Genomic DNA, 72089 nt, shown 5'->3' with positions numbered 1-72089 from the left:
CTATTTTATGGTCGGTTCTGCATGTTAATTGTTAACTGCTCTCTGGGATGTCATCATCTACTTATTTTATTATTCCCCTCGAATGTTAATTGTTAACGTCTCTCAATGATGTCATCACCTGCTTATTTTACTGCCGTAACATATTAATTGTTATCCAGTCTCTGGGATATGATCATTTGCTTACTTTATTATTGCCATAGCAATAACTACTCTCTGGGATTTCATCACCTACTTATTTTATTATTGCTACTGCATGTTAATTGTTAACTACCCTCTTTGCTGTCATTTACCTTGCTGACCACACCATGAACTATCAAATCCTCAGGTCCCAACTGCCCTTCCCATTCCTCACCTTCCCCTGCCCCTCTCCCACCCAGCTGTTTCCCTTCCTTTCCCCCACCCCCACCCTTTTCCCGCACCCCCTTCCCAGAATCCCTCTGCAAAAGCACCACCCATCAACTCCTCCCTTCGAAACCCCTCCCTCCCCTCCTCCCCGCCCCCACCCCATCCCAGTTCTCCTTTCTCATCACCACCCCTCTTCCCCCTCTCCCCACCCAGGTTCCCCTCAACTCATCCCAATCCAAACCCTCCCCACCCCTCGCACCCTTCCCCCTCCCTCCCCTCAATCCACAGCTGCTGCCAAGTGTGGCCTTTGGAACCCACGCCCCATTATAGGTAGTTTCATCCTGGACCTATTTCTTTCCAGCTCTCTACTCCTCGCCCTAACCGAAATATGGCTCACTCCGGAAGACAGGGTCTCTTCTGGTGCTCTCTCCAGTGGATGACTCTTCTTCTTACACTCCCGCAGACTCACCGGAAAAGGAGGAGGTGTCGGTTTCTTTCTTGCTCTCCAAGGTCGCTTTCACACTATCCCTCCTCCCCCTTCTCTTTCCTTCCCCTCCTTTGAAGCCCACATTATTCGCCTCTACCACGCCCTCCACACTCTTGTAGCCCTCATCTACCGCCCCCCCCGGCCCCACCTCCAACTTCTTTAACTATTTTGACCCCTTTCTCACTTTACTTCTTTCCTTTTCCATGCCCACTCTGATCCTTGGAGACTTTAACATCCACATGGATGTCCCTGGTAACACTTCTGCCGCCCGCCTTCTATCTCTCTTTAACGTTGCCAACCTCATGCTCCACCGCACCTCGCCCACTCACCAAATTGGTCACACCCTCGACCTCATCATCTCCTACCGCTGACTATCTCCATCCTCACCAACTCTGAAATCCCTCTCTCTGATCATAACCTACTCACCTGCCGCTTCACTCAAACTCCTCTCTCCTGAAAATCTATATTACTACCTCACAGAGACCTCCACTCTCTCGACCCCATCTATCTTTGTCAGCGCATCACACCTCACCTCGCCTCCCTATCCTCTCTTCCCAAACTTGATGACCAGGTTACTGCTCTCTACTACCCTTGCTACTCAACTCAACTCGATCGCTCCCCTTTGCCTTCGCCGCTGTCGTACCACTAAGTTAGCCTTGGATCACTGCCACTGCCTTCCTCCTTCGCTCTCATGCTCGAACTGCTGAACGCTGCTGGTGAAAGTCTAAACACGAAGCCAAATTTGTTCACTTCCATTATATCATTTCCTGCCTTAACTCTGCCCTCTCCTCTGCCAGGCAAAACTATTTCTCCTCCCTAATTGACACCCATGCCCATCTTCCCTGTCAGCTGTTCCGTACATTTAATTCCCTTCTCAGGCCCCCTGCTAGGCCCCCTCCTCCATCCCTCACCCCTAACCATCTGGCCTCCTACTTCATTAATGAAATTAACTCCATCAGGTCTGAGCTCTCCAAAGTCACTCTTCCCCCTTCTCCAACCCCTCAGCTCTCAGCCCTCTCTTCTGCTCTCCCATCCTTCCCAGCAGTATCTTCAAATGAGATCTCCTCCCTCTTAAGTGCTACTCCATCCACCTGGGTTTCAGATTCCAATTCCTCTCATTTTATGTAATCTCTCGCCGCTTCCCTCCTCCCCTCCTTAACTTCCCTCTTCAACAGCTCCCTCTCCACTGTTTCCTTCCCCTCTGCCTTCAAACACGCCCAGGTCTCCCCATCCTAAGAAAAAACCCTTCTTGACTCCACCTCCCCTTCTAGTTATCGCCCTATTTCCCTCCCTACATTCCTTTCCAAACTCCTAGAATGAGCCGTCTACACCCGCTGCCTCGAATTCCTCAACACCAACTCTCTCCTTGACCCCTTCCAATCTGGCTTCAGTCCCCTACATTCCACCGAAACTGTCGTCTCAAAGGTCACCAACGACCTCCTTCTTGCCAAATCCAACGGCTCCTACTCCATCCTAATCCTCCTCGAACTCTCAGCTGCCTTCGACACTGTGGACCCCCCCCCCCCTTCTCCTCCACACGCTATCCAACCTTGGCTTCACTAACTCCGTCATGTCCTGATTCTCCTCTTATCTCTCCAGCCGTTCATTCTCAGTCTCCTTTGCGGGCTCCTCTTCCCCCTCCTATCCCCTTACTGTAGGGGTTCCTCAAAGGTCAGGTCTTGGTCCTATCTACACTCACTCCCTTGGTGAGCTCATTCGCTCCCACTGCTTCAACTATCATCTCTACGCTGATGACACATAAATTTATATATCTGCCCCTGCTCTCTCCCTCCCTTCAGGCTCGTATCTCCTCCTGCCTTCAGGTCATCTCTATCTGGATGTCTGCCCGCCATCTAAAACTCAACATGTCCAATACTGAACTCCTTATCTTCCCTCCCATACCTGCCCTCTCCCTGACTTTCCCGTCACTGTAGACGGCACTACCATCCTTCCCGTCTCACGAGCCCGCAACCTTGGTGTCGTCCCCGACTCCGCTCTCTCGTTCACCCCTCACATCCAATCCGTCACCAAAACCTGCCAGCCTCAACTCCACAACATCGGCAAGATACGCCCTTTCCTCTCCATCCAAACCGCTACCTTGCTGGTTCAATCGCTCATCCTATCCCGACTGGATTACTGCATCAACCTCCTCAGTGATCTCCCATCCTCCTGTCTCTCCCCACTTCAGTCTATACTTCACGCTGCTGCCCGGATCATATTTGCGCAGAAACGCTATGGACATGTTACTCCCCTCCTAAAAATTCTCCAGTGGCTACCAGTCAACGTACGCATCCAGCAAAAACTCCTCACTCTCGGCTTCAAGGCTTTCCATCACCTCGCTACCTCCTACCTCAACCCCCTTCTCCCCTTCTACAGCTCACCCCGCACCCTCCGCTCCTCTGCTGCTAACCTCCTCACTGTACCGTGTTCTCGCCTGTCCCGCCGTCGACCGCGGCCCACGTCCTTCCCCTGGCCTGGAATGCCCTCCCTCTACACATCCGCCAAGGTAGCTCTCTTCCTACTGTCAAAGCCGTATTGAGAGCTCACCTCCTCCAGGATGCCTTTCCAGACTGAGCCCCCTTTTTCCTCTCCTCCTCCCCATCCCTCCAGCCCTACCTCCTTCCCTTCCCCACAGGACTTGTATATATATTTGTACAGATTTATTACTCTCTTTATTTTACTTGTACATATTTACTCTTCTATTTATTTTGTTAATGATGTGCATTTAGCTTTAAGTCTATTTGTTCTGACGATTTTGACACCTGCTTACATGTTTTGTTTTGTTGTCTGTCTCCCCCTTCCAGATTGTTGAGCCCGTTGTTGGTAGGGAACATTTCTATATGTTGCCAACTTGTGCTTCCCAAGCGCTTAGTAAAGTGCTCTGCACACAGTAAGCGCTCAATAAATACGACTGAATGAATGAATGATCTTTTACCTACCCCAGTGTTTAGTACAGTGAGTGGCACATAGTAAGTACTTACCAAAACTTTTTTTGTTGTCTGTTTCTCCCATTCTGGACTGTAAACCCGGTGTGGACAGGGATTGTCTCTCTTCATTGCTGAATTCTACTTTCCATGCCCTTAATACAGTGCTCTGCACACAGTTAGCGCTCAATAAATACGATTGAATAAATGAATAATAATAACTTGCACCTACCCATTTTCCAAACGCTTACTATATGTCAGGCACTGTACTAAGCACTGGCGTAGATACAAAGTTATCATGTTGGACATAGCCCCTGTCCCACATGAAGCTCACAATCTAAATATCCATTTTACAAATGAGGTAACTGAGGCACAGATAACTGAAATGATTCGTCCAATGTCACACAGCAGACAAGTCGGATTGGACTCCGGATCCTTCCGGATCCTCCTCAAAAATCTCCAGTGGCTACCAATCAATCTGCGCATCAGGCAGAAACTCCTCATCCTGGGCTTCAAGGCTCTCCATCACCTCGCCCCCTCCTACCTCACCTCCCTTCTCTCCTTCTACTGCCCAGCCCGCAACCTCCGCTCCTCCACCGCTAATCTCCTCACTGTACCTCGTTCTCGCCTGTCCCGCCGTCGACCCCCGGCCCACGTCATCCCCCGGGCCTGGAATGCCCTCCCTCTGCCCCTCCGCCAAGCTAGCTCTCTTCCTCCCTTCTAGGCCCTGCTGAGAGCTCACCCCCTCCAGGAGGCCTTCCCAGACTGAGCCCCTTCCTTCTTCTCCCCCTCGTCCCCCTCTCCATCCCCCCATCTTACCTCCTTCCCTTCCCCACAGCACCTGTATATATGTATATATGGTTGTACATATTTATTACTCTATTTATTTATTTATTTATTTATGTTACTTGTACATTTCTATCCTATTTATTTTATTTTGTTGGTATGTTTGGTTCTGTTCTCTGTCTCCCCCTTTTAGACTGTGAGCCCACTGTTGGGTAGGGACTGTCTCTATGTGTTGCCAATTTGTACTTCCCAAGCGCTTAGTACAGTGCTCTGCACATAGTAAGCGCTCAATAAATACGATTGATTGATTGATTGATTGATTGATTGATTCTGACTCCCAGGCCTGTGTTCTATTCACCAGGCATTTAGTACAGGGCTTGACATATAATAAGGGTTTAACAAATAACGCAATCGTGATTTTATCCAAATCCCTTCTGCTTTTTTTCTTAGCCCATTTCCTCCTTAATTGGCCTGGGAAAGCTGCTCCACCTCTCCTCACAGTCCCGGATAAAGTTATCAATTGAGTCTTTGACCTTCTCCAGGCTAGTTTAAAAGTCATTCTATCAATCCGTCGTATTTATCAAGCACTTATTCTATGCATAGCATTGTACTAAGCATTTGAGAGAGTACAATACAAAAGAGTTGGTAAACACATTCCCTGTCCACTGTGAGCTTCCAGTCTAGAGGAGGAGACAGACATTAAATAGCATGGTTTAATGTCATGATTCCGGGTTTGTGAGTCAGAGGACCTGGGTTCTAATCCTGGCTCCTCCACCTGTCTGCTGTGTAACCTTGGGCAAGCCACTTAACTTCTCTGGGCCTCAGTTACCTCATTTGTAAAATGGGGATAAAGACTGTCAGCTCTACGTCGGACAACCTGCTTACCTTGTATCTACTCCAGTGTTTAGAGCTTGGCACAGAGTAAGTGCTTAACAAGTATCATAATTATTTATTATTATTATTATTATAAATAAATTATGGATATTTATTGATTCATTATACTTTATTGATCACTTACTATGTGCAAAGTTCTGCACTAAGCATTTGGGAGAGTACAATATAACAATAAATAGACACATTCCCCGCCCACAACGAGATAAACATAAGTGCTGTCGGGATGAGAGAGGAATAAATAAAGGGAGTAAATCCAAGTGCAAGAGCGACACAGAAGGGAGTGGGAGAAGTGGAAATGAGGGCTTTGTCAGGGCAGCCCTCTTGGAGGAGGTGGAATTTTAATAAAGGTTTGAAGGAAGGGAGAACTTTTCCCTCACAAAGGTTCTTTTCTTTTTTAAATACAGGGTATTTTTTAAGAGCTTACTATGCACCAGGCACTGTACTAAACGCTGGGGTAGACACAAGCTGATCAGTCCATGTCCCACTTAGAGCTCACTATCTTAATCTCGATTTTGCACATATGAACCTGAGGCAAAGAGAAGTGAAGTGACTCGTCCAAGATCACACAGCAGGTCAGTGGCAGAGCAGTATTAGAACCCAGATCATCTGACTCCCAGGCCCAGGCCGCCCTTTCCACTAGGCCACGTTGCTTCGATTGATTGAGTGATCAATTGATCTTTCCTATAGGCTGACTTCACCCACTACTTCTCGGTTCTCATTCTTTGCTGACCCCGAGATAACCTTCCAACTGTATCTTGCTCTTGTCTCTCTTCAATCCGAATCCTCGCTCCTGCAGGTCTCTTGACCCAGAATTCCCTTCCCCTTAAAGTAGCCTAGACCACAGTCCTACCCATCTTCAAACTCCCCCTAAAATCCCACCTCTTCCACTCTTAGTACCTATGACTTTACATCCATCCTCAGCATTTACATAATAATAACAATAATAATGATGACATTTATTAAGCGCTTACTATGTGCAAAGCACTGTTCTAAGCGCTGGGGAGGTTAGAAGGTGATCAGGTTGTCCCACGGGGGGCTCACAGTCTTCATCCCCATTTTACAGATGAGGTCACTGAGGCCCAGAGAAGTTAAGTGACTTGCCCAAAGTCACACAGCTGACAGGTAGCAGAGCCGGGATTTAAACCCATGACCTCTGACTCCACGCCCGTGCAGTTTCCACTGAGCCACGATGCTTCTCTAAATTCAACTGTAAATTCAACTGTACTTTCCATAAAGCAATCAATCAATGATATATATTGAGCGCTTACTTTTGCAGAGAGCTATACTATGCACTCAGGAGAGGATAATCTTCAGCCTGACACATATGTACTCTGGCATTTGCACTGCTTCGTCTGTTCTATTGTAATCTCTTCAGTATTTAGGGAAGCAGTATGGCCTAATGGGTAGTGCACGGGCCTGGAATCAGAAGGACCTGGGTTCTAACTCCAGCTCTGCCACTGTCTGCTGTGTGACCTCTAGCAAGACATTTCACTTCTCTGTGCCTCGGTTACCACATTTGTAAAATGGGGATTAAGACTGTGAGCCTATGTAGGATGGGGACTGCGTCCGACCCAATTATCTTGTATATACCACAGCACTTAGTACAGTGCCTGGCATATAGTAAGCACTTAACAAATTCTTCTTATTATTATTATTGTTATTAATACAGGCAGCAGAAAAGAATGACGCCAACCTGGAATTTGTTTCTAGAACAGGAGCAGTGATTATTCTGTCTTTCTGATAATCTCATCCGACCCGGTCCCCTTTCTCTCTCCCCCTATACCTACTTCCGTCAACGGGGATCTTCAGGAAGAAAACAGCCAGAATTCTAAGGGGAATTTTCCACTTGGTTCTGGAAATTTCATCATGAGCACATTTCTCCCGATGTCCGGGAGTGTGCCTGCTAATTCTGCTGTATTGGACTCTCTCAACCGCTGAGTATGGTGCTGTGCACATGGTAAGCGCTGAATAAACATCATTTATTGATTAATTGATGTCTCACTTCCTCCAAGAGGTCTTCCCAAATCCCTTCCCAACTTCCAAGTGGACGTCACAGCCTCCGTTGATGCTTATGTAGTCATGCCTATATTTGGCACTGATGGGCATACTGAGTCAATTATTTATTCAGCTGTTTCTCAGTTAATTTCCCAGAGACCAAAGCAATATTGTTTTAACTGGTAGTTGTTAAGTGCTTACTATTTGCCAAGCACTCTACTAAGCGCTAGGGTAGGTACAAGCTAATTAGATTGGAGACATTCTTGTGTACCGCAGTAACAATAATAATGATGATATTTATTAAGCGCTTACTATGTGCCAACCACTGTTCTAAGCGCTGAGGGGCTCACAGTCTTAATCCCCATTTTACTGATGAGGGAACCGAAGGACAGAGAAGTGAAGTGACTTGTTTGAGGTCACAAAACAGACAAGTGGTGGAGCTGGGAGTAGAATCCAGGTCCTCCTGACTCCCGGGGACGTGTTCTACCCACTAGGCCATACTGCTTCTCAATATCGATCAATCAACAGTAGTATTTATCGAGCATTTACTGTGTGCAGAACATTATACTAAGGTATTTGGAGAGTACAATAAATCGATGTAACAGAGTTGGTAGACACGTTCCCTGCCTGCGACAATTTTACAATCTACAGGGGAAAACAGAAATTCTTATAAATAAATAAATTATGGATATGTACATAACTGCTTTGAGACTGAGGGAAGGAGTGAATAACGAGAGCAAATTCTAGGGCAAAGATAAAGTCATTGGCCAATTCTAGCACTTCTGAACTTCTTTACACTTGTACATCCGTTTATTAGATTATTTATTTTGACCATTTAGTTCTTAATATTTCATTGTTTATCTCCCTCACTAGTGTAAGCGCCCTTCTTTTCTCTGTTCTTCCCCAGCACCTAGGACAGTGTTCTGCACCAAATGGGTGCTTAATAAATATTACCAGTACTTACACTGCTTCCAACAGTATCTTTGTCCATTCTCCTGCTCCGATTATTTGTAAACCTTTTTTATTGTTTTTAATGATTCTATTGCAAGTTCCTACCACTAAACTGTTGTAGGGACTTTATTATTATTATGGTATTTGTTAAGCGCTTACTTTGTTCCAGGCATTGTTCTAAGCGCTGAGGTAGACACAAGGTAATCAGGTTGGACACAGTCCCTGTCCCACAAAGGGCTTCCTGTCTTAATTCCCATTTTACAGGTGAGGAAACTGAGACACAGAGAAGTAAAGCGACTTGCCCAACGTCACACAGCAGATAAGTGGCAGATTCGGCTTTACTAGACTGTCAGCTCACTGTGGACAAGGAATGTGTCTGCTAATTCTGTTGTACTGAGAAGATTCCAAGCTCCTACTACTAAAGAGAGGCAAAATTAGAGGGCATGAATAAAGGGAGGAAATTCTAGGGCAAATTTAAAGTCATTGGCCACTTCTAACACTTGTGGACTTATTTACACTTGTACATCTGTAACCGAGGTCCTCTGACTCCCGGACCAGGCTTTTTTTTTTTTTAAAAAAAAAGGTCCAAAACACAGCTTTGGTCTCAGTCTGCAGGGGAAAGTTCAACCCTTCTCCTGAACTTTTCGCCTGTCAGCATCTTTCATTCACTCATTCAATCGTATTTATTGAGTGCTTCCTGTGCTCAGATCACTGTACTAAGCTCTTTGAAAGTACAAAGTGGGCAACATATAGAGACAGTCCCTACTTAATAACGGGCTCATAGTCTAGAGGGGGGAGACAGACATGAAAAAAAACACAAGTAGACAGATGTCAATACCATCAAAATAGATCAATAGATAAATATCTATAATTCCTATAGATATATATGCATCATTTATGAAATAGAGTAATAAATATGTACGAATATACCCAAGTGTTGTGGGGTGGAGAAGTCAGTAGAGCAGAGGGAGGGGAGGGGAGGGGATGAGGAACAGAGGAAAAGCGGTGCTCAATCTGGAAAGGCCTCCTGGAGGAGGTGAGTTCTCAGTAGGGCTTTGAAGGGGGGAAGAAAGCTAATTTGGTGGATGTGAGGAGGGAGGGCATTCAAGGCCAGAGGTAGGACATGGGTCAGGGGCGAAGGCGGGACAGGCGAAAAGGAGGTCCATTGGGGAGGCTAGCGGCAGAGGAGCCGAATGTGCGGGCTGGGCTGGGCTTCCACCCCCAGACTGACCTTGCAGAGTTCCTCGTCCTTCCGGAAATAGACGGTGACTTTAATGACCAGAACGGGCTGAGCCGAAGCAGCATGGCTTAGGGCAAAGAGCCCAGGCCTGGGAGTCAGAAGGTCGTGGGTTCTAATCCCGACCCCACCAATTGTCTGCTGTGTGACCTTGGGCAAGTCACTTCGTTTCTCTGTGCTTCAGTTCCCTCATCAATCCTACTGGCTTCCCCAGGTTTCCTGAAGATAGTCCTATTTAGTCGAACTCAGTCACAGACACAAGCCAATCAGGCCCTTGTCGCGTTGTTCCGGTGAGTAGCTAGATGGGTGATGGACAAAGACTTCTGGGATGGTCTGTCTAGACAGCGTTCTCCTCCGCCTACTTAACGTCCACTCCACTCATGCCTCGTGGCAGGTCCTGCTGTACTATCTGCCCTGAAACGAGGAGAGGGAGAGTGGCTAGGCGGCTGATGGGAGAAAGACTTCTGGGAGTTATAGTGTGATGCTCGTTCTAGTCAGGGTTCACCTACGTCTACCAAATCACCACTCTCATCATGCCTCGCTGGGAAGCCTCAGCCGTATCAGGCCATGTCGCCAGGAGGGGAAAGGTGGTGTGACGGCTCGGGGCACAAAGACATCTGGGAGTTGTAGTATGATGCTCCTTCTAGACAACGTTCACCTCCGTCTACTGACCTACTACTCCAGTCGTGCTCCGCGGGGATTCGCAGCACTTTTTTGGAGCCCGGAAGGCTCGGGAGGCCGATATTCAAGGTGTTTACCCATTTATATTCATAGTAATTATGATATTTGTTAGGTAGCTGTTATCACCTGTGAGGTGTCGAGATCACGGTGACCCCAAACCCGCTGACAATCAGGGTTCTGTAAATGCCTTCCCTCCCAGGACAGTTTACCACACGCCCAAGAGAGAACAGAGAACCAAAACTCTCTGTGTGGCGCAAAGAGAACAAAGAGAACCAAAACTCCCTCAAAATCAGACTCCTTTAACCGCAATCCCACCCTGGAGAGTTTACAACACAACCAAGTGTCAGGGCACTGAGCAGCTCCAAATATTGTGTTCGGGCTTCTTACTCGAGCTGAGTTATAACACATTCTTGCATTTGAATAAGCTCGCTCCAAGCTGTCCAACGCAAATGGCCTTGTCCCTCACGAAGATGCTCCCACAAGAGCGAACAAATATTAGTCCCCGCCCTATCCGTAGGGTAGCTATGTAACTGACTCCAGTCACCGACACAACCAGTCAGGCCCTATAGCAAAGGGAGGGAAAATGGCACAGCGGCTCGGGGCACAAAGACCTCTGGGACTGTAGTGTGATGCTCGTTCTTGACAGCGTTCACCTCTGCCAGACGAACTACCACTCCCGTCATGCCCAGTGATCGGACCCGCTGCCTCTTTTTGTAGTGTGGAAGTGGAGGTATGATGATGTTATGGCCGTTTTCCCATTCGTAATGATAGTAATTTTTGTGTTTGTTAAATACCTGCTACCGCTCCCCTTGACATGTCTCATAGAGAACAAGGAGAACCCAAACCCGCTCAAAATCAGGGACCTTTAATCCCTTTCCCTCCCGAGAGAGTTAAAGACAGCATCAAGTGTCAAGACATTAAATAGCTCCACATACGTGTTCGGGGTTATAGCATGTCCTTGCATTTGAATAAACCCATTTAGAGCTGGGATATTAAGATTCAATTGTCGGTCCTGAAGATTCTCCCACAAGAACGAATACTCATTAGTCCCCGCCCTTTCCATAGGGTTCCTGTGTTTTCGAGCCCAGTCAAAGACATAAGCCAATCAGACCCTGTCGCAGGGAGGAGAGTGGCTAGGCGGCTGTTAGAGCAAAGACTTCTGGGAGTTGTAGTGTGATGGTCGTTCTAGACAACGTTCCCTTCCGCCTACCTAACTACCATTCCCCTAATGCCCCGCGGCAGAGCTATGGCCATTTTATGGAGCTTGGAAGGCACGGGAAGCAAATGGTCATGATTGCGGGGAGGGGCAAAGCGAGGCCCCAGCGCTACAGAAAGCCGCCCTTTGACAGGCTGAATATCGGCTCCCCACACCTTCTGCAAGCTCCCCAGCCGCCACGAAGCAGGCCGTAGGACAAGAAGGGAATAGTAGATCGGTAGGCAGAGGCGATTTCTGTCCAGAGCGACCGACAGACTAAGAGTCCCACAGGTCTTTGGACCTCAGTCCTCAGCAGAACCCCTCCCTACAGGGTCTGATTGAATGGTTCTGTGCCTGAGCTGCCCTCCATGGGGATCCGACAGGGTCGAATCAGGGTTTGCTCCCGTGAGAGGAGGGCCAAGGGCAACAGCCTAGACCAGCAGGGAGCAGACACATTCCCTGGCCAAACCAAGCTTCAGTCTCGAGGGGGAGGCAGACACCAAAAGAAATCAATTAATTGAGGTTATAGACGAAATTGCTAGTGGGCTGGAGGTTACGGGGAAGGGTTCGACGCGGTCGCAGAGCTGCACAAAGGCGCCCTTTTCCAGGCTGAATATAGGCTATACGCTCCTTCTGCGAGGCCCCCAGTGACCACAAGACAGGCCGAGGGTCACGACGGCAATGGTAGTTTGGTTGGCAGAGGTGATCGTTGTCCAGAGAGAACATCGGACTATGACTTTCAGAAGTCTTTGGGCCTTGAGCCTCCACAGAACCCGCTCTATAGGGTCTGATTGACTGGGTCGGTGCTGGGCATCATGGGGATCCGATGAACAGCGCGTGGTACTAATGAAGGTTCGCTCCCGTGGAAGCATTTTGGGGAGGACCAAGGACAGCTGCCTGGACCAGCGGGGAGCGGCGTTATGCCAATGAAAGGATGTGTAAAAGCCCTCCCGTTTGAAGGGGCCAGTCTTCAGTAGCTGGGGCCGCTCTGTGCCTTGACGGCTCGTTGTGTGGTAAACTGTTCCGAGAGTGAATGGGATGAAAGGAGCCCGATTTGCACCGAGTTTGGTGTCTCTCTGTTCATTGCGCTACACCTCTCAGGGAGTGGGAGCGAGAACGTAAAGAAATATAATTACTATCCCTCCCAAAGGGAAAACGTTCTAAACAACCGGTGCCCGTGCCTTCTGCACTCTGGCCCATGGCCTTGGGCCCCACCACTGGGCACGGTAGGACTGGTAGTGCGGGAGATGGAGAAGAACGGCCTTCAAGATCGAGCGTCAGACTACGACTCTCAGAAGTCTTTGTGCCCCGATCCGCCACGCCTCACTCCCTCCCATCGCGACAAGGCTGGAATTTTTGTGTGGGGGCCTGGGCTGTCCTCTGTCGTTTCACATAGTGCTCTTGGTTCAGTCCTTCTGTACTTCGTCATCCCCTATGACGTCCTCCTACTGGGAAAATATAATTTCTGTCCCTCCTCCCGCCTACATTGTCCAGTTCCATGGTCCAGAGATCATGTGTACTAGGGTCCTCCGTCACTCCGTCACACATATGCAAAACAGTCTTCCTTCTCTTCTAATTCATTCAATTATTTATTCATTCAATCGTATTTATTGAGCGCTTACTCTGTGGAGAGGACTGGACTAAGCGCTTGGGAAGTACAAGTCATCAACATATAGAAACGGTCCCTACCCAACAACGGGCTCACAGTCTAGAAGGGGGAGACAGACAACAAATCAAAACATGTAGACAGGTGTCAAAATCGTCAGAACAAATAGAATTAAAGCTATATGTGCATCATTAACAAAATAAATAGAATAGTAAATATGTACAAGTAAAATAAATAGAGTAATGAATCTGTACAAATATATATACAAGTTCTGTGGGGAGGGGAAAGAGGTAGGGCGGGGAGATGGGGAGGAGGAGAGAAAAAAGGGAGCTCAGCCTGGGAAGGCCTCCTGGTGGAGGTGATCTCTCAGTAGGGCTTTGAAGAGAGGAAGAGAGCTAGTTTGGAGGATGTGTGGAGATGTGTCGACCCCTACCCCGGCACCTGCTTTTTTAATTGGTTTTTTCATTTTTTTCTTCTACTGGTATTTCTTCACAAGTGCTTGTTCTGGGCCTGGTACTGTCCTCGGAGCTGGGGTAGATTCAAGATAATCTGGTTGGACACACTACTGCCCCACATGAGACTCACAGTCTTCACCTTCCCTTTAACAGATGTGGTAATTGATGCAGCGATAATTCATTCATTTATTCCTTCCTTAATTCATTCAATCGTATTGATTGAGCGCTCACTGTATGCAAAGCACTGTGTTCGGAGCTTGGGAGAGTACACTATAACAATAAACAGACACACTCCCTGTTTACAGTGAGCTCACAGTCTAGAGGGGGAGACTGACCTAAATATACAGGAAAAGATAAAGAGGGAAAGAAGATAAAATGAATCAATCATTGATTAATAGAGAGGGGACTTGCCCTCAGGGTGACATAATCAAGACCTGGAATTAGAACTCTCTCCACCAGATCCAGCTGCCTTCCTGTCCCATCACCTTAGACAGTACCACTTTCCTTCCTGTCTCACAAGTCTGAATTTTGGTGTTGTGTTTGACTCAATCAATCGTGCTGATTGAGTGTATTCTGCGCATAGAGCACTGTACTCAGCTTTTGCAGGATTACAACCCCACAATGAAAGAAACATATTCCCTGGTCACAGTGAGCTTTCTGTCTTCAGGCGGAGAGCGACACCAATAGGAATCAATTCATTACAGCTATAAACGGAAATGCTTGAGGGCTGGGGGATGTCGGGGGAGGCTAAGTGCGGCCGCAGCGCTGTGCAAAGTCGCCCTTTGCCAGGCTGAATATCGGTTATCTGCACCTTCTGCGAGAACCCCAGCGGGCACGAGACAGGCCTTGGGGCACGACGGGGTTGGTAAATCTGTAGGCAGAGGCGATCGCTAACCAGAGAGCATCAGACTACGAATCTCAGAAGTCTATGGGCCTCGAGCCTCCAAAGAACCCACCTGACCGAGTCTGATTGACTGGGTAGGTGCCTGGGCTGAGGTAAGTGAGGCCCCAAGAACTCATTCATTTATTCCTTTATGCATTCAATCATTTGACCGAGCCTCCCCGGCTAGTGATGATGGGAATGATAGTTGGGTAGGCGGATCTGTACGCCGTATAGAAGAGCATCACACTTACAACTCCAGGAAATCTTTATACCCCGAGCAGCCACAACATTCTCCCACTTCTCGCGACAGGGCCTAAAATGGCCGAGGCTCCATCGTGGGGAGGAAGGGAGTGGTAGTTTAGTAGACAGAGAGTGTAATGCCACTCTCTCTCTCTTCGCAACAGGGCCAGACAAGGCCGCGAGCCCTGCTGCGGGGTCAGAACAGGAGTTTGTTTAGTAGGCGGAGGTGAACGATGTCTAGAAAGAGCATCATAGTAAAGCTCCCAGACGTCTTTGTGCCCCTAGCAGCCATTCCACTCTCCCTCTCCTCAGGAAAGTGCTGGCATTGGCAGAGGATCTGTCACGGGGCATGATGGTAGTGGTAGCTCAGTAGAGAGAAGATGAACGGTGTCTAGAACGAGCATCACACTACAACTCCCAGAGGTCTTTGGTCCCCTAGCCTTCATGCCACTCTCCATCTCCTTCCAATAAGGCCTTATATGGATCCGGGACCCGCAGCTGGGCAATGATGGGAATTTTAGTTCGGTAAGAGGACATGAACGTTGTCTAGAACGAGCATCACCCTACAACTCCCAGAAGTCTTTGTGCCCCGAGACGCCATTCCACTCTACCTCTCCTCGCGACAGGGCCAGTCATGGCCACGAGGACTGACGGGAGTGTTAGTTTGCTAGGCGGAGGTGAACGCTCTCTAGGTCGAGCATCGCACTACGATTTCCAGAGGTATTTGTGCCCCGATCCTTATTTGTGCCCCGATCCTCCATGCCACTCTCTCATCTCGGGACAGGACCAGACATCTCCGCTGGCCTTTGCTCGGGGCATGACGGGAGTGGTAGCTCGTTGGGTAGATGTAAACTCTGTACATATCGAAAGTCAGACTAAGCATGGCTTAGTGGAAAGAACACGGACTTGGGAGTCAGAGGTCATGAGTTCGAATCCTGGCTCCCCAACTTGTCAGCTGTGTGACCTTGGACAAGCCACTTAACTTCTCTGTGCCTCAGTTACCTCATCTGTAAAATGGGGATTAAGACTGTGAGCCCCAAGTGGGACAAACCGATCACCTTCTATCCCCCCAGCGCTTAGAACAGTGCTTTGAACACAGTAAGCACTTTACAAATACCACCATTATTATTATTATTATTATTATTATTATCATTATTATTATCATTATTATTATATAATTCTCAGAACTCTTTTTCTCATGAATCGGCAAGCCACTGTCCCTCACCTAGAGACAGGTCTTGATTGTGTATATCAGTGACTGGTTTCGACTACATAAGAACCCTACGATTGCAGTGGGGAATAATGAGGGTTCGCCCTTGTAGGAGCATCTTCAGGAGAGAAAAGGCCATCTGCATTTGACAGCCCACAGCGGGCTCATTCACAAGCAAGGATGCTATAACCTGGCCCTAATAAGGTGCCCGAACAGTATGTGGAGTCACTCAGAGCTTTGACACTTGATTGAGTGCTAAATTCTTTCGGGAGAAATGGTATTAAAGGAGCCTGATTTGGAGTGAGGTTGGTGTCTCCGTGCTCTCGATGCGAAACATTGCAGGAAGTAGTAACAGGTACTTAACAAATAACATAATAAATAACATAATTTCCAATGGTTAGGAATGGGAAAACGCCCTGAACATCCTCCTCCTGTGCCTTTTGCTCTCCACAAACTGGCCGCGGTTCCCCCGCAGGGCATGACGGGACTGGTAGTTTTGTAGGCGAAAATGAACGCTGTATGCTATGAGAAGTATTCATTCAATCGTATTTATTGAGCACTTACTGTGTGTAGAGCAGTGTACTAAGCGCTTGGGAAGTACAAGTCGGCAACATATAGAGACGGCCCCTACCCAACACTGAGCTCACAGTCTAGAAGGGGGTGACAGAAAACCAAATCAAACAAATATACAGGTGTCAAAACCGTCAGAATAAATAGAATTATAGCTACATGAACATCATTAATAAAATAAATAGGGTAGTAAATGTGTACAAATAAAATAAATAGAGTAAATGAATATGTACAAATATTGACTAGTCTTGTGGGGAAGGGAAAGTGGTAGGGAAGAGGGAGGGGGTGATGGGGACGGGAGGAGGAGAGGAAAAAGGCGGGGGGGCCTGGTCTGGGAAGGGCCTCTGGAGGAGGTGAGCTCCTCCAGAGCTAATTTGGCGAATGTGTGGAGGGAGGGCATTCCAAGCCATGGTAAGGACGTGGGCCAGGGGTCGACGACAGAACAGGCTCAGTGAGGACGTTAGCGGCAGAGGAGCGGACGGTTGTGGCTGAGCTGTAGAAGGGGAGAAGGGAGGTGAGGTAGGAGAGGGCGAGGTGATGGAGAGCCTTGAAGCCAAGAGTGAGGAGATTTTTCTTGATTAGTAGGTTGACAGGCAACCACTGGAGATTTTTGAGGAGGGGAGTGCCATGCCCAGAGCATTCTGTAGAAAGATAATCCGGGCAGCCGAGCGAAGTTTACACTGAAGCGGGGAGAGACAGGAGGATGGGAGATCAGAGAGGAGGCTGATTCGGCAATCTAGTCGGGATAGGATGAGAGACTGAACCAGCCAGGTAGCGATTTTGAAAAGGCAGATCTTGGCGATGTTGTGGAGGTGAGAACGGCAGGTTTTGGTGACAGATTGGATATCTGGGGTGACTGAGAGAGAGGAGTCAAGGATGCCACCAAGGTTGTGGGCTTGTGAGAGGGGAAGAATTGTAGTGCCGTCTACAGTGACGGGAAAGTCAAGGAGAAGACAAGGTTTGGGAGAGAAGATAAGGAGCTCAGCCTTGGACATGTTGAGTTTTAGATGGCGGTCAGATGGAGATGTCCTGAAGGCAGGAGGAGACACAAGTCACACTACAACTCCCAGAAGTCTTTCTGCACCGAGCCCCAAGGCCATTATCCCTCTCCTTCCGAAAGTGCCTGACATGGTCGAGGCTCCCTGGCGGTCCATGACGGGAGTGGTAGTTCTGTAGGTGGATGTGGACGCTCTTTAGAAGGAGCATCGGAGCATCACACAACAACTCCCAGAAATCTTTTTGCCCCGAGCTGCCATATCACTCTCCAACTCAATCAATCAATCAATCAATCAATCGCATTTATTGAGCGCTTACTGTGTGCAGAGCACTGTACTAAGCACTTGGGAAGTACAAGTTGGCAACATATAGAGACAGAGAACAAAACAAAACATATTAACAAAATAAAATAAATAGAATAGATATGTACAAGTAAAATAAATAAATAAATAGAGTTATACGTACAAACATATACACATATGTACAGGTGCTGTGGGGAAGGGAAGGAGGTAAGGCAGGGGAATGGAGAGGGGGAGGAGGGGGAGAGGAAGGAGGGGCTCAGTCTGGGCAGGCCTCCTGGAGGAGGTGAGCTCTCAGCAGGGCCTTGAAGGTAGGAAGAGTGCTAGCATGGCGGATGTGGGGAGGGAGGGCATTCCTCATGCTATGTAATGTCCTCCTCATGTCAGGCACTCCTCATGTCAGGGCCTGAAATAGCAGGAGGCCTCGCCACAGGGCATGATGGGAGGAGGATTTTGTAGGCGGATGTGAACATTGTCTAAACTTGCAACTAACGTAATGTGTTGGTTTGCTAGGCAGAGGTGAAGGTTGTCTAGAAGGAGGAACACACTACAACTCCCAGAGGTTTTTGCTCCCCGAGCCGCCATGCCAGTCTCCTGCTCCTCCCGAAAGGGCCAGAATTGGCCGTGGGCCTTGCCGCGGGGCATAATAGAAGTGGTAGTTCAATAGCTGGAGGTAAACACTGTCCGGAACGAGACTCACACTAAAACCCACAGAAGAATTTATGCCCTACGCACCCACGCCACTCTTCCTTTCCTCAGGAAGGGCCCTGGCATGACGGGACTGCCGGTCCTGCCACAGGACATGACGGGAGTGCTAATTCGCTAGGCGGAAGCGAACTCTGTGTAGAAGGAGGATCACACTATACGTCCCAGACGACTTTGTTCCCCAAGCCGCCATGCCACTCTCCCTAACCTCGCGACAGGGCCAGACATCTCCACGGGGCTTGAGGGGAGAGGTTATTTGTTAGGTGGTGGTGAACGCTGTCCAGAACCAGCATCATACTACCATTCCCTAAATTCCTTGTGCCCTGGCCTCCACGCCACTCTCCTCTTCGGGAAAGGGCCTGGTATGACTGAAGTTAAGCCATTGGGCATGTCTGGAGTGGTCGTTCAGTAGAAGGATATGAACGCTGTCTATAACGTGCATCACACTACGACTTCCAGACGTCTTTGTGTCCCAAGCCGCCATGCCAATCTCCATTTCCTTTCGAGACGGCCTGGAATGGCGGAGGTTCCACCGCTTGACACGATGGGAGTGGTAGCTCGGTATGAGGATGTGAACGCTCTGTACAACGGACATCACACTACAAATCGCAGACGTCCATGTGCCCCAATCCACTGCGCCACTCCCACTGTGCGCGACAGGGCCTAAAATGGCCGTGGCACCCCCGCGAGGCGAACAGGAGTGGTAGTACAGTAGATGGAGGTGGAAGCTGTATAAACCTAGCATCAGGCTAAATTCCCAAAAGGTTTTTGTGCCCCGAATCGCCATGCCACTGTCACTCTCCTTGTGACAGGTCCCGTCATGGCCTCAGGCACTGCCACGGAGACATTACAGGAGTGATAGCTGCTTAGGCGGCGGTGAATGCTGTCTAGAATGAACATCATTCTACTACTAGAGATGCAGCGTGGCTCAGTGGAAAGAGAATGGGCTCTGGAGTCAGAAGGCATGGGTTCAAATCCCGGCTCCACCAATTATTAGCTGTGTGATTTTGGGCCAGTCACTTAACTTCTCTGGGACTCAGTTACCTCATCTGTAAAATGGGGATTAAGACTGTGAGCCCACTGTGGGACAACCTGATCATCTTGTATCCTCTCCAGCGTTTGGAACAGTGCTTTGCACATAGCGCTTAGTAAATGCCATTATTATTATTATTACTATTACCCCCAGAAGTCTTTGTGCCCCGATCCTCCATGCCACTCTCCCTCTGCTCCCGAGAGGGCCACATATAGCCGCGGACCCTGCCTCGGGACATGACAGGAGTCGTAGTTTGGAAGGCAGAGGTGGAGGCTGTCTAGAACGAACATTACACTAAAACTCCCAGAAGACTTTGTGCCCCAAGCCGCCACGACACTCTCCTTCTCCTCGGGAACTAATGAGGGTTCGCTCCCTTGGGAGCATTTTGGGGAGGGACAAGAGCAGCTGCCTGGACAAGGTGGGAGCAGGCTCATTCCAGTGAAAGAATGTGTAAAACCCCCTTGGGATTTAAGGGGTCGGCCTTCACTACACGGGGCTGCTCAGTGCCTTGACTTTTGATTGTGTGGCAAACTCTTCCGAAAGAGAATGGAATTGAAGAAGCCCTATTTGAACAGGACTTGGGATCTCCGTGTTATCTGCGCTACACCTCACAGGGAGTGGTAGCAAGTACTTAACAATATTATAATTACTTGGTTATAAGTTCTAACCAAGCGCCACCCACTCCATAAGCTCTCAGGGCACGATAGGGAGACGGAGGTGAACGCCAGTCAAGAGCGAGCATTAGAATACGACTCGCAGATGTCTTTGTTCCCCTATCCGCCAGGCCAGGCTCCCTCCCCCCGCGACACGGACGTATTGTTTGGGTCGGTACCTGGGCTGGCCTCTGTCTCCTCCGTTTTCTTGCAGCGTTGTTGGTTCAGCGATTACTGTCGGCCAATCGCGGGGTGGGGGGACGGTGAACTGTACGACCAGAGCAGAGGCAGCCTGCGTCCCACGTCGGGGATCGCAGCCTGTAGAAGACGGTTAACACGTAGTTCATCCTTAGGTTTACAAGTGTGGCAGCTGAGAGACACAGATTCCAAAGTGCCTCGGCCAAGGTCACACAGCACAAAAGTGTCACAACCGGGACGTGGTCCCAGGACACCCACATCCCAACTGGCGTCACTACTTTCTCGAAGGCGGTACAAGGTTGTTTCCCTGGCCACGGACTCTGGGAATCTAGAGGAGCCGACCGGGGCCAGATGAATTAGGGCAACTGCCCTCTTGTGGCACCTCTGTTGTATTACATCGCGCTCAACAGATGCCTCAGTCCTTTGGCATTTCCAAATCCTCTATGACGTCCTTCTACTGGGATAATATATTTTTCTCCCTCCTCCCCTCTGTATTGTCCAGTTCCTTGGGCCAGAAACCATGTGGACTAGGGCCCTCTAATACCTCCTACTACACGTGTCCGAAACAGTCCTCCTTCTCTCCCAAGTCGAACCCTGTCCCTGCATCTGATTTTTTATTTGTCTCTTTTTTCTTCTACTGGTATTTCTTAATTAGCGTTTGCTATGTGCCAGGTACTGTCCTCGGCGCTGGGGTAGATTCAAGGTTGGACACATTCCTGCCTAACATTCAACTCACAGACCTCACCTCCCTTTGACTTATGGAGTAACTGAGGCCCCGAGAATTCACTTAATTATTCCTTCCTTCATTCATTCAATCGAATTGACTGAGCGCTTACTGTAAGAAAAGCACTGTCTTCAGTGCTTGGGAAAGTACTCTTTAACAATAATGACACGGTCTTTGCCCACAGTGAGCTCACTGTCTAGAGGAGGAGTGTGGGGAGATGCCCCCAATTCACCTGGGTTCGTCGACCAGAAGGCGGCTCTGGGTCCTTTAGAGTGGACGACGACGAGCCAAAGACCAGACATCGAACCAAAGTGATCAGTTCTGCCTCGTTATTGGGTGTACTCACATAGCTGTAGCGCAGCAAGGAAGCGACGGAGGGGGTCCGAGTCCTAATCAGCAGGGCAGGCTCTGCAGGGCTCGGTCTAAATGCCTACAACTAAAACTAGCAGCAATGCCTCTTAAATACGAAGCCTCTCGTACCGGTTAGCCCTCCCTGTATTCCCAAAATGTCTTTCTGATTGGGAAGATTCCCCTTCTGCAACCTTATAATTTAGTAGTTCTGTGTCCTTGCTGTAGGTTTTTCAGGCGGAGGGAGGGGGCGAATTCAAAGATAGGGCAATCTTCCCACACTCCAGCCCTTCGCCCCCTCCATACCCCTAGAGCAACCTGCATCTGGGGACCCCAATAGGCTGGGCAGTTGGGCCCGCGCTGCGGGTTGCTCAGGCAGAAGGAGGGGGTGAATTCACAGATAGAGCACTCTTCCCACAAGGAGACAGACATTAATATACAGAAATAGATAAAGAAGGAAATAACAAAACTGATTCAATCAGTCATTTAGACAGAGGGGACTTGCCCACAGGAAGACATAGTCAAGATTAGGAATTGGAACTCTCTCTACCAGATTCAGCTGCTTTCTTTTCCCGTCACTGTAGACCATACCACTTTCCTTTCTGTCTCACAAGTCTGACACTTTGGTATTGTGTTTGACTCAATCGATCGACCGATCGATCGATCATTCAATCATGTTGATTGTGTGCATTGTGTGTTTAGAACACTGTACTCAGCTTTTCCGGGAGTACAGCCCAACAGTGAAAGAGACACGTTCCCTGACCACAACGAGTTTTCAGTAATCAGAGGGAGGCAGACACCAATAGGAATTCATTTATTGCAGTTATAGATAGAAGTTCCGGGGTGGCTGGGGGTGGCGGGGAGGGGCTCAGTGCGGCCGCAGTGCTGCACAAAGCCGCCCTTTGCCAGACTGAATATCGGCTACCCGCAGCTTCCGCGAGCCCCTCAACGGCCACCAGGCAAACCGTGGGGCACGACAGGGATAGTAGATACGTAGGCGGTGTTGATCGCTATTCAGAGCGAACATCAGACAACGAGGTCTTTGGACCTCGTGCCTCCACAGAATCCTCCCGAAAGGGTCAGATTGATTGGGTCGGTGCCTGGGCTGGGCTCAATCGGTCAATCCGACGGAGATCACTGGGTACTAATTAGGGTTCGCCCCCGTGAGAGCATCTTGGGGAGGAACCAGGGCAGCTTCCTGCACCAACGGGTAGCGGTTTCATGCCAAAGAAACATGGAACCGCTCAGTGCCTTGATGGTTGGTTGTGTGGTAAACTTCAGAGAGCGAATGGGATGAAAGGAGGACGGCTTAGGTCGATTTTGGGGTGTCTGTGTTCTGTGCTACACCTCACAGGAGTGGTATCACGTACTTGAAAATACCAGAATTCCTATCCATCCCGTTGGAAAATGTGCTAAACAACCTCCACCAGCGCTTCTGCGCTCTCGCCCATGTTCTAGGGCCCCGCCGTGGGAAACGACGGGACTAGTAGTTCAGGAGGTGGAGGTGAACACCTGTCAAGAGAGAGCGTCAGACAAGGACTAAGAGGTCTTTGTGCCCCGATCCGCCACGCCACACTCCCTCCCACCGCAAAAGAGCCCCATTGTTTGGATGGTTGTCTGGGCTAAGCTTGCGTCCCACATCGGTACTTGCAGCCTGTGGAAGAAGGCTAATACGTAGTTCATCCTCAAGTTTATAGGCCTGCCAGCTGAGGCGCACAGATTCCAAAGTTCCTTGGCCAAGGTCACACAGCACAAGTGTTGCAACCGGGACTTGGTCCCAGGTCTACAACATCCCAGCACTGCGCCCTTTCCAATTCGCTTCGCTGCTCCTCGAGGGTGGTGCGAGACTTTTTCGTTGGCGGCAGGGCTCCGGGTATCCAGAAGAGCACGCAGGGGCCAGATGAATTACACCGGCGCTCAACCGATGTTTCGGTCCTTTTGTATTTCGTCATCCTCTATGATGTCCTCCTACTGGAAAAACATGTTTTTTATCCCTCCTCCCGTCTACATTGTCCAGTTCCCTAGGCCAGGGACCATGTGTACTAGGGCCTTCTCACATCTCCAACTACACATGTTGAAAACACTTCTCCTTCTCTTCCAAGTCGATCCCTGTCCCGGCACCTACATTTTTATTGGTCTCTTTGTTTTTTTTCTTCTACTGGTATTTCTACATTAAGCGCTTGCTATGTGCCAGATACTGTTATCGGAGCTGGGGTAGATTCAAGATAATCTGGTTGGACACACTCCTGCCCAAACTGAGACTGTCTTCACCTTCCCTTTAACATATGAGGTAATTGAGGCCCCGAGAATTAATTCATTTATTCTTTCCTTCACTCATTCAATCATTTGCCCTAGCATCCCTGGCGGGGGATGACGGGAGTGGTAGTTGGGTAAGCGGTTGTGAACGCAGTATTGAACGACATCACACTACAACTCCAGGAAATCTTTGTATACCGAGGCGCCACGACACTCTCCCACTCCTAGCGACAGGGCCTATAATGGCCGAGGCTCCACCGAGGTGCGGACAGGAGTGGTATTTCATTAGATGGAAGGTAAAGCTGTCTAGAACGGGCATAATACTAGTACTCCCAAAAGTCTTTGTGCTCCGAGCCGCATGCCACTCTCCCTCTCCTTGAGGCGAGGCCAGACAAGGTCGCGGGCCCTGCAGCGGTGCATGACAGGAGTGGTAGTTGGATAGGTGGAGGAGGTAAATGCTGTCTAGAAAGAGCATCGCACTATAACTCCAAGAAGTCTTTGGTCCCCGGGCCGCCATGTCACTCTTCGTCTCCTCACGAAAGGGCCTGGCATGTCAGAGGGTTGAGCACTGGGCAAGACGGGAATGGTAGTTCAGTAGACAGAGATGAACGGTGTCTACAACGAACATCACAGTATAGCTCCTAGATGTCTTCGTGTCCCGAGCCTTCATGCCACTCTCCATCTCCTTCTGAAAGGTCCTGATATGGCCGCGGGCTCCTCATCGGGGCAATGATGGGCGTTGTAGCTCGGTAGGCAGAAGTAAACGCTGTCTAGAACGAGCATCAAACTACTACTCCCAGAAATCTTTGTGCCCCGAGCCGATATGCCACTCTCCCTCTCTTCGCGTCAGGGTAAGACATGGCCGTGGAGCATGATGAGAGTGGTAGGTCCGTAGGCGGAGGTGAACGCTCTGTAAATTGAGCATCGCACTCAAATTCCCAGAGGTTTTTCTGCCCCGAGCCACCATGCCCCTCTCCCTCATCTCGGGATAGGACCAGACATGTCCGTGGGCCTATCCGCGGGGCATAACGGGAGTGGTAGTTCGTTTGGCAGAGGTAAAGGCTGCCCAGAGCTAAAGTCAGAATATAACTCTCAGATCACTTTGTTTCACGAGCTGCCAAGCCACTCTCCCTCTCCTAGCGACAGGTCTTGATTGTCTGTGCTTGTGACCGAGCTCGACTATATAGGAACCCTACTTATAGGCAGGACTAATGAGGGTTCGCTCTTGTGGGAACATCTTTGGGAGAGATAAGTCCATCTACATTTGACAGCCTGTAGCGGGCTTATTCAAATGCAAGGATGTGATATAACGCATTCCGGGCAAGATGTCCTTACACAGTATGTGGAGTCACTCAGTGCTTTGACACTTGGTTGTGTGGTAAACTCTTTCGGGAGGGAATGGGATTAAAGGAGCCTGATTTCGAGGGAGCTTGGGGTCTCCGTGTTTTCTATGACATACCTCACGTGGAGTGGTAAGAGGGACTTCAGAAATAACATAATTACTATTCTTATGAATGGGAAAACGCCTTGAGCATCCGCCTTCCCCCTTGTCTTACGCGCTCCACAAAATGACCATGGCTTCCCAGGGGGACATGACGGAAGTTGTAGTTCATACGCGGAGGTAAACGCTGTCTAGAATGATCATCACCCTACAATTCCCAGAAGTCTTTGTGCCACGAGCTGACATGCCACTCTTCCTCTCCATGCTACAGGGCCAAACATGTACGCGGGACTATCCGCGGGGCATGACGGGAGTGGCATTTCTTTAGGCAGAGGTAAACGCTTTACAGAGCGAAAGTCATAATATAACTCTCAGAACTCTTTGCCTCACGAGCCGTCAAGCCACTCTCCCTCACCTTGCGACAGTTCTTTAATGTCTATGTCGGTGATCGGGCTCGAATACTTAGGAAATTTACTTATAAGGCGGAACTTCTGAGGGTTCGCTCTTGATGGAGCATCGTCAGGAGAGACAATGCCATTTGAATTTGACAGCGCGGAAAAGGTTTATTCAAATGCGAGGATCATAATAATAATATAAGTCAGGGTATTTGTTAAGAGCCTATTATGTGCCAAGCACTGTTGTAAACATTGGGGTAGATACAAGGTAATTATGATGATGTGTTATTAACCCTGTCCGGGTAAGATGCTCGAACACAGTATGTGGAGCCACTCAGTGCTTTGACACTCGGTTGAGTAGTAAACTCTTCCGGGAGGGAGTGAGACTAAAGGAGCCTGATTTGGAGTGAGGTTGGGGTCTCCGTGTTCTCGATGCCAACTTACTCGCGATCAACTCTCCCGTTTCCATCCTAGCCTGGAAATCCTTCTCTTCTACACTCAAAATCAGAGAGAGCACAATTCTTTCCGAATTCTGAGCACTGTTATGGTTTTATAAAGCGGATAGAGCACGGGCCTGGGATTCAGAAGGAGTCAGAAGGATCTGGGTTGTAATTCCGGCTCCACCTCATGTCTCTGTGTGACCATGGGCAAATCATTTAACTTCTCTGAGCCTCGGTTACCTCATCTGTAAAATGGGGGTTATGACTGTGAGTCCTATGTGGAACTAGGAATGTATCCACCCTGCTAAACTTGCATCTACCCCAGCGCTTACGACGGTGCTTGGGACACAGTAACAGCTTAACAAACACTACTATTATTATTACTACTCTCCAAGTGCTTATTGCACACAATAAACGCTCAATAAATATGATTTAAGATTAATTGATTGATAGTAAATTAGATTGTGTCCACCTAGCCCAGTATGCTGGAAAGCCCGTGAAGGTGGGAATTCTAACGTTTCCCACTTGTCTTCTCCCAACATTTGGGAAGACCTCTTACAGGAAGGAATTGCTGATAATGCCAGTGGCTGTCCAAATCTGGCCATACGTTCTTAGCCCTGCCTGTCATTTACCTTTTGCATGGTATTCTGGGAACCACTGAAGATCAGAGTGACTGGCAGCACTGTCCACAGTGCTGACACTATGTTGGAGTACCATAGCCCGGCAGGTAGTTGAGATGGTAGCGAGGCTTGAGGAGGAAGGAGAAGTGTGTGAAGGTTGGGGGTTACGGAACTGGAAAACACCTCCCCTTCTGCTAGCACCTCTGCCCCGCTGGGGGCCGCGGCCCAGGTCGGAACCTCAATTTAGGTCCCAGACTGACTTCATCTCTTCCATCCTCATCCTCTTCCTCATTCGTCCCTTCATACCACCCACCCCCTGTCACCCTCACCCGAGTAGCGTGGGGCTGGGGGTCTCTGACCTCGGCAGGGCTGGGCTGGTTCCCTCTTTCCCCTCAGACTGACTCCCCTCATCCAGGAAGGAACAGAGGGAAGCCCTCGATCCCTCTTCCCTCTCCCTCACACCTTGAGAAGCTCTCCAGACGGGGCCGCGTCTGTGGAGATAAAGCAGGAGCGGCTCCGAGGGGGATCTCTGCAGAATGACTCGGGGCCCTGCCGAGGGGCCGCATGCCCTGAACAAGCCAACCACCCTCTGGTCACGTGGTTTCTGAGTCTCCTGGGAGACAAGAGCGCCGTCTCTGCAGCATCAGCGATGGTGCCGTCCCTCGGGGTTCCCGTGGAAACAACGGCGTCTGCATCCTAGCTTCCCAACGGTTCTTGTTTTCCCCGACAGTCTTTAACCACTGTTTGTGGTTTCACCTTTGACTAATTCACAACCTGAGACAATCTGTCAGTCAAGCAGTGAATTGTATGTGCTGGAGTAGTTGAACAGAGTTCATGTCCCACCTGCGTCTCACATCTCAATCCCCATTTTACAGATGAGGGAACTGAGGCACGGAGAAGTTAAGCGACCCTGCCCAAGGTCACACAGCAGGCACGTGGTGGAACCCGAATCAGAACCCATGTCCATTTGAATCCCAGGCCCGCGTTCTACCCACTAGGCAACACTGCTTTTTCTGACTTGTCCTGATTGCAAATCCATTGATGCTCTGTTCATATTTACTATATAAACTGTACTCTTGAATCAAGCGTTTGTCCACTTTTCCATGTTTCCTTTCTCTGCTTCCTCCTCTATGTAATTTATTCTGTGTCTATCTTCCCTATGAGATCATAATCTCCTGGAGAGCAGGAACAATGCAATTGTATCTCTTTTAAACTCTCCTGAGAGCTTACTACAGTGCTTTGTACCCAGGATGTGGTCATTAAATATTATTATTAATAATAATAGTAATAATAATGGTTTTTGTTGAGCAGTTCATATGTGCCACCACTTTTCTAAATACTAGAGTAAGGTAATCAGGTTGGACAGAGTCCATGCTCCCGTGGGGTGCACATCTCAATCCTCATTTTACAGATGAGGTAACTGAGGCACTAAGAAGTTAAGCCACCCTGCCCAGTAGCACAGCAAGCATGTGGTGGAACCTGGATCAGAGCCTGCGACTTCTGACTCCCAATCCCGCCCTCTGCATGAATGGATGGATGGATGGATAGATGAGTGGTTGAAAGGATGGATGGATGGAAGGAAGGAAAGATGGATTGATGAGACAAGATGGATTTGACAAGACAGATGAAGCCGCAGTCATCCTATCTACTCTTCCCCCTTACCACCTCCCATTTTCCAACTTTCATTCCGACCCCCAGAGTCATGCTAAAGAGCATATCATTAAATTTTCAAAGTGATTAATAATAATGACATCATTAATGTATTTATTAAGAGGTTGTGTGCCTAAATTGTTCCACTTGCTGGAGTAGAAACAATAGAATCACTTCAGACACAATTCCTGTCCCACAGGGGCTCAGAGTGTATGAGGAAGAGAGATCCTAGGGATGGTAGATCACTGCCCCTAAGTCACAAAGCAAACCAGTAGCAGAGCTGGCATCAGAACTCGAGTCTCAATCAATCAATGAATCATTTATTGATCACTTGCTCTAGGCCTAGCAGTGTACTAAGCACTTGGAAATGTTCAATATACCAGAGTTGGCAGACATGTTCCCTGCTCACAATGAGCTTACAGTCTAGAGAGATTCCCATTCCTATAGGCCATGATAATTTTTTTAAAAAAATTATGGTCTTTGTTAGGCGCTTGCTATGTGCCAATCGCTGTTGTAAGCACTGGGGTAATAATAATAATAATAATAACCCCAGTAATAATATTAATAATAGTAATATTATTATTATGACATTTATTAAGCGCTTACTATGTGCAAAGCACTGCTCTAAGCGCTGGAGAGGTTACAAGGTGATCAGGTTGTCCCAAAGGGGGCTCACAGTCTTAATCCCAATTTTACAGATGAGTTAACTGAGGTCCAGAGAAGTTAAATGACTTGCTCAAATTCACAAAGCTGACAATTGGCAGAGCCGGGATTTGAACCCATGACTTCTGACTCCAAAGTCCGTGCTCTTTCCACTAAGGCACGCTGTCTGTCTAGATACAAAGTAATCGGGTTGTCCCACATCGGGTTCACAGCCTTAATCCCCATTTTGCAGATGAGATAACTGAGGCACGGAGAAGCTAAGTAGCTTGCCCAAGGTCACACAATAGACAAGTGGCAGAGCAGGGATTAGAACGGCCCCAAAACAGGATATACTGTACTAAGCACTTGGGAGATTTCGGTTTAACAGAGTTGTTAAAAATATTCACTTCCCACAGTGAGTTCACAGTTTACAGGGTTTCCCCTTCCATTTGGCCAAGATGCCTCCCCAAACTGGGCTGTCAGTGATACTTCAGTCTTAGACGCTTCCCTCCCAGACTTTAATGATTCATCGATGTCCAGCTTTTTCTGTGTATCCAGTAGGACAGCTATGTATATGGCTAGGTCCAAGGGAAATTCCTTGGTTAAGTGGTGATGTGAGATTATTTGCACAAGGAAGGAGACATTTTGTCCAGAGCGGAGGCTGGGTGAGTGACCCTTTTAGGATCCTGCCCATGGCGGCCTTCATGTCTCAGTTCTTCAGACTGTAGATGAGGGGGTTTAAGAGGGAGGACACCGCCGTGTAGAACAAGGACAGCAGTAGGTCCAGTACTGAGGGTGGAATCTGAGGGTGGCTTCAGGCAAGCACAGAAACAAGTCATGAAAGAAGTGTGACGATGACGAGGTAAGGCAGGCAGGTGGAGAACTCTTTGGCCCGATTCTCGGCGGCCGGCATCCTCAGCATGGCCCGGAAGATGCGCACGTACAAGACGATGATGAGAATGAAGCAGACGAAGCCTAAAACTGAACTGGCAGTGCCGCACACGACGACGGCGACGTGGTCCTCGAGGTGGGCGATCTTCAGCAGGGAGGGGACGTCAGAGAAATACTGCTGGACGGTCCTGGACCCGCAGGAAGAAGGTCGGAGCTGAAAACAAGACCCCAATCTGGTTCCCATTGAACGAGACAGCTGCAATCTTCACACAGGGGGAGGCAGATGGCAGCGTATCGGTCATAGGACATTACCGTGAAGACAAAATATTCTGCACTTCCAAAGATAAGCACCAGACAGACCTGTGCTCCACAGCCTAGGAAGGAGATTTCTCTTTGGTCAGTCAGGGAGTTGTGGATGGATTGGGGAACGCTGAGGGAGTTATAGTAGAAGTCGAGGACGGACACGTTCCTGAGGAAGAAGTACATAGATGTGTGGAGGCGCCGTTCGAGGGCGGTGACGGCGACAATGGAGAGATTCCGCGCCAGGGCCGCCAGGTAGAAAAGGGGGAATGGCGCGGCGTGGACCAGCTGTAGTTCCAGGATCTCCGAGAAGCCCAGTAAGAGGAATTCTGTTTCCGTGCAAACCTTGAGCATTTGTAGAAGGCAACATTGACTTTCTGCAGTGGATGAGGTAAGAGCCAAAGTTAGAGTCCACTGATGGGATGAGTGAAAAAACTGATTTGACATTTGTTAGTAATTCTGTATGGAAAGGAGACAGCGTGACCTTTGAGTTTCGTATCCAGCCGGGATAAGCAGAGATCCAGATTTTCACATTATTTTGGTCGAATAAAAGGGAATTCCTGAGATTGCCTCCCTTCCGCCACCCCAACAGAGTTGGTAAACACCTCCCCTGCCCACATCGAGTTTACGGTCTGGAGGGAGATCTTTTTCTATCTTCGTCTTCAACTCTCCCCACTGCCTGAACATGTTCGCTGCTTCCACTAACCAATTCCTTGCGTGCACACACATACACACACAAACAAACACGGCTTCTAGCACAGGGAATCTGATTGCAGCAGCTCCAGTAAAGTGGAAAATGAATTAGTTCAGTAATATTTATTAAGCGCTTACTGTTTGCATGGCACTGTACTAAATGCTGGGGAGAGTTAATAGAATTATTAAGAGACACATTCCTTGTCCACAACGAGGTTACAGTCTAGAGCAATAACGGATTGTAGTTGCGTTGACTTCAATGAATGTCTGATCACTGGCTTCAGTGCCATCCACCTGTCTAACTCTCCTCCTCATTATCAGCTTTCTTCAACCAACTCTCCAAAAATAACCTACTTACCGTGACTCGCTTTCGACGCTTCCTCCTCCCACCATCTGGCTTCCACCCTTCCTTTGGCCAGGATATCTGCCATTTTCAATTCCCCAGCCCGAAGATATCCCACCCTCAAAAACCCTCTGGAATTCCACATTCTCAAGGAGGATTTAGCTAGTTCACTTCTTCCCACCATCTCTCAGTGACCATCTTCAGACTTAATCCATCCGCAGACCCTCAGGATATTGCTCCTGAATTTAAGGTTCATTATTCTAGATCGTATGCCTTGAGGAAACAAGTCTCCCAACTCATTTATAGTATATTCCTCCACACATTTAGTACACTGCTGTGCACACCGTAAGTGCCCACAAAATGTCGCCGATTGGTTGACTGGATAATGTCTACTTCCCCCAAGACGGTGAGCTCCTTGTAGGTGGAGAACATGACTACCAACTCTTTAATAGGGTGCTCTGCCCAGCACTCCGAATCGTGCTCTGCACACATTAAGCACATAAAAATATTACTATCAAGCACTAATAATAATAATAATAATGAGAGTATTTGGTAAACGCTTACTCTGTCCCAAGCGCTGGGGAAGGTAGAAAGTAATCAGGATGTCCCACCTGGGGCTCACAGTCTTAATCCCCATTTTACAGGTGAGGTAACGGAAAAGTGAAGTGACTTGACCGAAGTCATACAGTTGACAAGTGGCAGAGCCGGGATTAGAGCACACGACCTCTGACTCCCATGCCTTGTATCTTTCCACTAAGCCAGGCTGCTTCTCATCCACATATCCATTGTTCCATTCTTTATTCCTCAAGTTGTAAATGACACTATGCCATACTTCTCTCTTGCATCGTCTCAAGGTTTGGGAGCTGGGGGAGAAGTCCTGTGAGGATGAATTGGTGATTAAGCATCTGGCTGGTGCATTCTCAGTCGTATCCGCTTGTCCCTGCCCGGAGGGTTGAGCTGATGCAAGTCAACACAGCACAGGGCTGACACCACGCCATAACGTCCTATCCCAGCAGCCATAGTAGCCGGGATTTGGGAGGTGGATGGAGGAGGCCTAGGGGCTACCGTAGGACCAAATCGTTTCTCTCTGCTTGTGTACGAAGCCACAGTTCCAACTCTACCCTGGACCCCGGGTACAAACGTCTTCCCAGAGTGAACCTCACACTCACATCGATTAGCCTGATGGTAACTCCCTGCCCCTCCCCAGCCCAGGTCTCTCTCACCGGGCCACAGTGGGGCTGGGGGACAGCTGACATGCTCTGGGATGTGCTGGTCCCCCCCTCCTGGGACTCCTGAATGCAGCGTCCACGGGGGAAAGCGAGGAGCTGTCAGCCCCTCTCTGCTCCCCCAATAACACTGAGACAAGCTTTCCAGACATGGTCCCCGCCCCCTTAGATAAATCCACAGCTGCTCTGAGGGGGGTCCCTCCTCAGAGCGGATCATGGAGTCTTGCCCCACAGTTTTTGAGTCTCCACAGAGATGAGTATCCGGTGATGGCACTTGTCTGCAGGGTTCCGATGGCAACAGCACCTTAACGGTTCCCGCAGTTAGTCTCTACCTGGTTCAACGGTTGGGCTCTTCAGCTTCTTTTTATTTCTTCAATGGTACCTGTTAAGTGCTTACTATGTGCCAAGTACTGCACTAAGTCCTAGGAGTCAATACAAGCGAATCAGGTTGTGGGACATAGTCTCTGTCCCACATGGGGCTCATATTCTCAATTCCCATTTTACACATGAGTGACCTGAAGCCCAGAGAATTGAAGAGACTTACCCAAGGTCACACAGCAGAAAGGTAGCAGAGCCGAGATTAGAACCAAGGTGATTCTGACTCCCAGGTCCATGTTCTATCGACTATTTATTTTACTTGTACATATCTATTCTATTTATTTTATTTTGTTAGTATGTTTGGTTTTGTCTCCCCCTTTTAGACTGTGAGCCCACTGTTGGGTAGGGACTGTCTCTATATGTTGCCAATTTGTGCTTCCCAAGCGCTTAGTACAGTGCTCTGCACACAGTAAACGCTCAATAAATACGATTGATGATGATGATGATGATGATTATGATGATGACTAGGCCATGCTGCTTCTCTGCGTTTCATCTTGTTCAGACTTCGAACAATCAATCGGTCATTTAAATCAGTCGTATTTTCTTTCGTCTTCTGATTTCAAATATAGAAAGAACGAGAAATGACTCTAAATCCACCCCAAGACTCTCCTCCGGGCTGGCCTGGAGGATCAACCCAGAGTGGTAGCATAAAGAAGCAGCAAAGCATAGTGGCAACAGCACAGGCTTGGGAGTCAGATGACGTGGGTTCTAATCCCAGCTCTTCCACTTGTCTGCTGTGTGACTTTGGGTAAGCGACTTAATTTCTCTGAGCCTCAGATACCTCATCTGGAAAATGGGGATTAAGAGTTTGAAGCCCAGGTGGGACAACCTGATTGCGTTGTATCTACTCCAGCGCTTTAAACAGTGCTTGACACATAATAATCGCTTAACAAATGCAATTATCGTTATTCTCATTATTATCAGTTTGGGAGGGGCTGAGGGGTTCTGAGAACGGGTTGAAAGGAAGGAATCACTCATACTTGCTGAGTGGACACTACGGGAAAATCCCTGGTTTCAGAAGGAATAGGTTGTAGCTTAGGGTTCGTCATCTTCTATCTCAGAGCTGAGACACTGTACCAAACTAGGGTGAGAAGTTCAGTGCATTTTCTCCTCTAAATGGCCCTGTCCCCTTTCAAAATATTTCAGTGATGGAAAATGAACAAATAATCTGTCAGCCCGCATTTCCTCCTCAACCTGTTCCAGTCCATCAGAGCACAGCTTTCTCCATTTTCAAAGTGCCTCCATCATCCCACCACTTCCAGGATGCCTCGCACGACTCATTTTTCTTCTCCCTAAGTCATCTTCTCCCAAGTAACAATCAGCATCTTAGACCACTCCTCCATTATTTCACTCGCACCCACCATTATAGTTTTGTCCATAGTGGCTTTCATAAACTGTACTCTTTAAGCACATAGTCATCTATTCACCATTCTTTCCATTCTCTTCTTCGTCCTCTCATTTCATTCATTCAATCGTATTTATTGATCGCTTATTGTTGTCAAAGCACTGCACTAAGTGCTTGCGAAGTACAAGTAGGCAATATATAGAGACGGTCCCTACCCAACAACAGTCTCACAGTCTGTAAGGGGGAGACAGACAGAAAACAAAACATGTAGACAGGTGTCAAAATCTTCAGAATAAATGCAGTTATAGTTTTATGCACATCATTAACAAAATAAATAGAATAGTAAATACGTACAAGTAAAATAAATAGCGTAACAAATCTGCTCAAATATATACAAGTGCTGTGGGGAGGGGAAAGAGGCAGGGCAGAGGGGAGAAGGGGAGAAGGAGAAGAAAAGGGGGCTCAGTCTGGGAAGGCCTCATGGAGGAGTTGAGCTCTCAGTAGGACTTTGTAGCGAGGAAGAGAGCTCTCGTTTGGCAGATGCGTGGAGGGAGGGCATTCCAAGACAGGGGAAGGACGTGGGCCAGGGGGCGATGGTGGGACAGGCGAGAATGAGGCACAGTGAGGTTAGCGGCAGAGGAGCAGAGGGTGCTGGCTGGGCTGTAGAAGTAGAGAAGGGAGGTGAGGTAGGAGGAGGCGAGCTGATGGACAACCTTGAAACCGACAGTGAGGAGACTTTGCTTGATTCGTAGGTTGACAGGCAAAGACTGGAGATTTTCGAGGAGGAGAGTGACATGCCCAGAGCGTTTCTGTACAAAGATAATCCGGGCAGCAGAGTGAAGTATAGATTGAAGTGGAGAGAGACAGGAGGATGGGGGATCAGAGAGGAGGCTGACGCAGTAATCCATTCGCAATAGGATGAGAGATTGAGCCAGCAAGGTAGTAGTTTGGATGGAAAGGAAAGGGCGGATCTTGGCGATGTTATGTAGGTGAGATCGGCGGGTTTTGGTGACAGACTGGATGTGTGGGGTGAACGAGAGAGCAGAGTCGAGGATGACACCAAGGGTGCGGCCTTGTGAGACAGGAAGGAGGGTAGTGTCGTCTACAGTGACAGGAAAGTCAGGAAGAGGGCAGGGTTTGGGAGGGAAGATAAGGACTTCAGTCTTCGACATATTGAGTTTTAGATGGCAGGAAGACATCCAGATGGAGATGTCCTGAAAGCAGGAGGAGGTACAAGCCTGGAGGGAGAGAGAGAAAGCAGGGGCAGAGGTGTAGATTTGGGAGTCATCAGAATAGAGATGATAGTTGAAGCCGTGGGAGAGAATGAATTCACCAAGGGAGTGAGTGTAGATAGAGAACAGAAGGACACCCAGAACTGACCCTCGAAAAACCCCTACAGTAAGGGGATAGGAAGGGGAAGAGGAGCCCTCAAAGGAGACTGAGAATGGACGGCCAGAGAGATAAGAGGAGAACCAAGAGAGGACGGAGTCTGTGAACCCAAGTTGGATAGCGTGCTGAGGAGAAGGGGGTGATCCGCAGTGTCGAAGGCAGCTGAGAGGTCGAGGAGGATTAGGATAGAGTAGGAACCATTGGATTTGGCAAGAAAGAGGTCATTGGTGACCTTTGAGAGGGCAGTCTCGGTGGAGTGTAGGGGATGGAAGCCAGATTGAAGGGGTTCTAGGAGAGAGTTGGAGCTTAGGAATTCGAGGCAGTGAGAGTAGATGACTCGTTCTAGGAGTTTGGAAAAGAAGGGTAGCAGGGAGACAGGGAGATAACTAGAAGGGGCAGTGGGGTCAGAAACATGGTCTTTTTAGAATGGGAGAGAATTGAGTATGTTTGACGGCAGAGAGGAAGGAACCAGTGGGGAGTGAGCGGTTTAAGATGGAAGTTAAGGAGGGGAGGAGGGAAGGGGCGAGAATTTTTATAAGATGAGAGGGAATGGGGTCTGAAGCACAGATGGATGGAGTAGCACTTGACAGCATGGGGGAGACCTCATCTGAAGATACTTTTGGGAAGAATGGGAGAGTAGCGGAGAGGGTAGAGAGTAGGGGGGTGGAGAAGGGGGAGGGGTGACTTTCGGGAGCTCAAACCTGATGGAGTTAACTTTACTAGTGAAGCAGGAGGCCAGATCGTTGGGGATGAGGGATGGAGGAGGAGGGGGGGGGAGGAACAGAGGGCCTGAAAAGGGAGTTAAGTGTACGGAACAGCTGACGGGTATGATGGGCATGCGTGTCAATAAGGAAGGAAAAAATAGTTTTGCCCTGCAGAGGAGAGGGCAGAATTACGGCAGGAAAGGATAAACGTAAAGTGAACAAGATTGCCCTGGTGTTTAGATTTTCGCCATCAGCGTTCAGCCGCTTGAGCATAAGAGCGAAGGAGGCGGAGAGTGGCAGTGATCCAAGGCTGTGGGTTAGTGGTGCGAGAGCGGCGAAGGGAAAGGGGAGCGAGCGAGTTGAGTTGAGTAGCGAGGATGGAACTGAGAGCGGTAAGTAGGTTGAGTAGTTAGGGAGACGAGGTGGGGTGTGCTGCACTGAGAGCGATGTATGGGGTCTAGAGAGTGGCGGTCTCTGTGGGGTAGTAATATAGATTTACTGGGGGAGGAGTGTGAATGAGGAGGCAGGTGAGAAAGTTTCTGATCGGAGAGACGGATTTCAGAGTTGGTGAGGGTGGGGATAGTGCAGCGGTAGGAGATGATGGGTCGAGGGTGTGACCAAGTAGGTGATTGGGTGAGGTGGAGTGGTTCAGGAGGTTGGCAGAGTCAAGGAGAGATAGAAGGCGGGCAGCAGAGGAGTTAGCAGGGACTCCATGTGGATGTTGAAGTCTCTGAAGATCAGAGTGGGCATGGAAAAGGAGAGAAGGAAGGTGGGAAAGGGGTTGAAATTGTTTAAAAAAGGTGGAGGTGGGTCCAGGGGGAGGTAGAGGACGTCTACAAGAATCTGGAGGAGGTGGTAGAGGCGAATAATATGGGCTTCAAAAGAGGGGAAAGAAAAGGAAGAGGGAGGAGGGATAGTGCGAAAACGGCATTTTGGTGTGAGAAGGAAGCCGACACCTCCTCCTTTTCCGGTGAGTCTGGGGGGGCGTGGGAGAAGAAGAGCTCTCCGCTGGACAGTGCAGCAGAAGAGACTGTGTCATCCGGGGTAAGCCATGTTTCAGTAAGGGCGAGGAGGAGGAGAGAGCGAGAAAGGATGGCAATAAATAGACAACCCCTACCCAACAACAGACTCACAGTCTAGAAGGGGGAAGACAGACAACAAAACAAAACATGACAAGTAGAAAGACATCAATAGCATCAATATAAATAAATAAAACTATAGATATATTCACATCATTAATAAAATACACAGATGAATCCCAAATCTGCCTCTCCCTCTCTGACCTCACTCCTCTTTGATCTTTAATTTCTTTTTTTCCCTTCATGACATCCCTAAATGGAAGTCCCACCAACACTTCATACTTAACATATCCGAAACAGAATTTCTTGTTTTCGCACCCAAACTTTGTTCTCTCCCTTACTTTCCAATTGCTGTAGACAACACCATCAATCTCACTGTCTCACAAGCCTGTAACCTTGGCATTATCCTCTACTCACCTCTCTCATTCAGCCCACACATTCAATGTCACCAATCTGCCCTTTCCTCCGCATCGAGAACTGCTACCATGCTGATCCGAGCACTTTGCATTTCTGGCTTTGACTACTGCATCAGTCTCCTTGCTGAAAGGTTTTTCTGAAAAATCTGTTTAATCAATATCCACCTACTCCTTTAAAACCTCTAGTGGTTGCCCAAACACCTCCTCACCAAACAGAAACTCCTTAACATAATAATAATAATAATAATAATAATAATAATGGCATTTATTAAGCACTTACTATGTGCAAAGCACTGTTCTAAGCGCTGGGGCGGATACAAGGTGATTAGGTTGTCCCAGATGGGGCTCACAGCCTTCATCCCCATTTTACTGATGAGGTAACTGAGGCCCAGAGAAGTGAAGTGACTTGCCCAAAGTCACACAGCTGACAATTGGTGGAGCCGGGATTTGAACCCATGACCTCTGACTCCAAAGCCCGGGCTTTTCTCCACTGAGCCACGCTGCTTCTCTAAGCCTAAAACATAGGCTCTTAAGTACTCAATCAGCTTTCCTCCGTCTTCCTATCCTACTGCAACACAGCCAAAACACATTGCCCCTCTATTGTTAAGTTAGTTACTGTACCCTGATCTCATCTCTCTTGCCAACAAACCCCTGCCCACATCCTCCCTCTACCCTGGAATGCCTTCCCTTGTGATATCCTTCAGCCCACAGACAGACCTACCTTATGAGCCCTCTTTCACGAAGTCTTCCCTGATTAACCTCTCACTTCTCCACCCTGTTCACCCTCCTTTCTGTATCACCTCTGCATTTATTTGTAATTTATTTTAATATCTACCTTCCCATCTAGAGTGTAAATTCCTTAAGGGCACGGATTCCATCTACAAACCCTACTTTATTGTACTATCCCTAGTGTTCAGTAGCTAGAGTGATACTAGTGTAGCAGCATGGCTTAGTGGTTACAGCATAGGCCTGGGGGCCAGAGGGACCTGTGCTCTAATTCTAACTCTGCCATTTGTCCACTCTGGGACCTTGGGAAAGTCACTTCACTTCTCTGTGCCTCAGTTACCCCATATGTAAATTGGGGATTAAGACTGTGAGCCTCATGTGGAACAGGGACTGTGTCCAACTTGATTAGCCTGTATGTACCCCAGCGGTTAGTACAGTGCCTGAATCATGGTAAATGCTTAACAAATAGACAAAAAAATCAACTGAACACAGATCAGTTAGCGGTCAATGAGTTCCATTGATTTATTTCATTATATAGTCTTATATTTTATCCTGGGATGCTTCTCTGCTACTTTATCTTACTGTTCCTAGTATTCGCAAAAGATCCTGTATGCCTACCTGTATGAGAAGCAGCATGGCTTAGTGGAAATGGCACAGACTTGGGAGCCGGAGGTCATGGGTTCTATTCCCGCCTCTGCCAATTATCTGCTGTGTGACTTTGGGCAAGTCACTCAAATTCTCTGCACCTCAATTACCTAATCTGCTAAAGGGGACCGTGAGCCCCACGTGGACTGTGTCCAACACGATTTGCTTGTACTCACCCCAGTGCTTAATACAATGCCCGGCACACAGTGAGCGCTTAACAAATGCCATCATTATTATTATTACCTCCCGAATAATAATTGTTCATTCATTCATTCAATCGAATTTATTGAGTACTTACTTTGTGCAGAGTACTATATTAAGCGCTTGGAAAGTACAATTCAGCAATAAAGAGATACAATCTCTGCCCACACCGGGCTTACTATTATTACCATCCCAGGCAGGTTTTGCATTTTGTTTCTTTTGTCCATTCCCAAGCTCTTAGGAGCTCAATATCTACCTCTGCTACTCCTCTTGCTACTGCCAGATAATCCTATTCAACATCTCAGTGCCTTCGACACTTGTTGACCACCCCTTTCTCTTGGAAATGTTATCCAACCTTGGCTTCACTGAAGCTGTCCTCTCCTGGTTCTCCTCGTATGCCTCTGGCCATTCATTCTCAGTCTCCTTCATGGGCTCTTCCTCTGCCACCCACCCCCAAACTGTGGGGCCCTTCAGGGTACAGTTCTGGGTCCCCTTCTAGTCTCTATCTACACCTACTCCCTTGGAGAACTCATCTGCTCCCATGACTTCAACTACCACCTATATTCTGATGATACCCAAATCTACATCTCCAGCCCTGATCGCTCTAGCTCTCTGCAGTCTCACATTTCCTCCTGCCTTCAAGACATCTCTCCTTGGTTGTCCTCATGTCACCTCAAGCTTAACATGTTCAAAACTGAACTCTTTAACTACCCACCCAAGCCCTGTCCTCCACATTTTCCCATCACCATAGACAGCACCACCATCCTTACTGTCTCAATAGCACATAACCTTGGTGTTATCCTTGACTCTTCCCTCTCATTCAGCCCATATATTCAAACCATCAATAAACCCTGACGGTTCCACGTTCCCAACATCTCTAAAAACTGCCCTTTCCTCTCCTTCCAAACTATTACCACGTTAACACAATTACTCATCCTAACCCTCCTGGGTTACTGCTTCAGCCTCCTTGATGACCTTCCAGCCTCCTGTCTCTCTCGACTGTAGTCCATTCTTCACTCTGCTGCCCGGATCATTTTTCTACCTAAACGTTCAGAACATGTCACCCCGCTCCTCAAAAAACTCCATTGGTTGCCCATCCACCTCCACATCAAACAAAAACTCCTCACCAATGGTTTTAAAACACTCCACCAACTTGCCCCCTCCTACCTCAGCTCACTACTCTCCTACACCCAGCCTGCACACTTAACTTCTCTAGTGCTAACCTTCTCACTGTTCCTAGCTCTCGCCTTCCTCGCTGCCGATCCCTGGCCCACATCTCGCCTCTGGCCTGGAAAGTCCTCCCTCCTCAAATCTGACAGAAAGTTATTATCCCCTCCCTTCAAAGCATTCCTGAAGGCACATCTTCTCGAAAGAGGCTTTCCCAGACTAGACCCTCTTTTTCTCTTATCTCAGTCCCTGCTGCATCACCCTTACTTGCTTCTTTGCTCTTCCCCCATCCCATCCCAATAACACTTATGTGCCTATCTGTAATTTATTTATTTGTATTGATGTCTGTCTCCCCCCTCTAGACTGTACGTTCATTGTGGGCAGGGAATCAATCAATCAATCAATCAATCAATCAATCGTATTTATTGAGCGCTTACTGTGCAGAGCACTGTACTAAGCGCTTGGGAAGTACAAGTTGGCAACATATAGAGACAGTCCCTACCCAAAAGTGGTTTCACAGTCCAGAAGGGGGAGACAGAGAACAAAACCAAACATATTAACAAAATAAAATAAATAGAATAGATATGTACAAGTAAAATAAATAAATACATAAATAGAGTAATAAATATGTACAAACATATATACATATATACAGGTGCTGTGGGGAAGGGAAGGAGGTAAGACGGGGGGGTGGAGAGGGGGACGAGGGGGAGAGGAAGGAGCGGGCTCAGTCTGGGAAGGCCTTCTGGTGGAGGTGAGCTCTCAGTAGGGCCTTGAAGGGAGGAAGAGAGCTAACTTGGCGGATGGGCAGAGGGAGGGCATTCCAGGCCAGGGGGATGCCGTGGGCCGGGGGTCGACGGCGGGACAGGCGAGAACGAGGCACGGTGAGGAGATTAGCAGCAGAGGAGCGGAAGGTGCGGGCTGGGCTGTAGGAGAGAAGGGAGGTGAGGTAGGATGGGGCGAGGTGATGGAGAGCCTTGAAGCCGAGGGGGAGGAGTTTCTGCCTGATGCGCAGATTGATTGGTAGCCACTGGAGATTTTTGAAGAGGGGAGTAACATGCCCAGAGCGTTTCTGGACAAAGACAATCCGGGCAGCATCAGGAATTATGGATTGAAGTGGGGAGAGACACGAGGATGGGAGATCAGAGATAAAGCTGATGCAGTAGTCCAGACGGGATAGGATGAGAGCTTGAACGAGCAGGGTAGCGGTTTGGATGGAGCAGAAAGCGCGGATCTTGGTAATGTTGCGGAGCTGAGACCGGTAGGTTTTGGTGACGGCTTGCATGTGAGGGGTGAACGAGAGTGTGGAGTCGAGGATGACACCACGGTTGCGGGCTTGTGAGACGGGAAGGATGGTAGTGCCGTTAACAGTGATGGGAAAGTCGGGGAGAGGGCAGGGTTTGGGAAGAAAGACAAGGAGTTCAGTCTTGGACATGTTGAGTTTTAGGTGGCGGGCAGACATCCAGATGGAGATGTCCTGAAGGCAGGAGGAGATGCGATCCTCGAGAGAGGGGGAGAGAGCAGGGGCAGAGATGTAGATTTGGGTGTCATCAGCGTAGAGATGATAGTTGAAGCCGTGGGAGAGAATGAGGCCACCAAGGGAGTGAGTGTAGATCGAGAATATATATCTGTTTATTGTTGTATTGTACTTTCCCAAGTACTTAGTACAGCACTTTGCACACAGTAAGCAAACAATAAATATGATTGAATATATGAATGAATGAATGATCCTCTCACTGACATGTTCTAATGCCAAACACCTCTTAACTTCAGAACCTTCTTCCAGGAGTCTGAACTAAAGCCTGCCTGGTGGTTTTAAACACATTTCCTCCCATTCTGTGTGCAGTGGGGGTGGAGAGAATAGTTGGTGACTTCTTCCGAGAAATAGCTCTTCAAAGATCCAAATATCCTCTCTGAATCAATCTCTTCTCTGGGCTTCCTGAGAAATCCAGTTCCAGAGTTCACCAACCCTGAGAACTTTCTCTTACCTGTAGCCTCAGAGACCCAAAACTGAACATAGAAGAAGAAAAACTCACCTGAGATCTAAGCTCACTGACTGCACCTATTTCCCTTTTTATGTTCATGGAGTCTGCCGGGGTACTTGTCTCCAGTGTATAATTAACTCTCTTTGGTTAGGTTTAGTTGAGCTGTACTCTCCTCCCCCTCCCGCACATAATAATAACTGCGGTATTTGTTATGTGCTTACTATATGCCTTGCACTGTATTAAGCACTGGGGTAGGTATAGGATAATCAGGTTCCACAAGGGGCTCACAGTCTAAGTAGGAGGCAAGACAGATATTCAATACCCATTATTTTAAATGAGGGAACTGAGGCACAAAGAAGTTAAGTGGTTTGCCCAAGGTCACACAGAAGACATGTGTCAGAGCAGGGATTAGAATTCAGACCTTCTGACTCCCAGTTCCGTGCACTTTCCAGTAGGCCATGCTGCTTCCCTACATAAACAGACACATATCCAAACCAATAATTCTCCTCAGATTCAGGAGCCATGTAACGCTATTTCAGGAAGATATTGTCAAATTCACAGCCATGTGACGCTAGTTCAGGAAGATATTGTCAAACTCATAGAACCAAACAGCAACTCAAGCTGAACTGAAGTAGGGGAGATGGAAAGGATGCATTGAAATGTACTGAAAAGTTCAGTATTTCAAGAATCATGAAGAATAAATATCACAGATATTTATTCATGAGAAGAAAGGAAATACACAAATAGCATAATGATCTACCTGGAAATCCAAAGAAAGGTTCTAAAGGGGATCATAATTTTCCCAATATTTTAAGGTTAGGAAAAAATGTGAAGGAGTTGACAGTTTCTTGGGGAGAGTGATGTGGCTCCATTCAAGTGATGAGCTCTAACCTCATTATGAGCAGGGAACATGTCTGCTAATTCTCTTGTACTGTTCTCTTCCCAAGCACTTAGTACAGTGTTCTGTACCGAGTATTCACTCAATAAATAACATTGATTGACTAGGCACCAAACACTTTTCTAAGAGCTAGGGTAGATGAACGATAATCAGGTCAACGTTGGACATTGACCCTGTCCCTCTTCAGGCTCTCAGTCCAAGGAGGAAGGAAGATAGGTATCCCCATTTTTCAGATGAGATATTGATGAATGTTGGTCCTATCCACTAAGACTTCAGAACCACGGGACCTGCACAACAGTGGATAAAGAATAGCACAATGAGAACCTGGACCAGTAGCATCAAAGCATGTAAATTCCCACAGGCTCTCTCCAAGGGTAAGACCTATCAAGAAAACAATAAACTCCCAGTGCTCTTTCCACTAGGCGACAAAGAGTAATAATAATAATAATAATATCCGTTATGTTTTATAGTATGTCAAGAACTCTTCTAAGAGCTGGGGTAGATGAAAGTTATTCAGGTGTGATAGTCCCTCTCCCACGTGGGGCTCACAGTCTAAGTAGGAGGGAGACCAGGTATTGAATCTCCATTTTGCAAATGAGGAAATCGAGGTTCACAGCATGTAAAGCTGGGATTAGAACCCAGGTCCTCTGACTCCAAGGCTCGGGCTCTTTCCATTAGGCCAAGCTGCTTCTAATAAAATCAACACAAATGGAAGAGGAAGATGCAAAAATGCTTATTGGTGATCCATTGACTAGGGGTGATCTAACAAGAGTAACATCATTGTGGGCTTGTGCTGACCGTGATTAAAATTTGCCAAGAGGGTCCTCAATCAGTGGCATTCACTTAGCCCTTACTATGTGCAGAGCAGTGTAGTAAGCACTTGGAAGAGTACAATACAATAATGTTGGTAGGTACATTCCCGGCCCACAGAGAAAATGAACCACAGTAAATGTAAATTACGTTGAAGTGATACTGCTTTTATCTTCACTTGGTAGACACAGTATTGCCATTCAGTCACTTAAATTATAGTCTTTTAATTATGAGAGACATCATCATCTCTTCTTCAGCTTAATATGGGACTTGTTAAGCTCTTACTGTGTTCCAGGCAGCATATTAAGCACTGGAGCAGATACAAGATAATCAGATTGGACACAGTCCCTGCCCCTCATGGGAATCACAGCCTCAATCGGAATGCCTATTTTACATATGAGGTAACGGAGGCACAGAGAAGATAAGTGACCTGCACAAGGTACACAGCAGACAAGTGGCAGATTAGTATTTGAACCCATGACCTCTGACACCCAGGTCTCTACTCTTACACTAGGCCATGCTGTTCCTTATTAATGATAACTGGACTCTACCCAACTATAGCTTTGACCCTCACCATAATAATGATGGTGGTAATTATAAAATACTTGCTCTTTACCAAGCATTGTTCTAAGCACGGGAGCAGATAGAAAATGATCCGTTCAAACTCAGTCGCTATCCCACATGGGACTCATAATCTAAGAGGGAGGGAGAACAGGTATTTAATGCCCATTTTGCAGATGAGAAAACTGAGGTCAAGTGACTTTCCTAAAGTCACTCAATAGGCACAGGGCAGAGCTGGGATTTGAACCCAGGTCCTCTGACTCCCAGCCCTATGGTCTTTCCACTGGGCAATGCACTCTCACTGACCCTTGTAAATAAGATGGAGAAAAATCTCTAGACTGCAAAGCTCCTTTTGGTTGGGGAATGGCTCTACCAATTCTGTTATATTGTACTCTCCGAAGTCCTTAGTACAGTGCTCTGCACATAGTAAGCATTCAATAAGTAAGAATGATTGACTGAGTGATTGGAATGGAGTACGGGAGAGAAGGATACTGCTTACAGATGGATATCAGCTTCTCGTTAGCCCATTTCCAGTCCAATCGAGCACTACTCAGTATTAGGGTATTTGTTAATAATAATAATAATTAATAATGATTATGGTATTTGTTCAGTGCTTACTATGTGCCAAACATTGTTCTAAGTGCTGGAGTAGATACGAGGTAATCAGGTTGTCCCAGGTGGGGCTCACAATCTTAATCTCCATTTTACAGCTGAGGGAACTGAGGCCCCGAGAAGTGAAGTAATTTGCCCAAAGTCACACGGCTGACAAGTGGCAGAGCTGGGATTAGAAGCCACGACCTCTGCTTTCCAAGCCCGTGCTCTTGCCACTCCCTCCCCAAACATTTATTTTGTGTCAGGCACTGCATGGGGTGGACACAGGCAAATCGAGTTGGACACAGTCCCTGTCCCACGTGGGGCTCACAGTTTCAATCCCTATTGTACAGACAAGTTAACTGAGGCCCAGAGAAAGCACTTAATAATAATAATAACAATAATAATAATGGTATTTGTGAAGCGTTTACTATGTGCCAAGCACTGTTCTAAGCACTGGGGTGGATATAAGGTAATCAGGGTAACTCATGTGGGGCTCACAGTCTTCATCCGCATTTCACAGATGAAGTAACTAAGGCACAGAGTAGTGAAGTGACTCAGGCAGACAAGCGACAGGGCCGGGATTAGAACCCACAACCTTCTGACTCCCAGGTCTGTGCTCTATCCACTCCACCACGCTGTGTCAAACACTATTCTAAGCACTGAGGTAGATTCAAGATAATCAAGATAATCAGCCAGTCAATCATATTTACTGAGCGCGTATGGTGTGCAGAGCACTGTACTAAATACTGGGTAGAATACACTATAACACTGTAGCAGACACATTTTCTGCCCACAATCAATTTATGGCCTAGATGGGATCTTACAGTCCGGAGCATTGTACTAAGAGGTTAGGAGAGTCATTTGGTCCCATGACAACAGGGAGCAGTGTTGTCTAGTGGAAAGTGTCCAGGCCTCGTAGAAAAAAAAGCCCTGAGTTCTAATTTTGGTTCTACCACTTTCCTGTTGTGTGAGCTGGGGTGCATCATGTAACTTCTCTATGCCTCAGTTTTTTCATCTATAAAAATGGGGATTCATTACCTGTTCTCCCTCCTACATAGACTGTGAGCCTGATTATCATGAATCGACCCCAGTGCTTAGTGTAGTATTTGGCACATAATTTTAAAATATGATGTGCTGCCACAGCTGATGCTTATCATTATCAAGTGCAAAGTAGGGATTCAGGGTACCAGTGGAGAAGACGTGTAATTTGATACTCACCCCCAGCCCCATAGCACATATGACCATAGTATCATACTCTACTTTTTCCCCTTTCAGGAATTTATTTTAATTCCTGTCTCCTATAGACTGTAAGCACTTCGTGGGCAAGGACTGTATCTACCAACGCCATCGTCTTCTACTTTCCCAAGCACTTAGTACAGTGCTCTGCAAAGAATTAGTGCTCAATAAAAATCAATAAATGGCACTTATTGAGCACTTAGTATGGACAGAGCACTGTTGTAAACGCTTGGGAGAGTACTGACCGGTATTCATTCAATCATATTTATTGAGTGCTTATTGTGTGCAAAGCACTGTAATCAAGTGCTTGGGAGAGTACAACAACAGACACATTCCCTGCCCATAACGAGCTCACAATCTACAGAGGGAGACAAACATTAATATACATACATAAATAAATACATGAATATTTAAATAAGAGATATCTACAGAAATGCATATATGTGCTTTGGGGACGAATGAAGGGAGCAAGTCAGAGTTAGAGTTAGCAGACATGTTCCCTGCCCCAAACAAAGCAACAGTACAATTTATAATCATTGATCAATTGATTAATCTCTGAAGACAGTTAAGGAACAGGAGTCTGGGGCCTGAGGAGTTGGGGGTGGGGGTTGGAGGTGATGGTGGTGGAGATAAGTGATCTTCTTGTAATGATTTGAATCCAGTCAGCCCTGGTGGACGGGGATTTGGAAAGAAGACCTCTAGGGGATTTTACAAATTCTGAGATGCTCTGATTCCTTGAGCTTCTCTCTATGGAGGCTCCATCAGTCACGTGGCCACTCCCCTTCTACCAGAACTAGCTGCTCTGATACCACAGGGTCAGATGTATAAGAAGTGTCCTGTTCACTGAGCCTATGGCACAATGGATGTGGATGATCATGTACAGGTAAATTTGGAGGGGGCTTGTGTGCCATTCATTCATTTATTCATTCAATCGTATTTATTGAGCACTTACTGTGTGTAAGGCACTGTAGTAAGCACTTGGGAGGGGTCATCACTTCTTCCTGACTTTTGTTTCCTGCTTCCCAATAATATTGGTCGGATGACAACAGAGTGCAGAAAGCTGTGTTGAGTGTTTGGGAGAGTAGCTCTGAGGGCAGAAAGATCTGGGACTGTAAGTTGCAGGGAAAAGAAACAGAGAAAGAGAAAATCAAGTGGGGAAGGCTAGCCCGGGAAGATGGGTTCAGAAAAAAAACAAAACAAAACAAAAAACTTTTAAAAAGGGGAGAGGTGTGTACAAGTGGATTTGAAGAGGCTGGGATTACCTCTGATATGATTGTATTGTTTCTCCCCCATCTATCTATGTGCTTGGCACCAATTAAAGCTAACAAATACAAATCGTCATTCTTATTACTGAGAGAGCACCAGGGACAAGGGATGATGTAGGCAAGAGGGAGGAAGCAGGAGAGTCGAGCTCAAGGCATGGGAATAAATAATGCTACCCATTCTCATTTCAGTCGTGGATGAACTGGAGACCTTTCTCTGAGGCTTTTAATGCTTAAGGGGGACAGTACTAGGGAATTGCTCTCGGTAGCAGTCTTTCTTTTTAGAAGGATGCCATATTCTATCGTGAGTGCCAAGAAGAACAGCCAAAATCATTAGATAGATGGAAGATGGAGGGGTACTATGAGGAAAGTTTCAGAATTTGGGATTATTTAGAGACAGACCAGCTGATTGATGTTATGTCTTTCTTTTCCCCCCATTCAGAATGTAGTGCGTTTCACATATTTGATGCTTAATAAATACAATTCTTCCTCCTCCTACTGCATCAAAAAAGAACTGTTACAAGGACAGCCTAAACCTTCCAAAAGGAAAAAAAAACAGTAAATCGCCCCTGTTGTATCCAGAATAATTTAGTAGAGATGTCAGAAAGAACTTCTTGACTGTGGCTCAGGTTAGGAGGGAGGCTTTATATAGTCTTGGTACCAGAAGACATTTAAAAACAGGTTTAAGTTCGCCTGGCCTGGAAGACTGAATCACTTGGGTCGCTTGAGTCGTTACCTCCTCTTAGAATCTGGGATCAATCAATTAATCAATCAATGGTACTTATTGAGCACTTACATTGTGCAGAGCACTGCATTATACAACTGAGTTATTAGACATGTGCACTGCCTATAACGAGCTTACAGTCTAGAAAGGGAGACAGACATTAATATAAATAAATAATATATAATACAGAATTTACAGATATGTACATAAGTGCTGTGTGGTTGAGGGGGGTTGAATATCAAATGCCCAAAGGTCACAGATCCCAGCCATACACCCTCTCTATGGCTAAATGCTTTTTCTCCAAGATGCCTTTTCCCCAAGACAGCGTTACTTTGGATAAGACAACATTGCTCCGGATCTTGGAGAGAATTTCTGGAGCATCAATCTCGGTGATTAAACACAAGATGGGACTTTCATGCGAGGTTGCAGTTGTAAGACAGTAGGCACTTAGCATAATACTTTACACAAATAAATATCATTGATTGATTAGTTGATTGATTGATAAGCAAGTGAGGCTTCTCAACAATGATAATAATTATGGTATTTGCTAGGTTCTTACTATGTTCGAGGCACTGTACTACGTGCTGGGGTCGGTACAAGCAGATTAGGTTGGACACAATCCCTGTCCCACGTGAGGTTCACGTTCCTAATCTCCATTTTACAGAAGCAGTACCTGAGGCACAGAGAAGTGAAGTGATTTACCAAAGGTCACACAGCAGACAAGTGGAGGAGCTGGGATTAAAACCACGGTCCTTGTGACTCTCAGGCCCGAGGTTGTACCACTATGTCACATCTGTTCTCCTTCCAACGTTGTCTATGAGTCCTATGTGGAACAGAAACTATATCTGACCTGATTAAACTTAGTACAGTGCTTGGAAAATAATAAGAGCTTCAAAAATACCACAATCATCATTCTTTTCATTATTATATCATGTTCTAGTGTACTTTCCCAAAGGCGTACTACAGTGTCCTGTACACAGTAATGTTCAATCACTACTATTGATTAGCCGATGGGTTCCTATTAGATTGTGAGCCCATTGTGTTACAAAGACTACTCTCCCACTTCAAAAATTATATAAATTGATTACTTTTAACATTAGAAAAATGGTATTAGTGGGGTCGACCATCCCTCTGCCGTTTGGACTGTCTGGTCAATTCTCAGACCTGACCTGCCATTTAGGTGCAGCTATGGGCTGTACTCCTACACCTTAACGGGAAGGTGTTGTGTTTGGGGGTTTTTTTGTTTTGTTTTTTGGTTAGAGAGAGAATGAGTGTGAATGCGGGTGTTGAGCTGGGTACCGGGGAATAGCAGTGAGGAAGAGGATGCCACTGCTGACACAGAAGCTGGTTCTGGAAATGGGGGCTGAGAATCTGTGCAGGGCACTGGTTCTGTTTGACTCGCTGTGAGCCTGAGAAGACCCTGGGCCCTTAATTGTATAGACGGATCAAATCTTTCTGTGCCCACGGTCCTGTATTCAGTGTCATCCTGTATATCCTTAGTCTCCAAAGAAGGGATTCTTCTGTGGCAGACAATCAATCAATCAATCAATCGTATTTATTGAGAGCTTACTGTGTGCAGAGCACTATACTAAGCGCTTGGGAAGTACAAGTTGGCAACATATAGAGACGGTCCCTACCCAACAGTGGGCGCACAGTTTAGAAGGGGGAGACAGAGAACAAACAAAACATATTAACAAAATAAAATAAATAGAATAGATTACAAAGATAAATTTGTACAATTATAAATAGAATACAAGTAAAATAAATAAATAAATAGAGTAATAAATACGTACGTACGTATATACATATATACAGGTGCTGTGGGGAAAGGAAGGAGGGAAGGCCGGGGGTGGAGAGGGGGAGGAGAGGGAGAGGAAGGAGGGGGCTCAATCTGGGAAGGCCTCCTGGAGGAGTTGAGCTCTCAGTAGGGCCTTGAAGGGAGTAAGAGAGCTAACTTGGCGGATGGGCAGAGGGAGGGCATTCCAGGGCAGAGAAGGGAGGTGAGGTAGGAGGGGTCGAGGTAATGGAGAGCCTTGAAGCCGAGGGTGAGGAGTTTCTGCCTGATGTGCAGGTTAATTGGTAGCCACTGGAGAGTTTTGAGGAGGGGAGTAACATGCCCAGAGCGTTTCTGGACAAAGACAATCCGGGCAGCGGCGTGAAGTATGGATTGAAGTGGGGAGACACAAGAGGATGGGATATCGGAGAGGAGGCTGATACAGTAGTCCAGACGGGATAGGATGAGAGCTAGAACGAGCAGGGTAGTGGTTTGGATGGAGAGGAAAAGACGGATCTTAGCAATGTTGCGGAGCTGGGATCGGCAGGTTTTGGTGACAGCTTGCATGTGAGGGGTGAACGAGAGAGTGGAGTCGAGGATGTCACCAAGGTTGCGGGCTTGTGAGACGCGAAGGATGGTAGTGCCGTCAACAGTGATGTGAAAGCAAGGGAGAGGGCAGGGTTTGGGAGGGAAGACAAGGAGTTCAGTCTTGGACATGTTGAGTTTTAGGTGGCGGCAGACATCCAGATGGGGATGTCCTGAAGGCAGGAGGAGATGCGATCCTGGAGAGAGGGGGAGCGAGCAGGGGCAGAGATGTGGATTTGGGTGTCATCAGCGTAGAGATGATAGTTGAAGCCGTGGGATCGAATGAGGTCACCAAGGGAGTGATGTAGATCGAGAACAGAAGGGGACCAAGAACTGAACCTTGAGGAACCCCCACAGTAATGGGATGGGGGCGGGGAGGAGAAGCCTGCAATAGAGATTGAGGAAGAACGACCGGAGAGATAAGATGAGAACCAAGAGAGGACGGAATCTGTGAAGCCAAGTTTGGATAGCGTGTTGAGGAGAAGAGGGTGGTCCTCAGTAGCTTGTGGGGAAGCCAGGCAGGTGGTGATAGACAGGACAAAATCAGGGATTGTCACTGTATATCTCATCCTCCTCTGAGAAACTGAATTAGGGGGAGTTAACTATTAGATGGATGCCGGTGGTGAGAGAATAGGTGTAGGGAGTACCTTGCCTTAAGGGTAAAGTATACAGATTAGAGAAATTAAAATGCAGGCTTTGTAGTAGAAACTGACTTCTATGCACTACACAGGTGTGATAGATATCTTTGGACTCAGGAATAACAGCTCTACAGACCTGATACTTGGCCGGGGACAGGGGCGGTGGATGAGGGAGGTGTGGAGGTATCTCTGGGGGAGAGAGGGACCCAGTGTTAAGAGCAGTGTAGACCATTGGAACTACCTTGCCTATCTCTAGCTCGCATAGAAGGGACGTTGCCATATCTTTAAGGGGTTGCTCCCAGAGAAGTGGGAAGTCAGTGTCAAGAGTAAGACTCTCTCTCTGTGTGTGTGTGTGTGTGTGTGTGTGTGTGTGTGTGTGTGTGTGTGTGTGTGTGTACCCCATTCTTCTCTGGAGTCCTGTTGCCTCCAACCCGAGTTTAGGTAGGGAGCATAGAAAGCAGATATGGTCCTGGGCAATGCAGACCTTCCCACATTGCTATTCAGTCTCCAGTTGTTCTGAAGACTTCTTGTCCTTTGTGTCCAGGCGTTTCCTCGCCTGGGTGTGTGTGGATCCAGTGACAAGTATAGAGAAGGGTTGACAAGCCAGGTTGTCTGGAGCTGTTCTCTCACGCATTTAGGTTGATTTTGTCGGGGGGGGGGGAGGGGTGGAGGAACGTCTTTTGGCAAAATTGCAATGTTGGCATTTCCTCCAACTTGATTGATTCAATCATTTATTGAGTGCATACTGTGTGCAAAGTACTGCACATAGTACTTGGGAGGTGCAATACAACAATAAAGAGAAGTATTCACTACCCACAATGAGCTCCCCCTCTCAGGGCCACACCTGGAGAGTTTCCAGTACTCTACCAGTCTTGGATACAGTAGGGAGAGTCAAGTCTACCCATTCCATTCCTAGCTTGGGCAGTGGGTAGTGAGTGAAAGGCAATCTGCTACAAGTCAAAGCTCACCCTTGCTGGGCAGCAGCGGCATGGGAGAGAGTTGAGGGCAGAGACTCCAGTTTACTGCTTGGAAGGTGGCAATGGTAAACCACTTCCGTATTTGTACCATGAAAACTCTATGGATGCACTACCAGAACGATTGCAGGTGGAGAGCGGGGCATTCTGGGAAAGATGTGTCTGTGGTGTTGCTATGGGTCGAAAACAACTCGATGGCATAAGACAAGACAAATTAGTTGGGTCTCTCCTCCAATTAGCATTCCGTGACTGATTTCCCATCTTTTCACCCTATTTTCCCTCCCTTCTGCATCACCTATACATTAATGTCCATACCCATATGAGTTTGATACTCCACCCCCAAACCCACAGCACTTATGTATCTTTTTCTATGGTATTTGTTAAGCGCTTACTATGTCCCATGGACCATATTATTTTTAGGGTATTTGTTAATCAGTCCATCAATCAGTGGCATTTATTGAGGGCTTACTTTGTGCAGAGCACTGTACTAAGCACTTACTATTTGTCAAGCTAATCAGGTTGGTTACAGTCACTGTCCCACATGAGGCTCACAGTCTTAATCGCCATTTTATAGGTGACATAAATGAGGAACAGAGAAGTGAACTGACTTGCCCAAGGTCACATAGCAGACAAGTGGCATAGCCAGGGTTAGAACCCAAGTCCTTCTGACTCCGAAGTCTGTGTTTTAGCCACTTGGCAATGCTGTTTCTTACCTTTATTCTCCTTTGTTTCTCTGTAATTTCTTTTACTGTCTGTCTTCCCTAGTAGATTGTAAGTTCCATGAAGGCAGGGATTGTGCCTACTAACTCTACTGCGTTTTCCCAAGCACTCAGTAGAGCGCTCTGCCCAAAGTAAGTGCTCAGTGAATACCCCTGATTGACTGATTTAGGGATTATGCCCATTCTGAGCATTATATAGGTACCAGAGCATTCAGCCCAGTGCCTAGCCCATAAGTAAATCCTCAATAAATACAATGATAATAATCATAACTAACCGTATACGTATCAGTGACCGTATCACTGTCATGAGGGTCAATGACATCATTCTCATTATTGTTATTGACCATCAGAGTATCCTGAGAAACCTCATGACCTAGCAGCCAGAGTACGAGCCTCGGAATCAGGGGACCTGTGTTCTACATTAGGCTCTGACACTCGTCTGTTGTTTGACCCTGAGTAAATCACTTCGCTTCCCTGTGATGGTGATGATTGTGGTATTTGTTAAGTGCTTATTACGTACCAGGCACTTTACTATGTGTAGGGGTAGGTACAAGGAAATTTGGTTGGATGCTATTCCTGCCCCTTATTGGGCTTACATTCTTAATTCCTGCTTTACAGATGAGGGAACTGAGGCATAGAGAAATTAAGCGACTTGCCCAACGTCACACAGCAGGCAAGTGACAGAGCAACTTTCCCGAGGCCACACAACACAGAATTGACAGAGCTGGGATTAGAACCCAGGTCCTTTTGACTCCCAGGCCTGTGCTCCATTCTCTAGGCCATGCTACTTCTCAGTCTCTTCATCTGTAAAAATGGGGATTTAATATCTGTTCTCCCTCCCTTGAAACTGGGAATCATTCACTAAGTGGCATTTACTGAGCAATTACTGTTTGTGGAGGACTGTACTAAATGCTTGGGAACCCCATGTGGGACAGGCATTGGGTCCATTCTAAATTTATTGTATCTATCCCAGCAGTTGGCCTAATGGATAGAGCCCAGATCTGCGAGCCCTGTTCCTCCCCCTCCCCCATCCCTCAACCCCCACGAGCTGGCCACCTGCTTCATTAGAAAAATTAGCACCATCAGGTCTGACCTCCCCAAAGTCACCCCTCCCCCTCCTCCGTCTCCCCTCCTCGACCCCCTCTTTTACCTTCCCGACCTTCCCAGTAGTATCTTCAGAGGAGATCTCCTCCGTCTTCTCAAGTTCCACCCACTCCACCTGTGATTCGGACCCCATTCCCTCCCACCTTATTAAAATTCTCGCCCCTTCCCTCTTCCCCTCCTTAACTTCCATCTTCAACTGCTTACTCTCCAATGGCTTCTTTCCCTCTGCCTTCAAAAATGCCCACGTCTCCCTCATCCTAAAAAAAACCTCCCTTGACCCCACAGCCCCCTCCAGTTATCGCCCCATCTCCAGCCTACCCTTCTTTTCCAAACTCCTGGAGCGAGTCGTCTACACTCGCTGCCTCGAATTCCTCTCCTCCAACTCTCTTCTGGAACGCCTCCCATCTGTCGTCCGTCCCCTCCACTCTGCTGAAACCGCTCTCTCAAAGGTCACCATGACCTGATGTCTGTTTACTTGTTTTGATGTCTGTCTCCCCTATTCTAGACTGTGAGCCCATTGTGGGCAGGAATTGTCTCTCTTTGTTGCTGAATTATACTTTCCAAGCGCTTACTACAGTCCTCTGCACACAGTAAGTGCTCATTGAATAAGACTGAAAGAGTCAAATGAAAGATTCATGAAAATATGAGAGTCAAAAAGACCTAGTTCGATTACCGGCGCCGCCACCTGTCTACTGTGTGTCCTTGGGCAAGTCCCTTCACTTCCTCTGTGCCTCTGTATCTCATCTATAAATTGGTTGTGAAGACCTGAGCCCCATGCAGGTCATGGGCTTTGTCCAACCTGATTAGCTTGCATCTACCCCAGCGCTTAGAACAGTGCCTGGCACATAGTAAGCTCTTAAAAAACACAGCAAAGAAAAAAAGAAAACTACATAGAAAATGCCACAAATGTTATAATTTTGGATTCTCTGTGCTCTCAAGACTCAAATTCCCAATAGAAAGCAAATGGACCCACTCTCATCTTCCCCTGCTACTAAGTTTTCTGTACCATTGATTTTTTTTATTGTTGGCTTGCTTCTTTCCAGATCTAACTTCCCAGTGGGACAGAACCGTGGAGAAGGAGAACAACACTATGGGGACAGATTTCGTTCTTCTTGGACTTTTTAACCACACCCGGGCTCACCAAGCCCTCTTCACCTTGGTTAGGATGGCCTTCGTCACCTCCTTGATGGGCAATGCAGCTATACTTCTCCTGATCCACAGAGATCTCCACCTCCACACCCTAATGTACTTCCTGCTCGGTCAGCTTTCGCTCATGGATGTGATGCTGGTCTTCACCACCATTCCCAAAATGGCCGGCGACTTCTGGTCCGGCAGGAATTCCATCTCTCTTGTTGGATGTGCCGTCCAAATCTTCATCTTCCTCACTCTTGAAGGGGGCTAGTGCTTCCTGTTAGCTCCCATGGCCTACGATCGGTTCGTGTCCATTTGACACCCTTTATGCTATCCCATTCTCATGAGTCCCAAGCTCTGTCTGCTCCCGGCGGTGGTCTCCTGGTTGTTTGGGGCAACGGATGGGTTGGTGCAGGCGGAGGTCACCTTGAGCTACCATTCCTGCCATTCCCGGGAAGTCAACCATTTTTGCTGCGAAGCCCCCACTCTGGTGCGCTTGGCCTGTGATGACACTATGGTCTTTGAGTCCGTCATGGATGTCTGCTGTGCCCTGATGCTGCTGATCCCCTTCTCTGTCATCCTGGGCTCTTACGGTCTCATTGTGGGGGCGGTAGTCCAAATGAGGTCAGTGGCGGCCAAGGAGAATGCCTTCACCACCTGCTTCTCTCATCTCATTGTCGTCGGCCTCTTCTTCGGAGCTGCTATCTCTATCTACATGAGGCCCAGGTCGTATGACTCAAAGGACTATGACAAGGTGCTTTCAGCCTTCTACACTATCTTCACTCCCGTACTGGACCCCCTCATCTACAGCCTAAAGAACAGGGACGTTCTGGAAGCCTTAAAGAGAGGTCTCACTGCTTGCAAGTTAAGGAATTAACATTGAGAGTGGATGGGGAAGTAGCATGGCCTAAGGGATAGAACCCGGGCCCGGAAGTCAGAGGAGGTGGATTCTAATCCCTGCCCCCCAACTCTCTGCTTTGTTACCTTGGTCAATTCACTTACCTTCTCTGTATCTCAGTTACCTCATCTGCAAATTAGGGATTAAGACTGTGAGGCCCAGGTGGGACAGCAAATTTGTCCAACCTAATTATCTTGTATCTACTCCAGCTCTTAGAACTGTGCTTGGAACATGGTAACTGCTTCGCAAATGCCACAATTTTATTATTATTATTATTATTATTATTATTATTATTATTATTATTATTATTATTATTATTAATGGGGTCCTATGGAGTTTCCCATTTTGCTCCTGGGAAACAGTGTAGATTAGTAGAAAGAGCAGGAGCTTGGGAGTCAGATGACCTGGGTTTTAATTCTGACTCCAACCACTAGTCTGCTGGGTTGCCTTCGGTATGTCACTTAACTTCTCTGTACCTCAGTTACTTCATCTGTAAAATGGGGATTCAATACCTATTCTCCCTCCTACTTACATGTGAGTCCCGTGTAGGACAGTGATTGGGTCTGAACTGATTATCTTGTATCGTCTCCAGTGCTTAGAACAATGCTTACAATTACTATTATTGCCATTTGTCTCAATTGATACTTCAGTGATAAAGAACAAGTTTATTTTTTATAGTATGTGATGGAGTCTCTTTTTTTAAATTTATTAAATACTTACTATCTACTAAGTAATGAAGATGATGATGATGATGATGATAATAATAATAGTATTTGTTAAGCATTTACTGTGTGTTAGGCACTGTGTGTTAAGCACTAGATTGGATACAAGCAAATCAGGTTGGCTATAGTCCCCGTCTCATTTATTCAATAGTATTTTCCAAGTGCTTACTCCATGCAAAGCACTGTATTAAGAACCTGGCAAGTATAATAAAACAAAAGACACATTCCCTGCCCACAATAAAATTATATGGGGCTCACAGTCTTAGCCCCTGTTTTACAGATGAGGTAACTGAGGCACAGAGAAGTGAAGTGACTCACCCAAGGTCACACAGCAGTCGTGATGGAGTTGGAATTAGAACTCAGGCTGTCTGATGCCTAGGCCCCTGCTCTTTCCACTAGATCATGCTGCTTTCCATTGTAAATGATGGCTGCAGCTTGGACAATTCATTAATTGGACCTGGTCAAAGGAGCTGAAAATAGTCAAAGTGGTTTGCATAGACTGTTTTACTCTCTCTTAACCCTGCCAATCATCTCAGGTTCCCTCAGGTTAAGCAGAGTGGAAATGCACACAGGAATCTCTCTTTTACTCTCTCTTAACCCTGCCAATCATCTCAGGTTCTCTCAGGTTAAGCAGAGTGGAAGTGCACACAGGACTCTCTCTCTCTCTCTCTTCCTCTCTCCCTTACTCTCTCGCTCTCTCACTCTCATCTCTCTCAATAACAGCTATATTCTACTCTCTCAAGTGCTTAATACAGTGAGTGCTTTGCACACAGTAAGAGCTCAATTACATTGATGATGATTGATGAAAGAGAAATCACTGTGGCACAACAGGACTTTAGGAAATTCAGGAGAAACTATGCACGTTGTAGGGATTTCTATGTTTTATGGTATTTCTTAAGCGCTGCTATTTGTCAAAAACTGTTCTAAGCAATGGTACAGGTACAAGCTAATTAGGTCAGACAAAGTCCCTGTCCCACATGGGGTTCCCAGTCTGATTTAGAAGGGAGAACTTGCATTTAATTCCCATTTTGCAGATGAGGTAACTGAGGCACAGAGAACTTAAGTGACTTGCCCAAGGTCACGTCCTAAGCATTTGGCAGAGCCAGGATTATTAGAACCCAGGTCCTCCAACTCCTAGACCTATGCTAGGCCCAGACACAGCGTGGCTTATTGGAAAGAGCACGGGCTTGGAAGTCAGAGGTCATGGGTTTTAATCCTGGCTTTGCCACTTGTAAACTGTGTGACTTCGGGCAAGTCACTTAACTTCTCTGTGCCTCTGTTACCTCATCTGTAAAATGGGGATTAAGACTGTGAGCCCCACATGGGACAACCTGATAGCTTTGTATCTACCCCAGCGCTTAGAACAGTGTTTGGCACACAGTAAGTGCTTTACAAATGCCATCATCATTATTATTATTATGCTCTTTCAACTAGTCCAGGCTTCTTCTCACTAGGCCATGATCCTTCTATTCACGAACTTTTAATAATGAAGATAGATGGAACAGTAACCATGTCCTATAATTTCCTATAATTACAAGAAAACATCACAGATGTTACAGTGAAAGGAAATGGCTAAATCCAGTTTTATTCCTTTATACATTCATTTACCTAATTATCTGATCATCCAAATTAGCATAGATCCTGAGCATCTTAGAAAATCAGCTTTCTTCTAGACTTTGGCTACAGTATTCCGGGGCAAGTGACAAGAGTAGACAGGAAGCCCACTGGTCTTTACTTTCTTTAAATGCTTTTGATTCCTCCCTTAAGTAGAAGTTCATGAAGGCTCCATGGAGAACTGGAATCAAACCTGGACCACTGATTTTGTTATTTAAGGACTCTATTTCTTCAACACAAACTGGCCTGCTCCTCTTCTCCCTCATTTTCTTTATCTTCCCAATAAGACTCATTCACCTTAACAACCCCTTCCACTCCCCCAGATACCTCCACCTCAGCCAGCTCTTTGTCATGGGCCTCATATACACCTCCGCCACTGGGCCCAGGATGGCCACCACCTTCCTCTCTGACAGGAAGTCATTCATTCAATCATATTTATCTAGCACTTACTGTATGCAAAGCACTGTACTAAGCGCTTGGGAAAGTACAATGCAACAACAATCAGACACATTCCCTGCCCAAAACAAGATCACAGTCTAGAGCAAGAGACCCCTCCTGAATCCCCAATCCACCAGTCAGTGGTATTTACTGTGAGCCTGTGTGCAGAGCTCTATTGAGAGAATTTCTGGGGAGATCTCCCCCCTTATTTGAGACATTTTTAAATGGCATTTAAGCACTTACTATGTGTCAAACAATGTTTGAAGCACTGGGGTAATAATTGGGGTATTTGTTCAGCACTATCTATGTGTCAAGCAGTATACTAGGAGCTGGGGTAGGTACAAAATAATCAGGTTTGACATGGGGCTCACTAAGTAGGAGAGAGAACAGAGACTGAGTCCTCATTTTACAGTTGAGGAAACTGAGGCACAGAGAATTTAAGTGAATTGCCCAAGGTCACAAAGCAAGCAATTGACAGATCTGTGATCATCGTCACTCACTGGAAAGAGGCTTTGGAGTCAGAGGTCATGGGTTCAAATTCCTGCTCCACTACTTGTCAGCTGTGTGACTCGGGCAAGTCACTTAACTTCTCTGTGCCTCAGTTACCTCATCTGCAAAATAGGGATTAAGACTGTGAGCCCCACGTGGGACAACCTGATCACCTTGTAACCTCCTCAGTGCTTAGACCAGTTCTTTGCACATAGTAAGTGCTTAATAAATGGTATTATTATTATTATTATCATTATTATTATCATTATTATTATTATTATCATTACTATTATTATTATTATCTTCTGACTCCCAGGCCCATCTCCCTCTATTCTAATAGACACCACCTCCATTCAGGTTGTCTTCTCTTAAGCTGTTGAGTCATCTCTGACCTATAGCGACTCTCTGGACACATCAGTCCCAGAATGTCCCACCTCCCTCTGCAATCGTTCTGGTAGTGTATCCATAGAGTTTTCTAGGTAAAATATGAAAGCGGTTTATCATCTTCCATGCCGTTAACGTGACTCTCCACTATCAACTATCTCCCATGCCTCTGCTGCCCAGCACAGGGGAGTTTTAACTTGTAGCAGATTGCCTTCCACTCCCTAGCCACTTCCCAAGCTAGAAATGGAATGGACATGCCACTATTTGACTCTCCTTCCCAGAGCCCAAACTAGTAGAGTACTGAAAACCCTCCAGGTGCCATCCTGAGATGGGAGTCCATCTACTCCTTTGGGTGTAGGTCCAGAACTTCTTCCTGACCACTGCAAGGGCTGAAGGACTTTTCCTGGACTCCATCATGTATGAGTACTATGTGACTTTATGTAGCCCCCTGAATTACCCGGCTCTCATAAGATGGATGAGGCATGGGCTGATGGTTTGGCCGTGGGATCTTGGCCCACAGGGTCCATCAATTCAATTGACTACATCTTGTGTGCACACCACACCCCTTATTGCAGGTCCCCTTCTTCTGTAATGAATCTGCTTTGTTACCCCTGGCCTGCATGGATGTCTGGGTCTCTGAGCATATGGTGTTTATGAGTACTGCTATTTCTCCTCTAGACTGTAAGCTCATTGTGGGCAGGGAATGTGCTGTTTATTGTTGTACCGTACTCTCCCAAGAGCTTAGTACAGTCCTCTGCACGCAGTAATTACTCAATATATCTGACAGGCATAAACTCACCTCCACTTCAAAGACTTGTTGAAGGCACATCTCCTCCAAGAGGCCTTCCCTGACTAAGCTCTCCTTTCTTCTGTTCCCAATCCCTTCTGTGTCACTCTGACTTGCTCCCTTTATTCACCCCCCAACCCCACAACACTTATGTATATATCTGCAATTTTTTTATATTAATGTCTGTCTCCAACTTCTCGACTATAAGCTCATCGTGGGCAGGGAATGTGTCTGTTTATTGTTATATTGTACATTCCCAAGTGTTTAATACAGTGCTCTGCACACAGTAAGAGCTCAATAAATATGATTGAATGAATGAAGGAATGAATAATGACTATGCCCTTGGCTGTAAACTCTTTAAGACCTATGATACTCACCTTAGCCCCATAGCACTTACGTAGAGTCTTTATACTTCACTATTTCCCCTATTGGTAATTTACTTTAATGTCTATCTCCACTTGTGGACTGTTAACCCCTTGTGGGCAGGGATTACATCTACCAACTCTGTTATATTGTACTTTCCCAACTGCTTAGTATAATGCTCTGCCCACAGAACTTGTCTGATTAGTTATGAGCACTCAAGTGAGAAGCAGCATGGCCTAGTCGAACTAACATGGGCCTGGGAATCAGAAGACCTGGGTTCCAAACCCGGCTCTGAAAATTGCTTGCTGGGTGACTTTGGGCAAGTCAATTAACTTCTCTGGGCCTCAGTTTCCTCATCTGTAACATGGGGATTCATGACCTTTCCTCCCTCTTACATAGACTGTGAACCTCAGAGGGGGCATGGACTCTGTCTAATCTGATTAGCTTGTATCTACAGCACCTAGAACAATGTTGGACATATAGTAAGTGCTTGACAAATGTCATAATGACAAATACCATTATTATTGTACCCTCCTCCACCAGACTGTAAGCTCCTTGAGGCAAGAATTGTGTCTACCAACTCTATTGAACTCTCCCTAATGCTTAATACCGGATTCTGCACAACGTAAGTGCTTAGTAAATACCATTGATTGACTGTGCCAAGTAATATTGTGGATACAAAATGATCAGATCAGAAGTAGACCCTGACTCATACATCCCACCTAAGCACTGTGGCCCTGTGGGAGGGGTGAATAAAGGTAACAAATCAAAGTGCAAGGGTGACACAGAAGGGAGTGCATGAAGAGGAAATGAGGGTTTATTTTGGGAAGGCCTAATAAGCAGTTGAAGGTGGGGAGAGCAGTGTTCTGTCGGACATGAAGAGGGAGGGCGTTCCAGGCCAGAGGCAAGATGTGGGTGAGAGGTCGGTGGTGAGATAGATGAGATCAAGGGTCAGTGGGTAAGTTGGCGTTAGAGGAACAAAGTGTGCAGTCTGGATTGTAGTGGGAAATCAAGGAGGTAAAGTAGGAGGGGGCGAAGTGATTGAGTGCTTTAAGGTCGATGATAAGTAGTTTCTATTTGATGCGGAGGTGGATGGGCAGAGAAAGTAGGGCGAATTGAATTTTTGTAATCAAATGATTTGGGTAAATAATTGGCATGAGAAAGTAGTAGAAGTACTATTTGTTTAGGTGCTTGCTGTGAGGAAAAGCACAGTACGAAGTGGTGGGAAAAAATACATGGGTGAGAATTAGAAACAAACCCTAGACCTCAAAGGGATTACAATACATGAGGGAAGAGAAGACACACAAAGAAAGATGGAACAATCAAACACTAAAGCAAAGTACAATAATTATAATTGTGGTATTTGCAAGGGCTTACTATGTGCCAGGCATTGTATTAAGTGCTGGGTTAGAAGACACAAGCTTATGGAATCAATAAGGGGATTTATTAAGTGCATAGAAACTACTTATCCTTTGATACTGTGGACCACCGCTTTCTCCTCAAACGCTGTCCAAACCCGGCTTCACAGACTCTGTACTCTCCTGGTTCTCCTCTTATCTCTCTGTCTGTTCATTTTCAGTCTCTTTTGTGGGTTCCTATTATTAGGTTTGCTCAATATTTATATTTATATATTTAAATATGTTGCCAACTTGTACTTCCCAAGCGCTTAGTACAGTGCTCTGCACAAAGTAAGCGCTCAATAAATACGATTGATTGATTGATTGATTTAAAATATGTATTTCCCTCTTATGAGCTAAAGTACGTCATTCACCATAGACGCTTAGCCCACTTTTTGTACTTCGGGGTTAATTATGGTATACCAGTGGAAAAATAATTTGAAATGAAAAAAATACTGCTTGAAAATAAAAATTCCCACCGCAGAAATTGCTCTCAGTATTGGCATGCAGGTATTAGGGGAAGCCGTGTGGCTTAGTGGAAAGAGCACAGGCTCAGAGGTCGTGGGTTCTAATCCCATCTCCGCCACTTGTCAGCTGTGTGATTTTGGGCAAGTCACTTAACTTCTCTGGGCCTCAGTTACCTCATCTGTAGAATGGGGATTAAGACTGCTAGCTTCACGTGGGACAGCCTGATTACCTTGTATCTACCCCAGTGCTTAGAACAGGGTTTGGCACATAGTAAACGCTTAACAGATACCGTTATTATTATTATTATTGTTATCCCTCTAGACTGTAAACTCATTATGGGCAGGGAACATGTCTGCTAATTTCTCTTGTACTCAATAAATATCACTGATTGATTGATTGATTGATCTATGGCAGGTTCAGACCCAGAGGAATGCTCTGAAATTCTTTCCCTTGGCAACAAGCCTCATTGGGCCATGACTCCAAAACGAAGCAGCATGGACTACTGAATGGGGCACTAGCCTGAGAGTCAGAGGACCTGGCTGCTAATTCTGGCTCCATCATCTGTCAGCTGTGTGATCTTGGGCAAATCACTTCACTTATCTGTGCTTCAATTTCCTCATCTGTCAAATGGGGATTAAAACAGTGAGCCCCATTTGGAGTATGGACAGTGTCCAACCTGATGAGCTTCTACTAATCCCAGCGCTTTGTAAAGTTCCTGACATAAAGGTAGCGCTGCACAAAAATCATAAAAAAAACTGTCATTGGTGTCATACTGGATTAAAAAGGGCAATGACACATTATATATATACATATATATATATATATATACACGAATTTAATATGGACAAGTATGTATATATACATATATAAAACTAATCATATGTACATCTAGTAGTCATGTACATATACATATGCATCGTTGTCCTTCATATAATGACATATGCTGGTGACATAGTGACAGCAAAATATATACATGTATGCATTTTAGATACATAGGCATTAACCATCTTAAACAGGCACATAGATGAGTAGATAGATATGATTAGTGATGCGAACGGCTTTCAAGCACACAATCAACTTGCCCCCTCCTACCTCACCTCCCTTCTCTCCTACTATAACTCAGCCTACACATTTCACTCCCCTAATGCCAACCTACTCACTGTACCTTGATCTCGTCTATCTTGTCACTGACCTTTCGCCCACGTCCTACCTCCTGCCTGGAATGTCCTCCCTCCTCAAATCCGACAGACAATTATTCTCTAAATCTACATCTCCAGCCCTGATCCACCTGTCTCTCTCCAGTCAGCTGTGATCTCTCTAAAATCTTCCATGCCCCTCCCCAGTCTCTCCCACCTATGGCCCCTACTTCTACTCTCCCATCTTTCTCAGCAATAACTCTAGAAAGGATCTCCTGCCTTCTCTCAAAATCTATCCTTTCCCCATTCATATCGGACCGCATTTCTTCACTCCTTATCAAAACCCTTACTCTCTCCTTTATTCCCTCCCTAACCGCCATTATTAACTTTTTGCTCTCCAATAGCTTCCTCCCCATGGCTTTCTCACATGCCCATGTCACTCCTATCCTAAAAAAAACCCTCCCCCGATGCCACAGTTCCCTCCACCTGTGTCTCCAGCTTCATCTCCAACTCCAGCTCCCCCATCTCCCTCCTACTATTCCTCTCCAAGCTCCTTGAGCGAGTTGTCTACACCCAGTATCTCAAATTCCTCTCCCCCAATTCTCTTCTTGGCCCTGTCCAATCAGGCTTCCGTCTCCTTCACTCCACATAAACCACCCTCTCAGAGATCACAACTGATCTCCTTCTTGACAAATGCAAAGGCCTCTTCTCCATCCGAATACTCCTCAACCTTCCCCCTGCCTTTGACATGGCTGACTACCCCCTTCTCCTGGAAACACTCTCCAACCACAGATTCGCTTACACTGTCCTCTCCTGGTTCTCCTCCTATCTCTCTGGACGCTTATTCTCAGAGTCCTTCATGGACTCGTCCTCTGCACCCTACCCGCTAAATGTGTGTGTCCCTCAAGGTTTAGTTCTGGGTCCCCTTTTTTCCATCTACACCCACTCCCTTGGAGAACTCACTCACTCTCAAGGCTTCAACGAACACCTCCATGTATATGGAAACCAAATTTATATCTCCAGCTGTGATCTCTTTCCCTCTCTGCAGTCTCACATTTACTCCTGCTTTCAAAACATCTCATCTTGGATGTCCTTCTATCACCTCAAACCTAACATGTCTGAAACAGAACTTTCTTTCTTCCCACCCAAGCCCTGTCCTCCCCCTGACTTTCCCATCACTGTAGATGGCAACATCATCCTTCCTGTCTCACAAGCCCATAACCTTGGTGTTTTCTTTGACTCCTCTCTCTCATTCATACGATTGAATGAATGAATGAATTCAACCCACATATTCAATCCATCATTAAATCCTGTAGGTTCGACCTTCACAACGTCACTAAAATCCCCCCTTTCCTCTTCATCCCAACTGCTGCTACATTAATCCAAGCACTTATCCTATCCCACCTTGATTACTGTATCAGCCTCCTGGCTGACATCCATGCCTCCTATCTCTCCCCACTCTTGTCCATACCTTATCGATTAATTCATTTAATCGTTTTTATTGAGCGCTTACTGTGTACAGAGCACTGTACTAAGAGATTGGGAAGTAAAATCTGGCAACATATAGAGACGGTCCCTACCCAACAACGGGATCACAGTCTAGAAGGGGGAAACAGACAATAAAACAAAACATGTGGACATGTATCAAGTCATCAGAACAAATTGAAATAAAGCTATATGCATCACATTAACAAAATGAATAAAATAGTAAATATGTACAAGTAAAATAAATAGAGTAATAAATCTGTACAAATATATATACAGGTGCTGTGGGGAGGAGAAGGGGAGGTGGAGTGGATGGGGAGGAGGAGAGGAAAAAGGGGGCGTAGTCTGGGAAGGCCTCTTGGAGGAGGTGAGCTCTCAGTAGGGCTTTGAATGGAGGAAGAGAGCTACTTTGGCAGATGTGTGGAGGGAGGGCATTCCAGGCCAGGGGGAGGACGTTGGCCGGGGTTCGACGGCGGGACAGGCGGGAACGAGGTACAGTGAAGAGGTTAGCGGCAGAGGAGCGGAGTGTGCGGGCTGGGTTGTAGAAGGAAAGAAGGGAGGTGCGGTAGGAAGGGGCGAGGTAATGGAGAACCTTGAGGCCGAGAGTGAGGAGTTTTTGCTTGATGCAAAGGATGATTGGCAGCCACTGGAGATTTTTGAGGAGGGTAGTAACATGTCCATAACGTTTCTGCACAAAGATGATCCGAGTAGCAGCGTGAAGTATAGACTGAAGTGGAGAGAGACAGTAGGATGGGAGATCAGAGAGGAGGCTGAAACAGTAATCCCAATCGGGATAGGATGAGAGATTGAACCAGCAAGGTAGCTGTTCAGATGGAGAGGAAACGGCGGACCATGGCGATGTTACAGTGGTGAGGCTGGCAGGTTGTGGTGACGGATTTGATATGAGGGGTGAACGAAAGACCGGAGTCGATGATGACAGCAGGGTTGTGGGCTTGTGAGACGGGAAGGATGGTAGTGCTGTCTACAGTGACGAAAAAGTCAGGGAGAGGGCAGGGTTTGGGAAATAATATAAGGAGTTCAGTCTTGGACATATTGAGGTTTGGATGGAGGGAAGATATCCAGATGGAGCTGTCCTGGAGGCAGGAGGAGACACGAGCCTGAAGGGGGGGGAGACAGAGTAGGGACAGAGATGTAGATTTGGGTGTCGTCAGAGTAGAGATGATAGTAGGAGCCGTGGGAGCGAATGAGTTCACCAAGGGAGTGAGTGTAGATAGGGAACAGAAGGGGACCAAGAACTGGCCCTTGAGGAACCCCTGCAGTAAGGGGATGGGAACGGGAGGAGAAGCCCACAAAGGAGACTGAGAATGAACTGCCGGAAAGATAAGAGGAAATCCAGGAGAGGAGGAGTCCGTAAAGCCAAAGTTGGATAGGGAGTTGCGGAGAAGGGGGTGCTCCACAGTATTAAGCGCTTAGTACAGTGCTCTGCACACAGTAGGCGCTCAATAAATATGATTGAATGAATGAATGAAGGCAGCTAAAATGTCGAGGAGGATTAGACTAGAGTAGGAGCCGTTGGATTTGGCAAGAAGGAGGTCATTGGTGATCCTTGAGAGGGCAGTTTCGGTGGAGTGTAGGGGACAGAAGCCAGATTGGAGGGGGTCGAGTAGAGAGTTGGCATTGAGGAATTCGAGGCAGCGGGTGTAGACGACTCATTCTAGGAGTTTGGAAAGGAATGGTAGGAGGGAGATAGGGCAATAACTAGAAGGGGAGGTGGGGTCAAGAGAGTTTTTTTAGGATAGAGGAGACGTGGGCATGTTTGAAGGCAGAGGGGAAGGAACCAGTGGAGAGTGAGCGGTTGAAGATGGAAGTTAAGGAGGGGAGGAGGGAAGGGGCGAGAGATTTCATAAGATGAGAGGGAATGGGATCTGAAGCACAGGTGGATGGAGTAGCACTTGAGAGGAGGGAGGAGATCTACTCTGAAGTTACTGCTGGGAAGGATGGGAGAGTAGAGGAGAAGGTTGAGAGCAGGGAGTCTGGAAAATGGGAAGGAGTGACTTTGGGGAGCTCAGACCTGATGGAGTTAATTTTACTAAAATTAACTTCAGTAGTAAAATTAACTACTGAATTAGGAGGCCAGATCGTTGGGGGTGAGGGATGGAGGAGGGGGAGGAACAAGGGGCCCGATAATGGAGTTAAATATACGGAAGAGCTGACGGGCATAATGGACACGGGTGTCATTAAGGGAGAAGAAATAGCTTTGCCTTGCAGAGGGAGTGTCAGAAGTGGGATTCGAACCCACGCCTCCATTCAGTGACCCGAAGCTCCAACTAAGGGAAGTGTTAACTTGCGTCTGGAGCCTTAGACCACTTGGCCATCCTGATGCCCGGGTCACTTTCCTACAAAAAACGTTCAGCCCATGTTTTCCCTCTCCTCAAGAACCTCCAATGGTTGCCCATCCATCAAACAAAAACCCCTCACAATTGACTTTAAAGTACTCATCATCAATCGTATTTATTGAGCGCTTACTGTGTGCAGAGCACTGCACTCCATCACCATGCCCCCCCATCTTACTGTGCTAGTCTCTTACAACAATCCAGTCCACGCACTTCGCTCCTGTCATGCTAACCTTCTCACTGCAACTTGATCTTTCCTATCTCACCGCCGACCTCTCGCCCACATCCTGCCTGAAACCCGAAATGCCCTCCCTCCTCATATTCGACAGACAATGACTCTCCCGCCATTCAGGCACGTCTCTTCTGAGAGGCCTTCCCTGACTAAGCCCTTTTTCCCTTTCTTCAACTCCATTCTGTGTTGCCCTGATTTGCTCCCTTTATTCATTCCCCCTCCCAGCCTCGCAGAATATATTTCCATATCTGAATATTCATTCATTCATTCAATTCATTCATTAATGTCTGTCTCCTCTGTACTGTAAGCTCTCTATTGGCAGGGACTGTGTCTGTATATTGTTAAATAGTACTCTAGCAGGCCCTTAGTACAGTGATTTGCACACAGTAAAAACTCAATAAATATGATTGACTGACTGACAGACAGACTGAGTACCAACTCTGTTGCATTGTCCTCTCCCAGGCTCTGCACACGGTAAGTCCTCAATCATTACGATTGACTGAACGAGACAGGGCGTGATGGAAGTGGAGAAACCAGGAAAGAAGCCAGGGAGGAATGGGCTGCAGGGTGTAGTAGGTCGGGGGGAGGGCAAAGGAGAGGGATGTACGGTACTCATGTACGTAGCCATAATTCGTTTATTAAATTAATGTCCGTCTCCCCCTCTAGACGGTAAACCTGTAAACCTTTTACGGGCAGGGAATGTGTCTGTTAGATTGTTATATCATACTCTCTCAGGAGCATAGTACAGTGCTCTGCACACTCTAAGAGTTCAATTTAGTGGAGGTGGGAAGAGGGCCGAGCTGGAAGTGAGAGTATCAGAGGCCCGGGGTGGAGACTGATTTAGGATTGATGTGCCATATCAAACACACTCCCGGAGAGCGAGGCTGGACATGCAGGGATCTGTCTCTTTCTCCCTCCGCCTGTGGGAGGTGCTGCCCTCAGTCCCCTGGAGATTGGCACTCTGCTAAAATTAGCTCAGGCCTTCGTGACCAACCATGGATGGGAGGTTGGAGGCTGAGGGAAAGGAAGGGAAGTGACAGATTAGGAAGCTGATCTGGGTAATCACCTCACGCGAAACACTGTCATTCATTCTTTCATTCAATCACATTTATTGAGCGCTTACTGTGTTCAGAACACTGTACTAAGCGCTTGGGAAGTACAAGTTGGCAACATATAGAGACGGTGCCTACCCAACAATGGGGACGCCCCTGGCTCCATTTGTCGGTTGGAACAGCTTGCATTTAAAACCTCGCCATTGAGGACCCATGCCCAAGAACCCGGCCCTGGGTGTCTTGCCAGATTGTGCCAGGTTTAAGGACTTCCTTGCCGCCCAGCTGCCGCCCTCTGGTATTCCTGTCCGGCCTCAGCAGGATCACGTAGACTTGGGCCCGAAGATGCAGCGGATGAGTGCAGCACCGGAGGCCACAATGGAGAAGACCTCCACGGCCACCATGACCTTGCCCTTGGTGTTCAGGTAGGTGGGCATAGAGGAGACCCAGACGCTGCACAACACCAGCATGCTGGACATGTTGAACCTGACCACGTTGAAGTTATCCGGCAGCTTCCGGGCCACGAATGCCACCTTGAGGCTGCCCAGGGCCAGGAGCCCCATGTAGACCAGGACACAGTAGAAGGCAGTGGCGGAGACCTCGTTCCACTGGACGATGATCACCCCGGCCTCGGACGTTACGTTCACGTCAGGTAACAGGGGGAGGTCCCCAGCCAGACAGTGTTGATGACCGCTTGGTTGAGGGAACAGATGTAGAAGATGGAGGAAGGCGTCCTGGGCCCCAGCCACATCCTCATTCTGCTCCCCGGCCTGGTGGCCCTGAAGGCCAGGACCACTGTGACCGTCTTGGCCAACACGGCGGAAATGGCCACAGAGAAGATTACTCCGAAGGTCGTCTGTCGTAGGAGGCAGGTGTCCGGGCAGGGTGCGGCCAACGAGGGTCAAGGGAGGACAAGAAGCAGAGCAGCAGAGCCGCGAGGAGGGTGTAACTGAGATTGCAGTTGTTAACTTTCAGTCTGGGGGTGTCCAAGTGGTGGATAAAGACCTCCAAAACCAGAGAGGTGAGAAGAAAGAAATAGAGGTCTTAGGATGCCAGAATCGTTCCCAAAGGCTCCTGGTAGGAAAGGAAGACCACTGCTTTCTGGATAACACTCATCTCTTTGAGGATTTCAAAATTCATCTTAGGGACAGTTAATGCATTGCAGCGTGGCTGAGTGGAAATAACACGGGCTTGGGAGTCAGAGGTCATGAGTTCAGATCCAGGCTCCAACATTTGTCAGCTGTGTGACCTTGGGCAAGTCACCTAACGTCTCTGTGCCTCAGTTATCTCATCTGTAAAATGGGGATTAAGACTGTGAGCCCCACGTGGGATAAACTGAACAGTGCTTAGAACAGTGCTTTTTGTGTAATAAGCACTTAACAAATGCCGTCATGATTATTATTATTATTATTATTATTATTATTGATAATAATAATAATAATAATAATAATAAACTGTAAGCTCCTTGTGGGCAGGAAATGTGTCTACCAACTCTGTTATATTGTACTCTACCAAGCGATTAGTACAGCATGCAGTAAGTGCTCAAAAAATGCGATTGTTGAGCAAAGGGCCTTGCCCAGAGGCTTGGGAATTGCTATCCCAGTGTGAGCCCCCTTTTTTCTCTCCTCCTCCCCATCCCCCACACCCCCTACCTCCTTCCCCACCCCACAGGACTTGTATATATGTGTACAGATTTATTACTCTGTTTATTTTACTTGTACAAATTTACTATTCTATTAATTTTGTTAATGATATACATATAACTATAATTCTATTTATTCTGACGGTTTTGACACCTGTCTACATGTTTTGTTGTCTGTCTCCCCCTTCTAGACTGTGAGCCCGTTGTTGGGTAGGGACCGTCTCTTTATGTTGCTGACTTGTACGTCCCAAGCGCTTAGTACAGTTCTGCACACAGTAAGCGCTCAATAAATATGATTGAATGAATGAATGAGTAAATGAAATCTCACACCTTATATGGCTCAAGGCATGAAAGTCTGGTCCCTGGGCAAGGGAAATCGATTATACAGGTGCAAAAGATTGCAGATAAGAGCAGCCAGAGGAATCAGAATGATGGAGAAGCTGCTTCTAAAAGACTGGAATGTGTCTAGCTACTCTGTTCATTTGTACTCTCCCAAGTGTTTAGTCCAGTGCTCTGCACACAGTAAGCTCTCAGTAAATACCATTGATTGATTGTAACGATGGGTTTGGTTCGGTCTGCTCAGTTACCCTCACATTTAGAGTTGCCCCATGTGTTGACCTCCACCCCCTCAACCCACAGCCCTTTTCTCCATATCTGTAATTTATTTTATTAATCATAATAATAATGATGACATCTATTAAGTGCTTACTATATGCAAAACACTGTTCTAAGCGCTGGGCACGTTACAAGGTGATCAGGTTGTCCCACGGGGGGCTCACAGTCTTAATCCCCATTTTACAGATGAGGTAACTGAGGCTCAGAGAAGTTAAGTGCCTTACCCAAAGTCACACAGCTGATAATTGGTGGAGCCGGGATTTGAAACCGGGATTTAATATCTCTCTCCCCTTCTAGACTGTAAGCCCCTTATGGACAGATTACTTGCCTACCAACCTGTATATCACGCTCTCCCAAGCACACAGTACAGTGCTCTGCACACAGTAAACGCTGCATTAGTACTGCTGATCAATTGATTGCGGGCAGAGAACGTGTCTACCAACTCTGATGTATTGTACTCTCCCAAAGCTTAGTATAGTGTGCCACACACAGTAGGTGCTCGTTTAATAACATTGATTGATTGACTGAAGGGACATGAAGGAAGCTTCCCAGATAACAAATGCTGTGAACCAGAGTTCAACCCAGGGAATGTGTCTGTTTATTGCTGTATTATATTCTCCCAAGCTCCTAGTACAGTGATCTGCACAGTGCTCAATAAA

The 72089-nt window shown here is 47.1% G+C and overlaps 1 pseudogene; it reads left to right on the top strand.

The window, feature by feature from the left end:
* The first annotated feature begins 43561 nt into the window (after positions 1-43561).
* LOC119945049 lies at positions 43562-56234 on the top strand (annotated as a pseudogene).
* Positions 56235-72089: the final 15855 nt, after the last annotated feature.

Source organism: Tachyglossus aculeatus, chromosome 24, assembly GCF_015852505.1.
Source record: "Tachyglossus aculeatus isolate mTacAcu1 chromosome 24, mTacAcu1.pri, whole genome shotgun sequence".
Taxonomy (NCBI): domain Eukaryota; kingdom Metazoa; phylum Chordata; class Mammalia; order Monotremata; family Tachyglossidae; genus Tachyglossus; species Tachyglossus aculeatus.
This window is presented reverse-complemented; position numbering and strand designations above follow the sequence as displayed.